The following is a 72,089-nucleotide window of genomic DNA, read 5'->3' on the forward strand; positions in this document are numbered from 1 at the left end:
ATGTAAATTTAAAAATTAAAATTAAAAAAAAAAGAAAGAAAGGGAGAGATAGAATCCCAAGAGGGCTTTGCGCTGATGTGGAGCTGGATCTCATGGACCGGTGAGACCATGACCTGAGCAGAATCAAGAGTCAGAAGCTTAACGGACTAAGCCACCATGGCACCCCTGCGGGGTTATTTTCTTAAGACCAGACAAAACCCATGGAAAGCCAGAAAAATGTCCAGTAACAAAAAGGTCCTGTAGCCTTGTTTCCAGATTTAGGAAAATGTTGCAGTTTGGGTGATAACATTGCCCAGTGAGTAGCTTTGTTCTGTAATCTGTCCTCCTGTCTTTTTATCTGAAAACTTGAGTCAGGGCCATATTAAGAGGTAAACTGGCAAGGCAGTTGCCAGTCTGGGGAGAAGTTGTATCATCACCAGGGAAATGAAGGGCCAATTAGCTTAGTTCTCCCCAGGAGTGACCTTACAGAACTGGTGGGAAGCTAATGAGTCTGCTCTACTGAGGGCAGCATTGCCCTCTGGGGATCATTAAAACACTCTCCCTTTTTCTTTTCAATATTTTTGAGACACACACATAAAAGATGAAATTTCAATTCTGACTAATGTATGCAATAATGACATTTACCTTGAATACATGATTCCTTTCATTATCTGTTAAACCCATTATGTGATTCTATGTGGTTTTCTGGTTTGGAAAACCATGAAAGAAAACAGGCCAACTACAGCTAAGTGGGAAGTGTTTTATTGATTTTTTTCGGAGCCTTAACAACAAAGTGACTTATAAAAAGAATAATGTAGAATTGTAGAAACTAAGATGGGCTATCTTCAAGATATATTGTTCAAATAACAAGTTAAAAAATAAGTTTTCAAAATTATATTTATTTCATAAAACTAAAAGAACTCACATACACAAAGGAATATTATCCATATATATAAATGCCTGGAAGGGTAAAACTCTTCCAAACTAATAAGTTACCTCTGGGGGTAGGAAGAAGGGAACTGGATTTAGGAGAGGTAGCCAAGGGAACTTACCCTTGTTGGTTGGATATCTTACAATAAAAATGTATTCATTATGTTTCTGATTAAATTATAGTAAAAATAAAATTTTAAAGGCAAATAAAAATATAACTGCCCTGGTTGAGGAGGAACAGGGAGGGTTCAGGGCTGTGTACCCCTTGCCCACTCTTGAAACTGCTCTGATATTTTGGAGCTGAGTTTAGTTTAAACTCTTCATTTTTCATTTGGAGAAATTGAGGTCCAGGAATTCACCAGAATGATTTGTCTCAGGCTTGCAGTGTTATTTTTTTGAGATTAGACAAAACTCACTGAAAGCCAGAGAAAGGTCCAGAACCTCCCTCCCTTTCCTTGTACCACTCTCACCCTCAAACCTTCCCAGAAGGGGATGGAGATTCCCAAGGAGACTGCCTTGGTAGCAGATCTGTTTGAATTAAACATGAGCTTGTTATCAGAGTGAAGGTTAATGACCTAATGATTAACAGCAGAGACTGAATTACCAGGAGAGGGATTGTCCTAATTGTATCTGTGAACTCAACGTCTCTGGAATGGAGAGATTAATATGAGGAAGATGCACTGGTCCTACTTCCAGCTTGGAAGAGTGTGGTTCCCTTGCCTGTCACCACCAACCTGCAGCTAAGAGACTCTCAGCAGACAATGTAAATAGGGACCCAAGGGCAGTGTGGTTGCATGAGGGAGTCAAGATGCTGACATCAGCCCTGGCAATAACACTAAGTATTATAAGGTTGGGGCAAATTGATTCTTTCTGGGCCTCATTAACCCTTTTGGTAAAATAGGTGGAGGAATCTATGTTGCATTCACTCTATAGTGATGGTGTGAGGACCACATGGACTACAAAGGAGCTTCCAAAAGGATGGAGCATGGCATGAATCAGGACAGACCCCTATGTTTGCAAGTGGCAAAAAGCCAATTCAATTAATTTAAACAATATAGAAAAATGGAACTCACTGACTCATAAAGTTAGAAAGATCACTGTGTGCTTGTGCATGTGTTGTGTGAATCTGGCTTAGGCACAGGTGGACCCAGAAAATGAATTATTGTTCCCAGGAATCTTCCTTTTTTCCGTAGTTCTTCTCTGGTTTCTTCTGTGACATATTATTCAGGCAGACTCTTCCATGGGCAGGCAAAGATGACTCTGGCAGTATTAAGGTTACATTATCCTCATAGCTGGTGGTCCTACTGAAAGGTGGAACTCCTTTTTCTGGTTCTAGCAAAAATCCTGGGGAGAATTCTGACTGGTCAGCTTTGGTCATGCACCCATCCCTGAGCCAACCACTATGGCCAGGGGAATGGGGTTCCCTGACTTGCCTGGCCTGTTTGATATGCCTATCCCTATCCCTAAAGTGGATGAACTGAGTGAGTGTGAGAGGTGGTTCCCTTAAGAGATGCTATGCAGAGAAAGAACATACAGCCACTATATAACTGATATCATGTTCAGCAAGAACTCCTGCCCTTCCTGCCTCTCTGATCCATCCTAAACCTGATATTCCTCTCCTAGGGACCCAAGTCAACATTATTGTCTCCAGTGCTGAGGCAGTTGTTTGGCCTGCACAATTTGGTTAGACACCTCTACTTGCTACTGTGATTAGTAGGGTTTTCTGTTGCAGTGAGTGGTAAAACTTGTGGCCCCAAGGAAACATAGAGCCCCAGCAAACCATAAGAGACTCTTAAATACAGAGAACAAACTTAGGATTGCAGGAGTGGGGGATGGGTGGGAAGATGGGTTAAATGGGTGATGGCCACAAGAGGACACTTTTCGGGATGATCACTGGGTGTCATATGTAAGAGATGAATCACTGAGTTCTACTCCTGCAGCCAAGATTACACTGTATATTGACTAACTTAAATTTAAATTAAAAAAAAAAAACAGAACCCCAGTGCTGAGCAAGTTGAATGGACAAGGATATGGTATTTACCCTGTGACAGCAGTTACTTGGCTACCAGTCAAGAAAAAACATGTTGAAGACATGATAGGGCATACCATGTTGTTGTGTAGCTTTTTAAATTACAAAATCAAATATTATCTATTCTACTTTCAAGGTCTCTTCTGACCACCACCCCTAATTCCATGACTCACTCCTGACTTATTGAATAATACCTTTTTTTATTATTATTAAAAAATATATCAATTATGCACGCACACACACACACACACACACGGGCTAGGCTCTGCTCTGGTAACAGATAATTCCTAAATTTTGGTGGCTTAACACACACTTATTTCTCACTCCAGCACATGCTTGGCAAGTATCTATAATGGGGATCTATTTATTGGCATCACTGATGGAATCAGGCTGATGGAAGCCAAGAGAAGAAGGAAAAAGTGGCAAATTTTGCACTGTCTCTTCTTAAAGCTTCCACCAAGAAGCAAGTCTTGTAGCAGCCTCTCTCAGCCCATCTTGTAGTCCAATAAGCAGCAGTGATGGCCCTGGTGGCCCTGGTGTCATTGTTAAGTACAGATAGAACTATTTGGTCTTGGTGGGGGGCCCAAGCTTTCTTTTCATCTGATAACTCCTATTCCCAGTCCCTGACAAGTGCTAGAGCCTCCATCTGCCATAAAGAAGACTCTTGGCTGGTCTGATTAGCACGGGGCCTTCTTGGAAGTACTCTTCAGTGGGCAGGTAGGAGGGGAAGGTACTTTCTCCAGAGCCACCTGATGGCTGCTCCTCTAGCTGCTCTAGGACCCAGGCCTCCCTCAGTTGGGCGATAGGAGAGTCAGAAGTATGAAAGCATAAGCAGAAATTCTTAACCTTTTCTGTGCCGTGATCCTACTGAGGGAAGCTTCCGGACTTCTTTACAGAATATTTTTAGGTGCAAAAATAAAATATATAGGATTACAAAGGAAACGAAGTATAATGAAAGGTAGTTATGAAATTGTTATAAATTTTTTTAACGTTTATTTATTTTTGAGACAGAGACAGAGCATGAATGGGAGAGGGTCAGAGAGAGAGAGGGAGACACAGAATCTGAAACAGGCTCCAGGCCGACGCGGGGCTTGAACTCACGAACTGCGAGATCATGACCTGAGCTGAAGTTGGACGCTTAACCGACTGAGCCACCCAGGCGCCCCTAAAAATATTTTTGATGTAGCAATATATGTGCTATTTTCTCAACACATCGAATAATGAGATTTAGAAGTAGGATTAATGACTAGAAAAAGTTCAGAGGAAATCAAGCAAAGAAGTCTCCCTGGAGGATATGGGCTCACCCTGTGCCTTAAAGTTGGGTAAGATTTGCAAAGACATGGAGAATAGCTCATAAATACCAAGTGGAAGAAATAGGGCTGGTGTCAGAGAGAAGGTGACCCTGAGCTCTGCAGAATGGGACACAGAAATCTGGATTATGTGAATCACTTTAATTGGGGCCATGGGTCAATTATAACATTTAATTACTTTCTTTATTTTACTATCAATACCCCTTAGTTACAAGCATTTGAAGTAATGAAGAGACATTCAGTTAAAAATATCTGTCTCCAAATCAGATGATTCATGAGAGTCTGCCCTGCTCTGGAGTGTCAGATTGCATATGGTACTGTGGTAGTTCTGTCCATGTTAGGGTTGGCTCAGAGCAGTGGGATTTCTTGGGGCTGAGCCAAATGAAGGTGAGGTAGCACCTCTGTTACCCTCCTCCCCAGGTACCTTGGGGTACCTTTGGGGGCAGGGAGAAGCATACAGGCTAGGCTTGCTGTGGTCTTGGGTCAGTGGGAGAATCCAAGAACTGGCAACTGGTCTTCATTTAAAGTATATATTCATACTGTGTATGTTTGTGTGTGTGTGTGTGTGTGTGTACACATATATGTGTGTATATATATATGAAACTCATATATATATGTATTTGACACACACAAATATATTTGACACACATATATATGTACTTCATACATACACACACACACACACACACACACACACGTATAAAGGCCTGAGAGCCAGAGAGCTGATGGTATAGATTTCAATAGATTTTAGTCTTGGTGTGAAGGGTAGGAAAAGATCAATGTCCCATCCCAGCACTCAGGCAGAGAAAGGTGCCACATTATCTTCCACCTCTTCACCTTTTTTCCCTCTAAATCCTCCCTTCCTTTACCTTTATGGCCTTCAGTGGGTTGGATGAAGCTGTCCACATGGGGAAGGCAATCCTCTCTCCTCAGTATAGTGATTCAAATTCTATAAACATCCTCACAGACAAACCCCAAAATAATGTTTAACCAGAAATCTGAACACATAAAATTGACCCATAAAATTAATCATAAGTGCACTCTTTGTTAATATGACACCCATACATATTTCCTTAAACCACACTTAATCACCAAATTAAGACAATAACAAGATCATAGTTCCACCTACCATGACACAACTATCCTGTGTAAAACCAAAAACACACTAGCCCCTTTCCCAGAAGAGGAGGTAAAGTCTGTGAATGATGCTTACTCTTCTTGATATCCTGTAACTTAAATACAATGATTTAAAATCAGCATACTTTTTTTTAATGTTTATTTATTTTTGATACAGAGAGAGTGACAGAGAATGAGTGGGGGAGGGGGGGAGACACACACACACAGAAATCTGAAGCTGGCTCCAGGCTCTGAGCTGTCAGCACACAGCCTGATGTGGGGCTGGAACTCATGAGCTGTGAGGTCATGACCTGAGTCGAAGTCAGATGCTTAAGTGACTGAGCCACCCAGGCGCCCCTAAAATCAACATGCTTTTTGTTTTTTTAATTTGAGAAGGAGTGCACATGCAAGCGGGGGAGAGGGGCAAAGGGAGAAAAAGGGAGAATATTAAGCAGGATCTATGCTCAGTGCCGTGACCCTGGGATCATAACCTGAGCAGAAATCAAGAGTCAGCCGCTCAATTGACTGAGCCACCAGGTGTCCCTAAAGTGAACATATCTTATAATACATGATATGGAGTGGTAGAAGAAAGAAAACGTGTGTGTGTGTGTGTGTGTGTGCAAGTGTACACAATACATTCATAACAGAATAAGGAGGAAAGACTCATGCCAATTACAGTTCTTGTTTCTGTAACTGGTCACATGATCATGGCTGGTATTTATAACAACTTTCTTTCACTCTTCATTCTGGATTCCCTTTGTTTTAAGCAAGCACCTCAGCTCATCATTGTTCTTTACCTGGTGGGTGACCCAAATCTTCATCCCTGAAGAGTCTGGGTCATTAATAGTCCTGCCTGGTTGGCACAAGAACAGACACTCAGATCAATGGAACAGAATAGAGAACCCAGAAATGGACCCACAAACGTATGGCCAACTAATCTTTGACAAAGCAGGAAGGAATATCCAATGGAATAAAGACAGTCTCTTTAGCAAGTGGTGCTGGGAAAACTGGACAGCGACAGGCAGAAAAATGAACCTGGAACACTTGCTTACACCATACACAAAAACTCAAAATGGATGAAAGACCTCAATATAAGACAGGAAGCCATCAAAATCCTCGAGGAGAAAGCAGGCAAAAACCTCTTTGATCTTGGCTGCAGAAACTTCTTACTCAACACATCTCCAGAGGCAAGGTAAACAAAAGCAAAAATGAACTACTGGGACCTCATCAAAATAAAAAGCTTCTGCACAGTTAAGGAAACAATCAACAAAACTAAAAGACAACTGATGGAATGGGAGAAGATAATTGCAAGCTACATATCAGATAAAGGGTTAGTATCCAAAATCTATAAAGAACTTATCAAACTCAACACCCAAAAAACAAATAATCCAGTGAAGAAATGGGCAAAAGACATGAATAGACACTTCTCCAAGGAAGACCTCCAGATGGCCAACCAACACATGAAAAAATGCTCAACATCACTCATCATCAGGGAAATCCAAACCAAAAACACCTGTCAGAATGGCTAACATTACCAACTCAGGCAACAACAGATGTTGGCGAGGATGCAGAGAAAGAGGATCTCTTTTGCATTGTTGGTGGCCACTCTGGAAAACAGTATGGAAGTTCCTCAAAAAACTAAAAATAGAACTACCCTATGACCCAGCAATTGCACTCCTAGGCATTTATCCATGGGATACAGCGTACTGTTTTGAAGGGACACATGCACCCCCATATTTATAGCAGCACTATCAACAATAGCCAAAGTATGGAAAGAGCCCAAATGTCCATCGATGGATGAATGGTAAAGAAAATGTGGTATGTATATATACACACACACACATATATACATATATGTATACATATGTATATATATATACCACACATCTATATACATATATGTATATATGTATACATATACATATACATATAGTATACATATACATATATGTATATAGATGTGTGGTGTATATATATACATATATGTATATATATATATACACACACACAATGGAGCATTAGTCAGCAATCAAAAAGAATGAAATCTTGCCATTTGCAACTATGTGGATGGAACTGGAGGGTATTACACTAAGTGAAATTGGTCAGAGAAAGACAAAAATCATATGACTTCACTCATATGAGGACTTTAAGAGACAAATCAGATGAACATAAGAGAAAGGAAACAAAAATAATATAAAAACAGGGAGGGGGACAAAACAGTAGAGACTCAAACATGGAGAACAAACTGAGGGTTGTTGGAGGGGTTGTGGGAGGGGGGATGTGCTAAATGGGTAAGGGGCATTAAAGAATCTACTTCTGAAATCATTATTTCACTATGTACTAACTAATTTGGATGTAAATTTTAAAAAATAAAAAATAAAATTAAAAAAAATAGTACTGCCTGGAGAGTTATTGTAGTCTTCCATTGACTTTAATCACAGGGCATGGTAATATAAGAGATATCCTAAAGGATCTCCAGTATTTCAGACTCTTCTTTACCTCCCTGGTCAAATTTCCCTTTGTTGATCAGGATCAATCACCCCAGATGGCACAATAACTCCCTTCTTTGCCTGTTGATTCAGAGGTATGAGGAACCCAGGGTGGCCTGGTAGCAGTCTTAACTTATAGTTCAATGGAATCATTGTTGTGTTTCCTGGTAGAAGCATCCCCCCCACTGGAACTAATACCCCTAGGCTAGCAGACAATAATGTTCTGGTACAGGAAGCAAAAGTTTTGCTAATGGGTCATTAAGGGTAAGAGTAAGTGGTACCACTCTCATTTCTACCTCTTGATTCCTGGACTTATGAATCCTGGCTATGGAAGAAACAGTACCCTATATTGGATGCTAGTTCAGAGTATATATAGACTTTTGGAAAGCTTTGCCCCAACTCTGCAATGTATTGCCACTAGCTGGTGCTTAACAGAGTCTTCAAGAGGCCATTCTGCTCTCTAAACCAGCTGCTTTAGGATGGTAGAGAACATGGTAAAAATTTCATGAGCATGGCCAATTGCCACATTTCTTTTGCTATAAAGTAAGTTCCTTGATCAGAAACAATGCTGTGTGGAATACCATAATGGTGGATAAGGCATTGTATCAGTCCATAGATAGTAGTTTTGGCAGGAGTGCATTGCATACAAAGAAGGCAAATCCATACCCAGACTAAGTACCTCTTCCAGTAAGAACAAGATACTACCTCTTTCATGTAAGTGGTCTAAGGTAATCAACCTGCCACCAAGTAACTGGCTTATCACCCTGGGAATGGTGCCATATCTGGGACTCAAGTGTAGGTTTTTGCTGTTGGTAGATTGGGAACTCAGTGGTGACTGAAGCCAGGTCAGCTTTGGTGAGTGGAAGTCCATGCATAACTTCTATTTTTGTTACCATGGCTATTTTGTTCATGAACCCATTGGGCAATGATGAGGTGGCTGGGGAAAGAAGAGAACTGGTATCCACACAACACGTCACCCTATCTGCTTGATTATTAAAATCATCCTCCGCTGAGGTCACCCTTTGTGAACATTCACTTGGGACACAAATATCTTCACATTTTTATGCCTATTCAGAGGGGTCTATCCACATATTTCTTCTCCAAATTTCTTTGTTAAAATTTTTCCAATTATGTTCCTTCCAAGATTTGACTATCCAGTTAAGCCATTGGCCACAGACCATGAAGCTGTATATAATCACAAAGTAAACAGGTGGGAGGGCTTCTCTTCACCACTGTCCTAAGGGATGTCCCAGAGATGGGCTGTCCTGCTGCAGCTGCTCACTTTCATGTGGTGCTTATATTTTGTGCAGAACCATCTGAAAACCAAGTCTTTTCTTCCTGTGTGAACTGATTATAGGGAACTCCCCAATGAGGCCATGGTTCAGGCTGGGAGAGACAAGGCAGTGTTGTAGGAGTGGGTATTTGGGTCACTTCTTCCTGTAACTTACTTATGCATTCAGGGCCTGCTCAGGTATATACTGTTTCCATTTGATGATGGAGTGCTACTCTGTATGTCATGGCTTGGTGGGTCAAATATCACCCAGTTCATCACGGGCTGTCCTGCACTAGTTCTCTAGACTACATATGTCCAGACATTTGGAGAACTAAATGCCTGACCTGTTCTCTGCAGAGTTTTGAAGATCAGGATATAGGCATCACTTTTACTTAATATGTTAGACAAATATAAATAAATAAATAATAAAATAAAAATACATATGTATAAATGTATTTATATATATCTACATATATCAAGTAATATGTATTTGAGCTATATGGCTTAAGTCAAGATTAAAAAAGCCCTGAATTGGAAGTCCAGCAGACCTTGGTAGAGTCCAGACTCCCCCATTTATGGATCCCTCTGACTTTGGGCAACTCATGAGAACTCACCAAACAAACTTCCTCTAGGTAAGTATCTCATAGTAAAGTTGGAGAGGGGGAAAGAAATTGGGCAGAGGACTGGGATCAAATGAAATCACTCTTGTAAACTAGAGAACACTATGCAAATGTGGGATGTTCCTGTTAGTTTTACCCAATCTATGTAGGCAGGTAGCAGATGTACTCAAATGCCAAAGTCCCTCTATATGCATTCTCATTACAGCAGCCAGAATGCTCTTGCTAGAGCACCAGTCAAATCACCTCTTTTCCTTGAAGCTCATCAATGTCATCCTATTACATGTTGAATAAAATCTGAACTATTTATGAGGGCTAGTCTTTGAGGCTTTGTTACCCCAGCAGTCTCCTTGCCAGCCACTTCCTCCCTCACACTCTGTGTTGAAGGCTCAAGGACAATTTTCTGTCTGTGCAACACACCAAACTCTCTCCTGCCTCAGAGCCTCTAGAGCTGGGACTGCCCTCTTCTTGCATCACCTGATTCTCCTTCCTAGGTTCCCCTGTCTTTCTGAATATCCTGCCACCTCCTACCATGACTGCTTTTGCCTTATCCTGAAGGTTTCAGCCCAATATCCTCCCCTCAGTGAGGTCTTCTCATGCCTCCCAACGCAAAGATTTTCCTGCTCTGGGCTTCTCTCTTCTTGATCGTAATTGTTTTAGGTTCCGACTCTACATTCACTGGATGTTGTCTTGTTTAATATGTGTCTCACCCACCAGACTGTGAGTTACATGAGGAAAGAGCTAGGTTTATTTGTTCCCTTCTCATCCCCAGAGACTCACACAGGGCCCAGAGGCTCATGAGGAAACTTGCTGAAGAGCTGAAGAGTCATTTTCTTTTGAAAGTTTAAGCTGCCCTCTAGTGGAAAATACAACCCAAAATTCGCCCCTGGCTTTGGTTTGTTTCTGTTTTTGTCAATGGGGACCTAGATTTTCAAATCAGAATAGCAGGACCTAGAAGGTCTCTCCCTGCAGCAGAGTGGACATTGTGGAATACCTGCCTACCCTGGGCCCACAAGGAGCTCCCTACAACAGCAGATGGAGGGACAAGCTTCCCCCAGAAGGATCCCTCCCAGGGTCTGGGGGCTCTCCCTACCTTTCTGTGATGGTCAGAATTGGTCCTCTCTATCCTGATTTATCTCTGCTTCCAGAAACTCATGCATGTGGATGTGTAGTTACATTCTATAGTGGGACAGTGGGACTAGAGTGGGTCCCTGACTCCCAGAGGGTCAAACCCCTCAACTATACAATGAGTCACTGCCACAGAGGTGTTTCTATCCTTGGGGAAGCTAGTGGACTGGTTTGGGAGAAGAAGTTCCCCCCAGTACAGGTAGCCTTCAGTGACCTTGCCTCAGGAAATAGGTTAATGATGAATCTATGGTTCTAGGAGGCCTCTGGGCAGCAGCAGCAGGAATGGTCCAGACCCCTGGCCACTTGATTCTAAAACTGAGCCTTTGGCTAATGGCATCGTAATATTGCATTTGTTAAAAAACAAAATTCAACTGAAAAAAATTTAAAGTCTTATGGGCATTATTCAGCAATTCATGAATTGAGCAACATCCTATCTAGCAGAGAGGAGCTCCAAAGAGCTGAACAAAATGGGAGATTTTATAGGCAGAAGGGGACAGAGACAAGGAAAAAGTGGTTACCTCATCTTTCTTTGGAGGCAGAAGGGGTCTATCAGGCGGATTACCTCACTAGTGCTAACCAGGAAGTTCCAGATTTAATGGTTTAAGATTACAGTCCTGGGGGAGGTTGAAACTCAGTTAAATTAGGTATTAAGTCTCAATTTGGTGATGTAGATTTAGCCCAAGTGACTCCGTTTGGGGCGTGTTGTCCGTCTGTCTGTCTGTCTCTTAACACATTATATATAAAGGGAGTGGTATTCATTTAGTTTGTCCCTTTAATAAGTGAAGTTTAGTAGTAGTGCCAGCAATACAAACATAAATATGATGAGGTACTTGTCTTCAAAGAACCCATAGCAATGTCATGATTAATCTCAGAAGTTGCAAACTGATGGTCTACAGATATGTTTATTTGGCTGGCACAGTGTTTAAGTTTTTAAAAATTAGTTGCCAACCTTTTAGTATGGGAGATTTCTTATAAAAATCTGGATTTCTGGCTTCTCTTGGAAAACCAACATGGCAACATTAGATCTATACCCACCACTTCCCATGGGACTTATACCAGTGCCCACTTCTTATGTCACTTGCCTGGTCATTCGGGCATTTACCCTTGAGACCCTTGTAGTAGCAGCAAGAGGGGAGCAATTAATTTTGGAAGCAAATGAGAGGGTGGGTAAAGTCTTCTCAGATGGAGTGACTTCCCAAATGCCATCTTGACAACCTGATTGGGAGATGGTAGTGGTCATATGAGGCTGTGGCAGGGAAGGTGGGATGAGATGAGTGTCATATAAGCTGGCAAGTAAGCTGCACTTGGGTTTGGCTTCACGGCACAGTGAATGTGAATCATGGACAGGAATTCCTGGTCAAGTGTTCCAGCAGGAAGATGAAAACTGAACTAAATTCGGGAGAGAAGTTAGGTTTGAAGGCCTTTGTGTCAAATACAAATGCTGTTGTTTGGGGACCGGGGATCCTTTTGAAATGCAGATTTCCATCCAGCACATCTGGGGAAGGGAGAGAGACTCTGCATTTCTAACAAGCTCCTGGTCCCTGGGCTACTCTTTGAGCTGTTGGGGCTTAGAGCACAGGCTGCAATCTAGTGAGCTGTGGGCCAGATTTGGCCTAGGAAATAAACTTTTCTGGGTTCCATAGTGTTTACGTTTTTAAAAAAAATAGTTGTTACTTGAAAATCAAGCATTTTCACATAAAAACCCGAATTTGTCTTCTTTACTCATCATTCTCTATCACATTACTAAATTTTATTTTATTTTTTAGTATTTTTCATAATAGACTCTTGCTTGTTAGTTGTATTTTTCTTGTTTGTTGTGCATCTTCACTAGGCTATGAACTCCATGCAGACAGGGGCCTTGTCTTGTTTACCCGGTTGCTTACTTGTCTTGTTTGCAAAGAGTTTATACTCTATATGTTAATTATTTGTTGAGTGAATTAGCAAATCAACTTTCCTGTGTGCTCACAGTGATTGCCACAGTCCACACTTGGCCCTCTTCACTCACTTAAGTTACCTCCTGAGAAAGGTGGAGTCAGGACATGTCCTTGGGAAAACCCTAAGGTTTAGGAAATCTGAGGGGAGGGAAGAGGAACGAGGGCAGGAAGGAAGACTAGGAGAGTAAAGTCCCAGAGGCCAAGGGAAGAGAAGTGGGGTGGTGGGCATCAGTGCTGCTTGTGAGGTTGGAGGGAGCTATTGGCCTTCAAGAAAGCAGGAGAGAAAGGCACTATAGAGAAAGAAAGCATGGGGGCTGTATTTTAGGATTGCAACTGGGCTTTAGGAAGTTTTTGGGGGAGGGGAGTTAGTTTTGAGCCCTTGCGTAGACCATAGTATAAGGACCTAGTGGAGAGAAAGAGAGCAAAGATATAAAAAAGAGTGGGAATAATGGGTGCCATCCCAATTTAGGGTAGGTGGAAGGTCAAGATGGGCCACAGGTGGAAAGGAAGAATGAAAAAAATCCTTCCCTTAGGATACGGGGGAAGGGGCAGGGAAGGCAAATTCCCAAGAAAGGTGTGCTCCTTATAGGTCTCCTTTTAGGGGAAAACTCTAAAAACTTTTGATATAATCAAACAGGTAATGTATAAATATTAATGTAGGTTTGGAAATGCATCCAGTTTAATAAATAATTTGTCCTTAATGGAGTTTAAAGCAGCATAGGTATTTTGTCTTTGATTCTGCAGCCTCCTGTTCCTTTCAAGACTTTTCCAGAAGCACTGGTTTGGGTAATATCTTGATGGTTGATGAAGTATTTGGTAATTGAACAAGATGAGAGCTATGTTGTCTCCAGGGCTGAGGGGGAAAGGTGAGAGAAATCCTGCCACTTTCGGGGTTTGTGGGTGGGAGGGTTAAAAGGACAATAATGAGAAAGCTAGCTTAATCTTCAAGGCCTGGTACTTGTCTTGATTTTATTGTTTTGTGTGTTTTCACCTCATGGAACTCAATAAATATCTTCTCCGTGAACAAATAAGTGTAAGGTCAGATGCTGTACGCAAGAGTTAAAGAAATTGCATTTTCTGGAAAAGCTAGTGGAATTAAGTGCAGGTTTCCACAGTTGCCTCCCCCCCACCCCCATTTCATTTCAGTCATAAGGGATCTGAGAGGCTTTAGCCCAAGGTCTTCCTTCAAGGCAGTAAGTGGATACATTTTCCCTATGACAAGACTGCGTAGCCTGTCACAACCAGGCTGTTGGCCTTCTGTGGGACTTAGCCCAGCTGGTGTTCTAGTAACCTCTGCTATAACTGGCCGATCTCAGCTCTGACTAGTCACCACCAGCTGAAGCATAACGGAGTGACTTCTAGAGTTGGGCTGGTTTGTAATGTTGGCTGGGCTGGGTTAAATTAGGGAAGTTATTTTACTTCTTGGTGACTCTGTTTCCTCAAATGAAAAAATGAGAAGAAAATTCCTGTCTCATAGGATTTTTTTGAAGATTGTATAAAAAATAATGCAGGTAGGAATGTATAACATGATGACTATGGCTAACACTGCTGTATCATCTACAGAAAAGTTAAGAGACTAAATCTTCTCATCACAAGGAGAAAAAATGTTTTGCCTTTATTCTTTTATTTTTATTGTATCTATATTTGAAGATGGATGTTAGCTGGACCTACTGGGGTAATCATTTCACAATATATGTAAATCAAGTTGTTACTCTGTGTGCCTTAAACTTACAGAGTGATGTAGGTCAATTATTTCTCAATAAAACTGGAAAAAGAAAAGAGTGAAGGTAAAGCATGCAGGAGGGTGTCTTGCACACAATACTTAATGAATGTTAGCTGTTATTATTGGAGATTACAGTTGCCTTTGATTAATAAATATGGGTAAAGCATACTTTTACTTACTAAACTTAATTTGACATTCTTTGAAAATATTGCGTGTGTGCATGAGCGTGTTGTGTGTAGATAGTAAATGAGAGAGGTGAGGGGAGGGGTTGAGAGATAATGAGGCTGATTTGTCCTGGTGAAAGGTTCGCAGCCACCTAGACCGATACACTATTACAACTGAGGATGCCCTGAGAGGTGAAGTGACTTGCTCAAGGTAATACCACTAGTAATGGCAAAAACAAGTCTACATACTGCTTTTTGATCCCCAATTCAGTGCATTTTCTAATACCCATTTCCAGGCATTGCTTGTTAGTGTTTCGGAAATCTTCCCGAATTATGTTCCAGTTAAATTTTGTCCCAGTAAACAAAAGACCAAGAGTTTGGACAGGAACAGCAGTCCGCTCGCCCAGTAGGTGGCGCAAAGGCGCTGTTTCCGGGGTTAGTGGAAGCTGGAGGGGGCGGAGCTTGTTCGGAAATGGGGCTACGTAAGCCTTCCTTTAATTGGCCCAAGAGCCTCGGCCCACTATCCAATCAGAAACGCCTGAGTCATTCTGTTACTGGGCTAGGCGGCAGCCCGCGGAAATTTGAAATGGCTGACGGGTTGCTGGCGGCTGGCGGGCTGGGGTCGCAGGCGATGGTTCCCCAGCCGGAGCGCACGGGCTGGGCGGTCGAGGAGTCGACAGCGCCTCTGGAGAAAGGTGAGCACCCGTTATGCCGGGCCCGAGGAGCCGCCTTCTAGCGGCGGACCCTTTCCGCGGGGTCCTGGGGGCGTCGGGACTTTCAAAGGGCGCCTGGGTCTTATTTGGGCTTCCGGACCCAGCTCTCAAGAGTGGCGGTGGTGACAGTGCGAGGCTCCGACCGCCCCTCAGGACGCCAAAGTCGGGAGGTACCCTGGGCATCTCCCCTTCTCCCCGCCCCATCTGGCTTCAGCTTCCGCGAGACTGGAGGGAGTTGAGCCTGGCCAGGAATTTCCAACCTGGATATCTGGGTGGGCTTCCGGGTGCTTTGTGCGTGTTCACCTGTGGAGAGACGTCTCCTATTTTTCATCTCCAGCTCAAGGTAGATCATGAACCATTCTCCCTTAACTGAAAGATAAGAAACTTGAACCCTTGGCCTGGGTAGCCCTGCGCACCGAGAGTAGGTGACACGCCCAAAGTTAGGGGAGCCAATATGGGACAGTCTAAAAATAGAACCGAAGTGTAATTCTCAGTCCTGTCTACCTCTTTGTGGAGATTTCCGTTATTATTATTTGTCCTGATATTTTTAAGCTGTTCAGGATTTTCCTTTAACATTTGCAAGTTGGATTGTGTAGTGGAAAGAGACTTGGCAAAGTGAGAAAACATGTATGACTTAATTCCACTAGTAATCCCTCTTGTGACCTGGCAAAAGTCACTTGGCCTCAGTTTTCTTTTCTGGAAAACAGAGCCAATGGTCTTAATAGAATGTTGAAGATTAAGTGAAATAATGTGTGAAAAGTAATGCTTTCAAAGTGGCGGTAAAGAATTGTGCTGAAGTAAGGTATCCTTTGCTTTTTGTATTGTGTTAAAATACACATAAAACAAAGTTTACTGTCTTAATTTTTAATTGTACAGTTCAGTGTTATTAAATATATTCAGACTGTTATGCAGCCATCACCACCGTCCATTCCCATAACTCTGTTATCTTCTAAACTGAAACTCTATTCCTATTGAATAATAATTTCCCATCCTCCTCTCCCTCATCCCCTGGCTATGATCATTATACTTTCTGTCTTTATGATTTTGACTAAGTACCTCATTATCAGTGAAATCATACAGTATTTCTCTTCCTGTTACTGGCTTATTTCATTTAGCATCATGTCCTCACGGTTCATCCATGGTGTAGCAGATGTCAGCATTTCCTTCCTTTTTCATTCATTTCCTTCCATTCATCCATTGATGGACACTTGGATTGCTCCCACCTTTTAGCTATTGTGAATAATGCTGCTATGAACATGGGTATACAAATATCTTTTGGAGGTCCTGCTTTCAGTTCTTTTGGATATATACTCAGAAGTCAAATTGCTGGGTCATAAGGTAATTCTATTTTTAGGGTTTTGGGGGACCACCATACTGTTCTCCATAGCAGCCGTACCATTTTACATGCCTACAACAGTTTACAAGAGTTCCTCCTTCTCCATATCCTCACTAACACTTGTTTCCCTGATAGTTTTTCTTGTTGTTTTTTGATAATTGCCATCCTAATGGGTGTGAGGCAAAGGTATTATTTCTTTAACATTTATATATACTATTTATATATTACTGTTGTGATTAATAAATAATTTAATTATCTTAATTTAATTGAAATAAGCATGCTATTTTCACCTTTCCTTTATAGGAGAGGAAATTGACGCACAGAGAGATTGCCCCACAGCTAGTGAGGTATTGATGCCCTTTTAGTTTCATGTGCATTGGCATTTGTGAGCAGTAGACCTCTGAGTACACTGTGGGTCATTTGTGAGGTCAAGTAGCTCTGGTGGCCTGAACAGAAGCAAAGAAGTCAAAGCAAGGAGAAAATACATGGAGCTAGGGGGTGGGGTGGGAAGACTGCTGTTAATAACAGTCTCAGATAACCTATGGAAATTATTTTGCCAGCTTAAATGCTACCCTCTGCATTGTTTATTTAGTAGCCATTTTGTCTATTAAAAACATCGCATTACACAGAATTAGATATGCCACTGGCCAAATCATGCCTTATAAAACATAATTACATACAGCCCAAACCTAATGTGATTAGCATTTTCTAATCTTTTCCTTAGACATAGTTACTGAAATTAGTGAGGAGGAACCTAGTAGCTTTAGCGAAGTAAACCTTATGCATTATTAAGAATTTCTCATCCCTGTTTATTGAGGGGCCATTGACAGACTGATATTGAAGAAAATAAAGAAAGGCTTCAACTTATTTTGAGAAGGACTATAGGAAAGCAGCTCCTAACTTTAATGAAACTTTATGGAATTGTTTTGGGGAAAAAAATACTGTAAGATATTTGACCATTATTATAAGTTGCTAGCTACAGTAAGAATCACAGCTTTATTCTTTAAAGGAGATCTTTGGTAACTTACAGTGAATCAAAAACAACCCTTTTCCTCTGCCTCTTTGAAAAACTTCACAGAACAACAAAGACCTAACCTATGAAACATTTTAAGTTCTTACTGTTTCAAAGTAGAACTTGGTTTTTGTGATATTTTCAAGTTTGGAAAACTGGTTTCTTATGACAGTGATAAAGGTAAATAAAGCATTGCTCCCAAATCCTTGTTTATATTTTGTTTGGAGTTTCTAAGCCTGCTTATTTTCATTGTTCTTGTAGCTCTGTTCCAAGATGAAGATTCATGCAGTGATTGTAGCAATCATGATAAGCGGGGTACTAGTTTACAAAGTTTTGTGCCTGAAGGAAAGACTCATTTCCCAGAAATATTCCAGACAAGTCAACTTTTGTTCTATGAGCGATTCAGAGCTTATCAAGATTACATTTTAGGTAAGTAGGGTTTTTTTTTTTTTTCTTTTTTACTGCTTTTATCTTTTCAGTTTACACGTAGATTGTTTATCTCAGTCCCCCAGACTTGCCAGTTGATTCTGAGAAAGTGGATTTAAGTAGATTTGTTAACTTTTCTCTGCTTTATGCAGTCTCAATTCTTATTGTGTTTAATTTGTTTGTAGCTGACTGCAAGGCCTCTGAAGTAAGAGAATTCACAGCTGAGTTCTTGGAGAAGGTCCTTGAACCATCTGGATGGCGGGCAGTCTGGCACACTAATGTGTTTGAGGTGCTGGTTGAGGTAAATTTAATTCTGTTGTTAAAGGCATTTGTCTCTTGCTAAAAGCACTTTCCTTCAGACTGTTACAGCCAAAGTGCTTATTTTTAATTAAAGTTTATGAGCTGATTGAAAATAGCATGTTTTTCACATCTAATTGTCATGGTGTATGGAATGTTCCGCAAATTTTAAAGGCAGCCAAGGAGGAGTTACCAGGGAATTGAGGTGGTGTAAGTTTCAGTGTCCTTTGACAAGGGGAAATGGTTTATAAATCTATGAAGTGGAGGAGGTATTTGAGACCATTTAAGAAATAAAGAGGCCTCATTATGAAGTCAACTGAGTTTCAATTAATTTTTTACCTTCTTAGTTGTAGCCCATTAAGTAGCTCAAACCCAACAGGCATTTAAAAACTGGCCTATTTTTTTGCCTAACAAATTTGTAGATATGTGGTTAATCTCTTGATAATGTGTCCCATTGTCAAAAGTAAAAACAATCTTATTTTTCAGCTGACTGGGCCTTTTACACTAAATTTGCACTCTAATTACAGCTGTGAATTTTTCTCAGTGTTTGTTAACTAGACCACAAAAAACCCTGTTAAACTAAAATGTTAAACCAGGGAGTAAGAATACAAGTTGTTGCTGCAGCTCCTTTTTAAAATGACATCACTTTCTGCAGTGATTATGTATGAGGCAGTAGGTGGCAGCTGTTCCTGGGGACTTTTGAATTTTGGGTTATGCTAATATCTTTGGTTGCAGTAAAGGCCTATTAATTTGATTATGATAGTGTCGTTACAATCCATGTCTTCTGTCCATGTTCAATCTCCCACCTCTACCCTGACTTATTCTCTAAAAGTTATCAGAGTCATTGTTTTAAAAGAGAAATGTGCCATTCCTCTGCTTAAAACCTCTAATGCATTGCATTTACTAAAGCCTTGGTGTTGGCTTTGTGGTTTCTCTTTATCTAGAGAACACAAAACCCAAGTTCCTTCCAATGCCCTTTCTGTCCTGATCTCCTTGCCCCTCTCTCTCACTTCATCTACTGCTGCCCCTTCCCTTGCCCATTTCTTCCCTTTGGTTCCAGCAAGAAACACTGCCTTTCTCCTGCTCCAGCAGCCAGTCTGCCACAGGGCTTTTTCACCTGCCTGATCTTCAGATGGCTGCTTCCCTTTCATCCTATACTTTTCCCTACCATGCCAGCAAAACCAGACCATCACCCCTGCTAGTTACGCTTTGTCAAATGCTTATCACAGTCTTGTTTGTCTTCTCAATTCTCAATTACAATGTAAGCTCCATATGGGTAAGAACCAGGCCCTTCTTGTTTATTTTTTATATTATGGAAGAAGGCTCTGTGTTCCCATTTCATGCTTTAAAAAATCAGGCTATAAGTAGTGTTTTATATTTGTCTTAATTTTTATTTCCATGTAAGTAATATTTTAAATTTCAGGTCACAGATGTGGACTTTGCAGCCTTGAAGGCAGTAGTGAGGCTTGCCAACCCGTACCTCTGTGAATCTCAAGTGAGCACTTTTACCTTGGATTGTATGAATGAGCTCCTCGATCTGAAGGAACATCGGTTGCCCCTGCAAGAGCTGTGGGTGGTGTTTGATGATTCTGGAGTATTTGACCAGACAGCTCTTGCAGTTGAACATGTCAGGTAGGAAGAGAGTTGATAAAAATAACCTTGTGGCCTGAGACTGGATGAAATGCAGTAATTCTGGTCTGCATTATATACCTAGATTTAAAACTCAAACTATAAAGTTGGTCATTGCAGTATTTTAAAATGTTCAAAGATAGGGAAATCTTTTTTAAATTAAAAAAAATTTAAAGAAGATTTTAAGTTTTCATTTTGAGATAATTTCAGACTTATAGAAAAGTTGAAAAAAAAAACCCAAAGAATTCCTGTATGGCCTTCATTCAGTGTCCTTAAATGTTAACAAAAGATACGGGATTCTTCATTTGGTTTGTATATGTTTAGAAACTCTTAAAAGTTCTGGAGGCTAAGGCTTATGATTAAAGTACTTGAATACGAAGAAAGGAAAGAAAGTGAAGGAGGTGGTACACTATGTCTTCTACACCGATAAGACACACTTTTTTTCCCAAGAATGTATCTGACCAAAGATGTTTTCTCAGGCCGCTTCCAGGATACTTAGGGGATACTTATAGTGATTCAGCAGTTCCATTTATCACCCGATGCCCATCAAAAGTGCTCTCCTTAATCTCCATCACCTATTTCACCCATCCCCTCATTCACCTCCTTTCTGTTAACCATCGTCAGATAAATCTTTTGTCAGATAGTTCCTGATACAGATAGTTCTTTTGAATCTTCTTTATTATAAGTATATTCACTAAGGAAGGCTGACTTTTGATTATTTAAAAATGGACTTCTATTCCTCTAGGAGCTGGGAGACTGGATTATAGTAGCATAGTGTCTTGTAGTTTTCACTTTTTATGCCATTAGTGAGTTAACCTGGTTTTGCTGAGCTTATTTTCGATGTTCCACAAAGAAGCAGAGTGTTTCGGGCCCAGCTTCCAAGATCTTATGGAAAATTTCTAATTGTACACAAGAACTTTTAACCCTAGATATTCAGTATTTGGCCAAGCAATATAAATCTAAAGAACTGGCTTCTGTTCAGAACCAGTTTCTCTCACTTGAAAAAAATCTGTCAACTGAAGCCTTTGAAGGTAAAGGGATAATTGATGAGTTTAGGAAATTAGGAATCAGGGAATGAAGCTTTATGGGTATTGAAGTTGGTAGAAAGACAAGTATCTGGAATTAGTAATGGTATTTGAAGGTGAGCCTGGCTAAATTTATTCTTCATTTTGAGGACTCAGATTCTGGTCAATGCCCAGAAAAGTTATGAGGGTTCTCGTTTGTTTTTTATTCAATGAGTATTCAAGTGCTGGGTCCTGATTTGATTGGTGCATGAAACAGACACAATCACCACCACCAGCGGGCTTCATTCTAAAGGTGGGAGATGAATCTTAATCACATGAAGGTATAAAAGTGATTGGAAACTGCAGTGAGTGCAATGAAGAATTAGAGTGTTCTAAGACTAGGTCAGGTGGCTGTTACATGGTTGTTTCCTGAGGAAATGACATTTGAACTTGGGTCTGAAGGGTTGGCTATGTGAAAGGGGTGTGGCAAGGGTGGGGAGGGAACAGGTTCAGGAGCTGAGTGAATTTAAGGAACTGGAAGGCCATTATAGCTGGAACACAGACAGTAATGGGGAAGACTTATGAAACTAGCTTAGAGGTTGTCAGGAGTCAGACGATGTGGGACTTCATCGGCCAATTAATCATTTTATCTGTAAAAGCACTGTGGAAGCACTGAAAAAGGTTTTTATTCAAGGGTGAATAGGATCAGCTTTGTGTTTTAAAAGATTTGTTCTGGCTGCTGTGTGAAAAACAAATGGAGGGAGATGGAATAAGAAGATCGGGCAAGAGAGTGGGCTAGAGTGGGGTGTGGAGAGGACACATGGAAGCTTACTGAGAAGGTAGGATGGCTGGGACTTGGTGGCCGAGTGGATGTGGGGGATGAGGAGATATGAGTGGATAAGCCAGAAGTTAAGGTTTTGGTCTTGAGAGAATAAACACTGGAGGAGGTGCAGATGTGAGTGATGTGTGTGAATGCCCAGTATGGTACTGGTGAGGATAATACTTGAGCTAAGTCTTGAAATGTAAATATAAGTTCACCAGGTGGAGAAGGTGGACAGCCTGACCAGCATTTCACATGGAAGTTTGAAAGACCTTGTGAAATGGGAGTCTGCATGCAAGAGGTCTGACAAGAGAGGTGCTCTGTAGCCAGATTGTGAATCCAAGTAATACCGCCAAGCTCAGGAATTTGAACTTCGTTGTGAGGGCAGCAGCCAGCAGAGTTTTTTAACTGAGTAAACGCATGCTCAGGTTCTTTTTTTTTTTTTTTTTTTTTTGAGATGACTAGAGGGTGAAGAGACCGGCAGTCCAATCTACAAGAATTAAGAGATGGCTTTATTTTCACTGCTCCTTCCTTTTCATAGCAGAACTTTTTTTTTTTAAATTTTTTTAATGCTTATTTATTTTTGAGAGATAGAGCACTAGTGAGGGAGGGGCAGAGACAGAGGGAGACACAGAATCTGAAGCAGGCTCCAGGCTGTGAGTGGTCAGCACAGAGCCTGATGTGGGTCTCGACTCATGAACTGTGAGATTATAACCTGAGTCGAAGTCGATCGCTTAACCCAGGTGCCACCCACGTGTCCTCACAGCAGAACTTCTTGACAGAATTCTGTGTAGTCACAGTCTGCACCTCCTGGCATTCCAGTAATGCTTCTGCCCCACAGCACCACTGAAATTGTGCTTAAGGTCACTAAAGTCCTCCATGTTCTCCTTCCCAGTCATCTCTTTTCTGATCTCATCTTGCTTTCCCTCTTGGTCACATTCTAGTTATTTGATCACTCCCATCTTCCTAACACACACTCTTCCAGCTTCTTAGTCATCTTGGCTCTTCCTCTCTTGCTCAAAACTTTAAAATGTTGGAGTTACCCAGGGATCGGTCCTGGACTATCTACCCTTCTCTCTCTTTAATCAGCCTTGGAAGCACATTAGAATTACCTGGGAATTGCTTTTGTTTTTGTTTTTTTAAATATTTATTTCGGGGAGAGCGCAAGCAGAGGAGGGGCAGAGAGGGGGTACAGAGGATCTGAAGTGGGCTCTGCACTGACAGGCTGACAGCAGCAAGCCCAATGTGGGGCTCGAACTCATGAACTGCAAGATCATGACCTGAGCCAAAGTCAGATGTTCAACTGACTGATCCTCCAGGTGCCCCTGGGGATTGTGTTTTATAGGAGTAGTCCAACTAATACATGAAGAAAGAATGATAGGATCAGAATATCACTATTTTGCAACTTGTAATAAAATAAAGGTTCTAGGCAATAATTGTGGTTGGCTGCTACAACCATTGGTGAAAAACTGATGGGGAACTCTGTAGTAGATGGATCCGGTTGACAACACCTGAATGCACTGGTCATTCTTAACCTCATCATCAGAAGAGATGACCAGGTATCTTATGCTTCCTGATGGAAGTACATTGTGTCTGTCTTTAAGTATCCTTGCCAAAACATCTTTCCCAAAGCTGATCAAGTCTTTAGATCTTACTTTCTGTTTACCAGAAGTAAAAGAAGCGGAAGAACATGTTAAATGACCCCATGGGGATGCAATCAATAAAATTCAGAGTGTGGGAAACTTAAATAAATTGCAAAGAGAAAAGGAGGGAGGGATAATCTATAGAATAACTGTGATTTAATTAAATGCAATAGCTGACCCTTGTTTGGATCCTGATTTGAACAAGCCAATGATAAAACAATAACAGCAACAATAGCAGAAGAGACAGATAGGGAAAATTCAATACTGACTGGATATTTGGATATTAAGAAATTATAACACTTTCTTGGTGTAAAGATTTATTTTAGAGCTATATGCTAACATTTGTGAATGTTGTATGTTTGACATTTGCTTTAAAGTAAATCCAGTGTTGAGATGGTGGGGGTGGGGAGCAGAGAAGTAAGTGGGTAGGGTAGAGATGAAATAAAATAGCCTATGCATTGATAATTGTTGAAGCTGGTTAATGCATAAACGGTGTTCATGATACTACTTGCTCTTGTGGATGTTTGAAATTTTCCATAATAAAAATTTGTTCAATCGCTTGGGGGGGGAGGGGTTAAAAAAATATGGATCTTGCACCCAACCCCTGTCCCCCTCCTGCCTTTTGCAAAGGTTCTGATTTATCGGTCTGGGATAGGTTTGGGAATCAATTTTTAAAAGCTTCCTGGGGAACTTTAACATGCAGAATCAGGTTTGAGAACTGCTGTTTTATATTATTTCCCTAGATGATCTCATCTGTTGCTTTAATGTCATCAATATGCTGACAACTCCTAGATTTATGTCTTTAGCTCTGATATTTCCCTTGGGCTTTGGGCATATATATTCATATTCGCTCTTGACATCATCCACTTGGAGGTCACATAGGCATCTCAGTTCAAACTGTTTTCAACCCCAAACCTTTTTCTCTCCCAGTCTTTCCTATCTTAACAAATGACACTACCATCTACCCAATTACAGATGGTCAATAAATAGTTCTTCTGATTAAAAAGAGGTGGTAATGGAAACAGTGTTGTAGAAAACTTCTTCTTTAGTCAATCTAAAAAAGTTCTTGTATGACTCAAAACTATCAAGTCTAGCATTTATGCAGCATTCTCTATCATCACTGATACAGTTGTTGTGATTTACTCTTTAGCTTGCACTCTCCAAAACCCTAACACTGAGCCAGTGATTAATTTGAATGATATGAGTTTCCTTTTCAGATTTTTCTATCAAAACATTTGGAGGAGCTGGGATGAAGAAGAGGAGGATGAGTATGATTATTTTGTCAGATGTGTTGAACCTCGATTGAGATTGTAAGTATTTGCTAGTGACCTTGTCCATGTTGGAAAAAGAACTGTCCATGGTTTATTTTACCTGTCTGGTGTATGTTACTCCAAGGGCCCACACACAGAAGCAGGCCGCTATACAAATAGGATAACCCATTGACGAGTTATTAAAGGAAACCTGTACGAATGCAGAGAAACCTATTTTTAGTGTTTATACACTTGAGTCTAAAAGCTGAGTTCAGGGACACTGAAATTAAACAGCTCACTGTTTTGTAAGTCTGAATAAAACTCAGTTTGAGCTAATGTGTTTAAAAGAAACCCTGTGTTAAATTCAAAGACAATTATTTGAGAAATAGAGAAGTTAGTTGAATTATAAGATATTTCTTTTGCTTTAATTTTTTAAAAGAGTACTTTTAAAAATATTTGGCTTTATTCTAAGTTCCTATAGTAAAAGACACTGGGCTAAACTAACAGAATTATCTCAGGATGTTTTGTCAAGTTCTTGTCCTTAAATCTTATTTGACAAATAGATAAAAATACTAAACAATTAATATTGGTGGTGCATAAAAATATACTAATTACTGAAACACAATCTTCTTCTAAGAAGAAGAAGAATTGTCATATTTTTTTAGGGAAAAACACATTACAAAAAATGTAACTTAACTATGCAACCCACATAGTATTCAGATTTCCACTAGATGGTACTCTAAGACCAGGTAATTTTCTTGTATTCATGAGTGGTAATTTAATAGGCAGTGCTGCAGTAAGAATAAAATTAGAACTTGCACTAAAAAAAAAAAAATTATAGAAGGTGATTTTTTTTCCCTGTGTGAAAGATGATTTTGCTACATAAGGTAAGGCAGTAACCCTTTACATTTTCGTGGAACCCAAATAGATTTGGTAAATTTCTCTTGATTTACATAGTAAATAATAAGTAAAAAACATGTGAAAAGTATGGTTAATGGTTCCTCCTGGTTTAGAATTATGTGTGATTTCTATTTAGCCTTTCCAGTTTTTCCATCATGCATTTCCTATTTTCCCATAACGTATTCAATAAAATGCCAGAATTTCAATAAGCTTGCATATTTTCTAGTTTTGTTATGCTTGCTCTTAGAGAGCAATGATTGGTTTTGATTGAAGTGAAATGTAGGTGAATAATGTGTATCTAGCAAATTTGATCTTTACTTGGAAAAGACTGTATTCTGATTTGACAGCTTTACATGTTCAAACAACAAGAGATGATTTACATATTTACCTTTTACATCCCTGGCAGATAAGAAAGTGTAAGGGAGGAATTGTTTTAAGTTATGGAGAAGAAAACTATGGTACTTGATGGGGAAACTGGAATGTTATCAAATGTAGGCAGACTCTTTAAAAAGGTCCCTGGGCAAAGAGAGGAGTAGTGTTATGAACATGCAGGATTTAAAGGGAATCAAACCATACTGTCTTGATTTTGCTCTGTGAGGTAAATATTTTTCCTTTTTAATTCAAAACGCTGTACTTCAAAGCTTATGGGTCTGAGACACAGATGTTGGTTCATTGCTTCCAGACCACAAAGTATCACTTTAATGAGAAGACATAGCTGATTGGCATGGATATTGGAAATGCTAAGAAATTTATTTTAAAATTTGAGTCTTAATCTCCATAACTTAATAGACCTGATCAAGCAGTCAGTGGTTTGGTTCCCAATTTTTTGTTTGCAAAGTGGATTTCTAGAATATCTTTAAATGAGTATGGATTAACCAAAGCAGACAAAATCCTTGCTTTTCAAGCTTCACCTAATTCATTTACTTGAAAAGTGGAAAAAATTATTTTTTATTCATTTTAAGTAGTGTTTGAATGTTAACTGTAATTTCATGTAAATTTGTTTAGGATGTGGTTCTGTTTTTCCCCCCTATCTTATTTAGAGCATGACTAAGTTAGAAAAACATCATCTAAGGCAATAGTTTTCAACCTTCACTGCACATTAGAATCCCCAAGGAACTTTAAAAAAAAACAAAACCTCTCTACTTCTGGAGACCAATTTAATTGGTCTGAATGGGGACCTGAGCATTTGTATTTTTTAAATCTCCCCAGTGATTCTAATATGCAGCCAAGGTTGAAAAACTCTAGCCTCAGGCATAGCTAGTCAATATACTTTTAAGTGAGAAATAAAGCAATTATTTTAAAACACTAGGTAATGACAATAATATTGCAGTTTATTTTCAAATCCATTAATTTCATGTCCATTAACTTGATTGTACATTCATAAATTATTTTATTGCATCTAGAAGTACTTTTTGTTCTGTCTATATATTTGTGAAGATATACAAACTAATAATAAATTTTAAGTACCAGTAAGGTTGTCCAGTACAAGGTTATTTTGTTTCAATCACTCTCTAGTAATGGCAGCTTTGTATTTTTTTCTGAGAATCTCAAAGGCTTATGTTTTTGAAATACTGTTATAATCTTCCTAAGGGAATATTCAGCATAATTTTTTGCTGTAGGGCTTTAAATGTGAGGAAGGACTAGATGACTTGAATCATTTTTATTTTTCAATCTTATAAATATGGTCATCTTCGACATTGTTATGAAACTACTTGAGATACTTCCCTTCCCATCCACACTCCCAGATTGCCCTCTGACATTCACTTAAGATTTTGAATCTAATATATGAGAAAATAATTTTTATTAAATAATGATTACAAATTGTGAAACATGGACTTTCAGTGTTTGTAAATAACAAATGCTTGGATCTAAGAATAAAACCCAGCAACTCCCCAAAGCAAGAAAAGCTAGTGACTTTAATAAAGTGATCCTTAAAACTTTCAATAGCTTCCACTTATAATAGAGTGCTATTCAGAAAGACTTAACATGTACTGAGTTATGTATTATAAAATGCTTTTCTTCCTGGTCTTTAAGGACTAAATGGGCTGTTTTTTGTTTTTTTTTTTAAATTTTTTTTTCAACGTTTATTTATTTTTGGGACAGAGAGAGACAGAGCATGAACGGGGGAGAGGCAGAGAGAGGGCGACACAGAATCAGAAACAGGCTCCAGGCTCTGAGCCATCAGCCCAGAGCCCGACGCGGGGCTCGAACTCACGGACCGCGAGATCGTGACCTGGCTGAAGTCGGACGCTCAACCGACTGCGCCACCCAGGCGCCCCCTAAATGGGCTGTTTTAATGATAGGAAAATATATCAGAAAGGCAGTGTATTTCAATTTGCTTTTAAACTTGCAGGCATTATGACATCCTTGAAGATCGAGTTCCTTCAGGACTTATTGTTGATTACCGCAATCTGTTGTCCCAATGTGAGGACAGTTACAGGAAATTTTTAAATCTGAGAAGCAGTTTGTCAAATTGTAACTCCGATTCCGAGCAGGAAAACATCTCCATGGTTGAAGGGTTAAAATTATATTCAGAGATGGAACAGTTGAAACAAAAGCTAAAACTCATTGAGAATCCATTGTTGAGGTATGTGTGTCTTTGTTATTCTTAGCTAGTTGGCATCTTTTCTAACCAGCTATCTTACTGAGAACTGATAGGTCTGTTGGTTTCTCTAAGATACGTGTTTGGTTATCAGAAGAATTCGAATATCCAAGCAAAGGGCATTCGTCCAAATGGTCAGAAGGTCACGCATGTGGTCTCCTCCACCATGATGACTGGTCTGCTGCGGTCTCTGCTCAGGGACAGGCTTTGTCAGGAGCCTTGTAAGGAAGAAACAGAAATTCAGGTAAAAGGAGTTTTTTTTGCTGCAGGTGGCTTTTTCTCTTCTAATTCAGGCCAGGTTTTCCTGAATTCTACAAAGCGTTTATAGGAGCTTCCCAGAGTTGACTTTTTGTGAAATGGGTAGTAGTGAGAGCCCTGCCTTTCATAAGCATTAGTCACTTACCAAGCACGTGTTGGGTTCAGTGCAGTAGCTGAGGAGATATTTTTTTTAAGTATGTGGTTTTGGCACTTTGAAAGTGAAACATGAGAGTACCTGGAGTGATATGTAGGTTGCTTTTGGGGGTGTATATTTGCAATATGTTGTTGTTTTCTAGTTCCATAGTGATCCATTGTCTGCTATAAATGCCTGCTATGAAGGTGACACTGTGATTGTTTGTCCTGGCCATTACATGGTACATGGCACATTCGCCATTGCTGACTCCATTGAGTTGGAAGGTGAGTCCGGAATATCATGCGACCAAACTCTCTGGCATGATAATGCTTAAGAAAACAGTAAGTCACTGATCTTGTTGAAACTCCAAGAATATGATTAATTCTATTTGATTTCAAATGAATTTCCTTAAAATATTTTGAGTATTTAGGAGAGCCTGGGTGGTTCAGTTGGTTAAGCTGCTAACTCCTGATTTTGGCTCAAGTCATGATTTCACAGTTGTGAGATTGAGCCCTGCCTTGGCTCTGTGCTGGCTGCTTAAGATTCTCTCTCTCCCTCTGCCCTTTTCCCACGTGTGCCCACCTGCCACATCTGTCCTCTCTCTCTGTCTCTCAAAAAAAAAAAAAAAAATATATATATATATATATAAATATACATAAATATATATATGTATATTTACACATATACATATATATATATATTTAAAGTGTGTGGGACATTGACTCAGTGTTTGAGCAACTTGAGGTATGATTTTTTTGTGGCATTGTATGTGTTGGGAAAATAAGCACATAGAGAAAAAAAGACCATTACGAAGAAGCATATTTTCCAGAATGTAGGTGGTTTATGGAAAGGAAATTTCATTTCTAGAATAAAAATTTTCCCTAGGAATATTTTTTAAGGTTTAGTATTTTTTATTTCCTGCCTACTCTTCATTTCTTATATGTTATGGATGTGTTGATGCATGGTTTTTGTTTTAAATTTAACGTATTTCTGCATAGGTGCAGGTCCAACTTGAAAGTGGACCAAAAATCTTTATCTTATTCATTCTTTAAACTTGCTGAATGTCAAATTCTACTTCGTATCTTGACCAAAGTATACTTATGAGAACATTAATGTTGAAAGATTCTATTAAAAATAACTTTTTAGGCTGTCATAATCTTATTGTACATTTAGAGTGATTCCTAAATTTAGGTTACTTTACAGTTGTTCTTCATGGTCCTATGTATTTCCATAACATATTAAATTTAGATGCACCTGTTCAACTATTTACCAAAAAAGCTTCAAGTTAGCAATAAAGCTTGTAATGCAAAAAATCATATATCATTTTGGGACTTGTGCAGCTGTTCACAAACTGCTTAAGCTATGCTCTTTATCTTTATCTTGTCAAAACTTCTTAATGGAAGCAAGGCTGGGAGTTTAATTTCCTGCTGTTCACTAGTACATCACTTTACCCCCTTTTTTGTTTTATGTATGTAATTTTTGTTCTTTCCCTTCTCCAAATATTTGATATATAATAGATGTGTGTGTATAAATAACACATCTGCAGGATAAATCACTGCAATAAAAACACTTTATTTTTTAGCATAGTGAAAATAGCATTGATATTATAGATTGTATGGTGGATAGCAGTTCTTCCTAGGTTGGTGAGGAAATTAATAATGAAATTGCCAAAGTGTCATAAATAACCATATAGATATCTGAGGATTAAGTGTAAAAATGACTATAGATTTACTAACAGGCGGCATTTCTGAGAATTTGGGGAATCAGGTGGTATATCTAGTGTGAATATATGGAGTACCTGTTCATGAGTAAGAAGATTAAGGCTTATCTGATAGCTTATCTGACTGATCTATAGCTAACACTTATCACAAGAGATATATAATTGAGTACCTACTATGTGCAGGGTGTTAACAGTACCTATAGTAGGGTTTTTCTTTCTTGTTTAGTACATTTGCTTAAATGATGGTTTTATGTTTTAAATTGCTAAGAATATGTAGCTTGTTAATGTAATAAGCTTAATTTTTTTCCTCAATATGGCAAATTTTTTTAGTTTTTAATTTTTTTGATGATAAACATAATGGTTATCGTAGAAAATGTTCCAACTGCAGGCAGACACAAAAGAAATCAGAAAGAGAAATTACTTACAATCCAATCATCCAGAGTCCACCACTGGCATTACCCCCAAATATGGAGTCCTCTTGTATTCTTCTTCAGTGCCCCCAAAGGCTTGTCTGTGTCCTTTGAGTACAGAAAACTTTATTGGTTTTGCCTGTTTAATGTAGTGACTGCTTTCATTTACTCAAACAAAGGCTCATCTTAGACACTGAGACTTAGTTCTTACAGCTTTTTCTATGTGATTCCGTTTTATGATGAAAGTCAGACAACTTCTCTAGTTTTCTGACACTCCAGGTTTTGTAAGCCCATTCAGAGGTCTGGCCTGCATTATTAGTTTGGAATTTGTAGAGCTCCATTGTTTTTTATTGGTTCATGAGTAGACCTGTTTTTTCAATAACTGAAATTGTTTTAAGTCCATCTGTCAGGTTCTAAGTCAACCTGTTTAAGAGAATACTAAAATTTAAAAATCTTGAGAAATGCCTAGGATTTTTCAAACCTAATTTGTATTAGAATAATAGGATTTTAGAGTAGGGAAAAAAACTTTTAAGGGTTAAATGCATTTTTAAAACTTTTTGAGCCAGCTGTGAGTATTTAGGATTATTTACTTTTATATAGCAGTTTTGTAAGCAAATTTAGTGCTGACCTGGTCTGAGATGGTTGATAGGGTAGTCTTCCTGATAATGGGAGCAAATTGAGGAGTTGTTATAATTAAAAATTGTACACCCTGGTTTAAATTAAACAAGATATGTGAGGAGATAATTAGATTTTACTTAAATGCAACGTGGTTGACTGGTTTCAAATATCATTTGTGGTCATTTGAAATAGAGAAATCTACTGTAGCAATTTTGTGTTTAGACATTTCCCCTCAAGCATCTTAAACACTCTTGCTCTCTTCCTTAGGATATGGTCTACCAGATGATATTGTGATAGAAAAGAGGGGCAAAGGAGACACTTTTGTGGATTGTACAGGTGCAGATATTAAGATCTCAAGCATAAAATTTATTCAGCATGATGCTGTAGAAGGAATCTTGAGTAAGTATCTGAATATTTCATGTATTATTTTGTTCCAGGAAGGAAAACTTTACTTTCCCTGGAAAATGCAATTTAATAAACTTACTCTTGAGTATATGGAAGACTGATTAATTATTTATGTACACATAACATGATGACTTAGGAAGCTTACTCTAAAGTAAAAAATAGTTCAGTCTATTCTGAAAATTTGTTAGTTTAATATTGGTTTCTTTGTGATCATTTTTTTCTTTCAAACATTCCAATATTGTGGTCTGTGTTCTTTGTTTTCGATTAGCCCTAAACTCAATGCAGCTATTTTCCCATTGTGCTGGTATTTGTTTCCTAGGATCTGTATTCCCTTTCTAGAATTGGTCTCCTTTTCTTCTCCCTTCCAGGATACTCATGAAAGTTACTTTCTGATACTTTTTTGGTAATGAAAAGTGCTTTTTAACTTGCTTTTACGTTTCTGAGATCATTCTTTTTTAAAATGCTGCTTTTAGATTTTAGCCATTGTTTTGTAAATTATGAATTTGTAATTCCAATAACAAAGTTTACATGGTGGCTAGTGAAATATTTAGACCACCTAACGTCAGCTCTAGACCATTTCTAATATTGGAAAACACACATTACTTAAAGCATTTGATTGCATGTTTTCATTCTAGTCATTCATCGTGGTAAGACCACATTGGAAAACTGTGTGCTGCAGTGTGAAACTACAGGAGTCACGGTGCGAACATCAGCAGAATTTTTAATGAAGAACTCAGATTTATATGGTGCCAAGGTAGGATAATCTCTTATCTTTTGGGAAAGAAGTTTAGGTTTAAGTTCTAAATAAGTAAAATGTGGGACCAAGATGTAAAGATGTACACTCCCGTTCTCTTTCCTCAAAGAAGTTCAGACACTTATATACACTAAATCAGCCAGAGTCAATTGTGTAAGGAAGAAAAATAAGAAATCTGACAGTTTCTCTAGGATAACTTTGAGATTTAGACCCTTCACATTTGTTAATTTTGCAAACAGTTTTGTAGCAATTGAAGCTCAGTTGCTCTTTTAAAAAAAATTTTTTTTAATGTGTATTTATTTTTGAGACAGAGACAGAGCATGAGTTGGGGAGGGGCTGAAGGAGAGGGAGACACAGAATCTCCGAAGCAGGCTCCAGGTTTTGAGCTGCCAGCACAGAGCCCGATGCGGGGCTTCAACTCATAGGCCACGAGATCGTGACCTGAGCCGAAGTCGGACACCCAATCGACTGAGCCACCCAGGCGCCCTGAGTTGCTTTTTTTAAATGAGACTTTTTATTTTGAGATTATTGCTGAGCTAACGTACTGTTGTAAGAAATTATACAGAATGGTCCTATATGTATACTCTGTACTAGTTTCCCCATAATTGTAACATCTTGGAAAACTAGCACAACAGGATAACATGATTCAGTCGAGTATTTCCATCACTCCAAGGATCCTGCATGTTGCCTTTGATAGCCATATCCACTTGCCTCTCCTTCAGACCTCTTCCTTAATCACTGGCAAACTTTAGTCTCTTCTCCATTTCTATTATTTTGTCAAGAATGTTACGTAAACATAATCATACAGAATGTAACCTTCTGGGATTGGCTTTTTTCACTCAGCACAGTTCTCTGGAGATTCATCCAAGTTGTTCCAGGTGCAAAGTGTTTGTTCTTTTTTTATTGCTGAATAGTATTCTAGCATATTCCAGTTTGTTTAACTGTTTACCCGTTGAAGGATATCTGGGTTTTTTCCAGGTTTTGGCTATTGTAAATAAAGCTGCTGCAAACATTTGTGTACAGGTTACTGTGTGAGCACTTTTCATTTCTCTGGTGTAAATGCCCAGGAGTGCACGTGGTAGCTACATGTTTACTTTTTTTTTTTAAAGACACGGCCAAACTGTTTTCCAGAGTAGTTACACCATTTTACATTCCCATCAGCAGTGTTTGAGTGATATAGTTTCTCCATATCCTTACCAGCATTTGTTTTTTTAAATTTTAGCCATTCTGGGGCGCCTGGGTGGCGCAGTCGGTTAAGCGTCCGACTTCAGCCAGGTCACGATCTCGCGGTCCGTGAGTTCGAGCCCCGCGTCAGGCTCTGGGCTGATGGCTCAGAGCCTGGAGCCTGTTTCCGGTTCTGTGTCTCCCTCTCTCTCTGCCCCTCCCCCGTTCATGCTCTGTCTCTCTCTGTCAAAAATAAATAAACATTGAAAAAAAAAATTTCGCTTTAAATTTTAGCCATTCTGATAGGTATGTGGTTTTACTTTTCATTTACCTAGTGGTTAATGATATTGAACATTTTTTCATATTCTTACGTGCCATCCTTCTCTTCAGTGAAATGTCTATTCATGACTTCTGCCCATTTTCTAATCGGATTATTTGTTCTTTTTTACTGTAGATTTTGGAGAGTTCTTTTTATATTCTAGATACTAGTCCTCTGGTGGGTATTTGGTTTGCAGATTTGTATGCTAAACTGTAGCTTGTCTTTTCATTTTCTTCACTTGGGCTTCTACAAAGAAAAGCTTTAAGTGAAGTCCAATTTACTGATTTTCCCTTTTGTGGGGTAGTGCTTTTGGTGTTAAGTACAAGAACTCTTTGCCCAGCCTTAGATATCAAAGATTTTCTTTTATTTTTTTTCCTAAAAATTTCATAGTTTACATTTTACATTTAAGGTCATGATCCATTTTTTGAGTAAATTTTGGTGTAAATATGAGTTTTAGATTAAGGTTAATTTATTTTTTTGCCCATAGATGTCCAGTTGTAACCACACCATTTCTTGAAAAGGCGGCTCTTCCTTTGATAAATTGGTTTTCTACCTTTGTCAAAAATCATCTGGAAAATTTGTGTAGGTCCATTTCTAGGTTCTCCATTCCATTCCACTGATCTGTGTACCTGTCCCTCCACCAATATCTGCCACTGTATGTTGAGTCTTGAAATTTGATACAGTGATTCCTCCCACTTTGTCTTTTCCAAAATGGTTTCAACTATTCTGGTTCCTTTGCCTGTCAATATAAGTTTTAGAAAAATATGGTCTCTGTCTACAAAAAATCTTGGTGCGATTTTGATAGGAATTCTAATAAAACTGTATATCAATTTGGGGAGGATGGACATCTTTTTTATGTTGAGTCTTCCAATCTTGTGAACACTCTCTCTCCCATTTATTTTCATCTTTGATTTCTTTCATCAGCATTCCATAATTTTTAGAATACAAGTCTTGTATGTGTTTTCTTAGATTTCTATGTAAATATTTCATTTTTAAGTGATTATAAGTCATCTCATATTTTTAATTTCAATGTCCATGTGTTCATTACTAGTATACAATACAATTGACTATTGTTTGTCACATATCCTGTGACCTTGCTGACTTTTCTTATTAGTTCTAGGAATGTTTTTGTAGATTGCTTGGGATTTTCTACATGACTATCATATCATTTGCAAATAGGGACAGTTTTATTTCTTCCCTTCTGATCTGTATGGTTTTGTTTCCTTTTTTTTTTTTTTTTTTTTTTTTTGCTTTATGGCACTGACTAGAACTTCCAGCACTATGCTGAATAAGAGTGGTGAGGGTGGACATCCTTACTTGTTCTTGATATCAGGGAGAATGTATTCAGTATTATACCATTATGTATAAGGTTAATTATAGGCTTTTTGTAGATAATCTTTATCAAGTTGAGTAAGTTCTCTATTTCTCTTTTGTGATAATTTTTGTAATCACTGTGTGTTGATGTTTGTTAGATGTTTTTCCTTAATCATTTCATATGATTACATGATTTTTCTTTTTGGAAGAAAGAAAATGGTGGGTTACATTAATTGATTTTCAAATTTTGAACCAGTTTTGCACCCCTGGAATAAACACAATTTAGTCATAGTGTATATTTTTTAATATATTGCTGTAATATATTTGCCAATGTTTTGTGAGGAATTTTTACATCTGTATTCATGAGAGATATTGGTCTGAAGTTTTCTTTATTTGCACTGTCTTTGTCAAGTTTTGTTATCAGGATAATATTAGCTTCATAAAATGAATTTGGAAGTATTCCCTTCACTAATTTGTATTAATTCTTTAAATGTTTGGTAGATTTTTCCAGTGAAACCATCTGGGCCTGGAGATTTCTTTTTTGGGAATTTTAAAATTATGAATTCAATTTCCTTAACAGTTATAGGGCTGTTCAAATGACCTATTTCATACTGAGTGAGTTAACAGATATGCTGATAGGTTACAGAGCTCCTGTGGATGGGTGCCAGGTCAGTGGTGAAGGGCTTTCCTGTTTGGTGGCAGTGGCACCAGTGACTCCTGGAGCACCATGTGTTATATGTACCACCTCCCACCCAGCCCGTTAGGCCTCACACCAGCCTGAGGGGGCAGGTGACCATTTCTTCTGCTAAGTTGTCAAATTTACAGGTATAGTTATTTGTGGTATTCCCTTAGTCTTTAACCTTTTGATGTCTGCAGGGTCAGTGCTGGTATCTCATTTCATTCTTGATATTGGTAGTTTGTTATAGTCTTATTGGTCCCTGAGGCTCTGTTCACTTTTCTTTTTCAGTGAATTTTCTCTGTGTTGTTTAGGTTGGGTAATTTCTACTGTTCTATCTTACTAGTTCACTGATTCTTTCCTCCTTGTTTTCCTTTTTGCTGTTGAGTCCATCCACAGAGCTTTTTATTTCAGTTATTTTTGAATTCTGAAATTTCCATTTGGTCTTTCATATCTTCTGTTTTTTTCACTGAGACTTTCTTTGTGCGCCTTTAATTTTTCATTTAAATATGTTCGTAATTGCTTCTTAAAGCCTATTTATCATGGATGCTTTAAAATCATTGTCAGCTAATTCTAACATCTTTGACATCTTGGTTTTGGCATCTATTGACCATCTTATTCAGTTTGACATCTTCCTGGTTCTTGGTATGACAGGTGATTTTCCATCAAAACCTGGACATTTTGTACTACATTATGAGAGTCTGGATCTTCTGTTTTAGTTTAAGTGACACCCTTACAGGAGGGGATGGGATGAAGGGTACTGCTGGTGGAAGGAGGTAGAAGCCCAGGTTCCCCATTTTAGCCTCCATTGATACTTGTTTCAGTGGGATAGCTCTTTGTTACTGCTGGGAGGGGATGGAAATTCTGGTTTCCAGCATGGTGCCCACTGACACTGTGGCCCATGACAGTGGCCTTGTTACCACTGAGCAATGGTGAAAGTCCAGACTTTGTACCAGGCCTGCTCTGATACTGCTCTAGTGGTGAGAGGGAGTGGCATCTTGTGACTGTTGGGTGGGAGTGTGTAGTCTCCAGCGATGCTGCTAGGGCCTTGTTACCGGCTGGTGGGGATGCAAATCCTGGCTTCCTGCTTGGCTTTCTCTGACACCACCCCATTGGGAGAGTTGGGGTGCCTGGTTACAGCCTTGAGAAGGTGAAAGTCTATTCTCTCCTCTTAGCATTTGCCAGCATGGGGATGGGCCACTATTTTTGTCTGTGGTGTTTGACTGGCATAGAGCTATAATTATCTGAAAGTCTTCTGTCTTTCTAAACTGCCTGGTCCTTTGGCTAGAGAGTTCAGGCTTTTTGGAAGGCTTTTCTGGTCTGTGTCTTGTGTTTATGGATTGCCAGATTCTTCAGCTTCATGTCTGGGGAAGAAAGCCCAATTGGAAGATTTTTTTTTTTACTTAGTAGAGAGTTAGATTAGCCATCTAGCCATATGTGTTCTTGTATCCCCAAAAGGGGAATTAATAATAAATATTTTCTCATGGTTTACTACTACTCTTAGAAAAAAAACTCAACATATATGTGGTAGGTGTCTTATAAATGGTTAATAGCAGCTCTTCTTCATGTATGATATTGTATATTAAATTATTCCCAAAATGATTTCTTAAATAACTATAGAGGTTTGAGTGAATTATTTTTACTTCCCAAAGTGCTTAGTATAGTTTTAGGAAGTAAATTATTCCTGTTACTGTTACTTAATTGGTACCATGTGGTCCTAAGGGACACTGTGAAAGAATTGTGCCATGCATGAATCTTTCTGGTTACTTTGTTTTATTGAGTCACTTGAATTGGTTGCTAATTTTAACATGTGTGTACTAGTGGAGGCTATTAATTGTTTAGCTCATAGAAGTGATTTTTAGGTTATGTTGGGATGTTTTAAAACTAGTGTGTTTTTAAAAATATCAGGTCTTCTTTCTATACTTAAATTGCAATATTTTACTAGACTCAAATACTATTCTCCAACTAATTTAGTGTCTCAGGATGATCATTTTGAATAAGTGCAAAATTGTTAAATATTTTGTTTTTTTTATTTGGCAGAATCAGAAAACTGACTTATCCAGAATGAAAGGGAGTGGAACAATAATCAAGTGTTGATCATCTTAGCCAGTGTTTTGTGTGTGTCTCTGCGTGTGGTTTTTGAAAGTGATAAATGATAGACAACTTGCTGGAAATGGAGCAAATAGAAATGTTGATTAGAAATATCTAATAAAACTTTCTGTAAAACACTTTATATTTACACTGTGTTAAGGTTTAAGAAATGATTGTAATAAATCTTCTCTTGTAGTCCTGCCTTAAAATACTGATTGTGATACCTTGAAATGTAACTTGTAGGGTGCTGGTATAGAAATATATCCCGGGAGTAAGTGCACCTTGAGTGACAATGGGATCCATCACTGCAAGGAAGGGATACTCATTAAGGTGAGTGAATCTGCTAAAACACCCTCTTTCCAAAGGTTAGAATGGTTTCATCTAAGAAATAATTGTGTTTTGTTAAATTCCCAAGTTGAGTTCTATTGTTTGGTTTTGAAAAGCACAAACAGTACATACATCTTAATAATCATCTTGATATCAATAGTTGGTGATTGAGGGTCTTTTGTGAGAATACTTTGCTATCTATAGATCTGCAGAAATGACAGAGGAATGCTGTGTCATTCAGAGCTCAGACTGTGCTACAACATATTAATAAGCATAGCTTTCTACTTTATTTTTAGAATAGCCTGAAAACAGTGAGAAGATTTTTAAAGCAGGCAGTGTTGAATGTGACAGTTCCTTAAAACATTTGTTTTCAATGTCACAGGACTTCTTAGATGAGCATTATGACATTCCCAAAATATCCATGGTGAATAATGTCATACATAATAATGAAGGTTATGGTGTTGTCTTGGTGAAACCTACAATCTTCTCCGACCTGCAAGAAAATGTCCAAGATGAAACTGAAGGTATGTTTTATTTAGTGATTTTTAAAAATAAAAATGTGATCCTAGTTTACTTTATTTCAGCATTAAACTCTTATTAAGGATCTGAGTCTTCCTCTCCTTAACAAAGATAACTGGCATATGCTTGGACTCTGAGATAGAGAAACTTGGGAAGGCTGTAACATTGTAGACTCTCAGGGTGAAAGAAACTTTCAAGGTCAACTAGTTCACCTATTCATTCAAAACCCTGGTGTGTGGTTTCTGTGGTCCTGCGGTTCTCTTATCATGCTTGGCTTTCTGTGCATTTATAGAATAAAGCTGAGCATATGATAGAAATGGTAGCTCCTGCTGACATTTGTTAAGGATGGAGGCAGAGAAATGCATGTGCCAGATTGAAGGCTGCATTTACTGGAGGGGATTATGGAGTTTGTCTCTATTTTTTATTGGCAGAAGTAAATGCCTCCCTGTTAACTATCTTTCTTGGCAGGAAAACTGAGCTCAGTAGGAAATTTGTGACTTTTAAGCCATGACCCAGATTACTGTGAAATCTTAGTCAGAGAGGGATTATGCATTGGCATGGATGAGGAAAGTAGTCCTCGTCATCCATCAGGATACAGTCTAGTTATCTGTGAGTTCTTTTTCTTCTCACAGTTATGTAGGTCAGAAGTCCAGGTCGGCTTGGCTGCATTATGTGCTTAGGGTCTCAGAAGGGTGAAGTTAAGGGGAGTGGGCTTTGATCTGAGAGCTCTGAGGGGGAAATCTGCTTCTGAGCTCATTCATATTGTTGGCAAAATCCATTTCCTTGAGGTTGTAGGACTGAGGTCTCCATTTTTTTTTTTTTTTTTTTTTACAATTGCCTGAGGATTGCTTCAGCTTCTAGAGGCCACTGTCCAGTCCTTGCCCCCATAACCTCCTCTATCTCAGCAACTTTCCTCAAGAGAAACTTCCTTAAGGCAAATTTTGTTCATGCTTCAAATCTCTCATGTTTTGAATTTCTTCATACTTTCCTCTTCTTCATCTAGCCAGAACAAAACCCCAACTTTTAAAAGGTCCAAGTGATTAGATTAGGAACACCTGAATTATTTCCTTAGAGTCAGCTGATTAGTAACCTTAATTACGTGTGCAAAATTCTTTTGCCACTTAACAATCCCGAAAGTAACACCAGGGGGGTGGGCATCATAGGGGCCATCTAGAATTCTGCCCCTCAGTAAGCACTCACTTCTAATGCTGGCATTAGCTGCTAGAAGGAGAGTTCCTTTGGGAATAGTGGCACTCTTACTAATCTTTGTGTCTATCTCCTAACACCGTGCTTATAGTAGGTAGTCAATATCCAGAAAGGGTCCGTTGAGTGAATGAGATTCTAGGATAAAAATAGAAAATAATTCAAAATTGATAATCCTGTATGAGGGTCAGAAAGTCTTGGTACAAAGACTAAGACAACTGCTTATTGAAATACTTATGGCAAAGAGTTCATGGAATCCAGTCAGATGACAGCAGGAATCCTTGGCAGTAAAAACTTAAAAGCTTTAATTAGAATATAGAAATATAGGGGCACCTGGGTAGCTCAGTCGGTTAAGCATCCGACTTCGGCTCAGGTCATGATCTCGTGGTTTGTGAGTTCGAGTCCTGCGTCAGGCTCTGTGCTGACAGCTCGGAGCCGGGCGTCTGCTTTGGATTCTGTGTCTCCTCTCTCTTCCCCTTCCCTGCTCATGCTCTCTCTCTCTCTCTCTCTCTCTCTCTCTCTCTCTCAATAATAAATAAACATTAAAACAATTTTTTTAGAATATAGGAGTATATATATTTTTTGTTGCATTATTTTGTACATTTTACTGTATTTGTTATAATTTGTTTGTTTCTTCAGAAAATAGAGCACTTAAAATTCCGACAAGTGAGGAGGCAGACACAGCGGAAAGGGTGGATCTAGAAGAGCTGATTCAATGTACAACTGGCAAAATGGAGCTTTATGCAAGATCTAATCTTTCTGAGCAAGTGGAAGGCAACTGTGAAATTGTAAATGAACTAGTTGCTGCCTCCACACAGAAGGGTCAGATGAAGAAGAAAAGGTTGAGTGAACTGGGGATCACGCAAGCTGATGACAACTTAATGTCACAGGAGATGTTTGTTTCAATTGTGGGGAACCAGTTCAAATGGAATGGGAAAGGGAGTTTTGGCACATTTCTTTTCTGACCACCGTGATATAAATAGATAGCAAAATATTGGATTTTGCACATGCTGCCCTGAGAATCACTGCTGCTATCATAGTTTGCTTCATGTCTGTATTTTATATTTGATATATTTGATTGGGTTTGAGTGAAATGTACATCTATTTCTATCTGCAGGTGTTGCACATGAAACATTCCCTTTTATAAGGAAGGTCATAAAAACATATAAAATAGAAAATATTTGAAGATTTCTTATCCAGAAAGTCTTGCTTTCTCAAACACATAGTTCTCTCATATTATTAAGCCTATCAGTAACTTTCTAGTGTAAACACACTTTTAACCTAGCACTTCAAAGAAGAAAGGGAATGCAAGATGAGTGCACAGAAATGCAGTAGGTGTCAAATGTCAAATGTGCAGTGTTCTTTACACTTGTCTTTTTCTCCCAATTACAGCAAGTCTGAATTCCATGATATATTTGCATACTACTTGTCTTAAAATAAGTTTTTATTATTAGGAAGTTATCTGCATAATCAGACGTACTATTGAGAATTTGAGTGGGATGCATTTTTGTGTTGAACAGTGTAATCATCAAAACAGTAATAGATAGCATGGCAGGTTTGAAACAGATATGAGATGTGTTATTCAGAGCCAATGCGTATGTAGAACATTTTCACTGTTGCTGAATATGAATGATTAAAAAGAAGGTGTTTTTCTTTGACCATAACAGTATTCTGATCAGATTTCAAATATCTTACACATAGTGGTTTCTTTTACAACCTGTATCAGCTCTGTGTTCTTGAATATCATATTGTAAGACACAGCTTTTAAAGATATTTATATTTTTAAAAAGTATATGTGACATTAATATGCTTACTGATTAAAATTAAAATTATGAAATAATAAATTGAATCTTGTTCTGTTTTTCCAGATGCATTATGGGCCATAGTGCTGTAGCATCTGTGGTCCTTTTGGAATGCACACAATGGAATGACCATTGAAAGGCATTTTTCTTTTCCTCATTTTAAATCCTATTGCAGAGGTAATGCTAATTAATTCTGCATAAACTTGACCCAAATACTGATTTAAAAACCATTTATTCAATGTTTAAAAAAATCAAATTGGTTTTCCAATAAAATTTCTTTATCTTGGAGTTTAGATTTCATATATTCTCTTGTAACTTGGTAGAGTGTCAAGAGAATGACAAGTAGCAGGGTAAGTAAAGTTAATACCTTCTTCGTTCCTTTTTATAGCATGATGGTTTTTAGATTTCATTTCTATCTCAGTTTAAATCTAAACTTACATTCATTTTAATTCACATGATAAGTTATTAGTGAGTAGGCCTAATGCATTCTTATTTAAGTTATGTAGACCACATTTTGCCTCAGTCGTGAAGATTTGAACACCTTAGATGACTTAGTACAGGGAGTCAAAGGAGCGAGCTCTGGAAGGATGTGGATTTAACATTTGAGGTGAAAACACTGACATGGAAAAGGGACTATCTTCAGTGTTGAATGAATTATATGTCCTTTTTGGTCTACTCTTAGTGTAACCTTGAATTCATGGCAGGTAGCAAAGTTCTGTACCTTGATTTGAGTATTTTCTTTGAGATTTCCTAGAAGTATCTCCTTTGGTTTCTTATTCTGTAATTATGCCACAAATATATACATGAATGTATTTTCATTTATTCAGCCATAGGTAATTTGTTCTCAAGTGTGTCTACCCCACTTTTCTAGAACTTCTGCAACTTCTAGTTGTAGGAGGTTGAAGAAATACCCACTTTCCAGATTTAGCTCTTCAGAGGGAGGTTGAAGAGACTTACCTATAAAACTTTGATGAGCACCTAAGGAGTAATCCCACTTACGTTGCTTTGTAATTCAATTTGCTGTTTTTTAGTTCTATTACTTTCTAGGCAAAGAATTCCATAGACTTCTATGGAAATTGATGATTCGACCTTGATGTAAATTTATATATAGCATTTAATTTTATAACATTTTATTCTGTGATTTAAAAAATCATATGTACAGGGGTGCCTGGGTGGCTCGGTCAGTTAAGCTCAGGTCAGTTTGGCTCAGGTCATGATCTCATGGTCTGTGAGTTCGAGCCCCGCATTGGGCTCTGTGCTGACAGCTCAGAGTCTGGAGCCTGTTTCAGATTCTGTGTCTCCCTCCCTCTCTACCCCTCCCCTGTTCATGCTCTGTCTCTCTCTGTCTCAAAAGTAAATAAACGTTAAAAAAAATCATATTTACAAAATTTCTACAGTCTTATATGTGTTAAAGAGAACATTCTCTTTTCCCAGTTCTCACTGTTAATAGAAAAGTATATATCCTTTGAACACAATACAAAAGGCCTAGTATATAATGTTCTGAAAATTACTTTTGCTGTTTTCTCTTAACATATTATAGAAATCTATGTCTATATATGCAGATCTATCTTAGTCTTTTTATTGATTGTGTTATACTCCATTGTCAGAATTCTTTCATTTAAAGTGATTAAAAACCTAATTCAGACAGGCTTAGAGCGTTGGGTCCTGGAGCCAGGAGGTCTGAAAATGAGAGCTGATTTGGGGCATAGTTGGGTGGTTCTATCCTTTTAATTTTGCCTTTTCTGGTCTTGGCTTCATCTTCAGGTTGGCTTTTTTCCATGTGGTGGCAAAGATGGCCTTCAGTATCCCCAGTTTTTATGGTCCCAGAAGGCAGAGAGACTTTTTAGCATCTGGTTGGTTCTGCCAGCATTTGCTTGTCCTTTGACCAGTCACTATAAATGGTGTCTTCTATTCTCACTGAGTCACATTTCTACCCTAATGAAGAGGGATGGAGCTTTGTGATCAACTCATTCTCCAGGTGGTGAAAGAGAAGTTTCTAGAGGAAAAGGGGTTCTGTTACTAGAAGCAGATGAAATGACTGCTTTTTAGGCAAAAACATAGATGTCTGGCTAGAGATGGATGAGGTATAACTTAACTTATTTCCCTGTATTGATGGGGAGTCAGGCTTTCAGTTTTTCATTATTATAAATAGACACACATAAAAGAATGCTCAGTGTAACACTTGGGACTTCTCTAAGATTTTCTATGGTTAAGTTATTGGATAAAGAAGACTTCCAGTTGAAGGTTATAGATTTAAATTTTGATTGCTATTGCCAGACTTCTCCAAGAAATTGAGCACTGGTTTATACTCCTGCCCACAGTGTATGGGAGTGACACTTTGCCATATTCTGATAATAGCAAATATTGTCAGTTAAAAAAAATGCTTATTCATGAGTGAAAAAAATATTTGGATTTGTGTTTATTTGATTAATATTATTGGTTTGACATTTTATCATTAACTATGTTTTCATGTATCTATTTTTCTGAAAATTGCCTGTTCCTATCCTTTACCTATTGTTCTGTTGGGTGGTTTGACTTTGTTATTGATTAATAGGAGTTTTAGATACTGCATTTTTTTTTAGTATTTATTTTTGAGAGAGAGAGAGGGAGGGAGGGAGGGAGGGAGGAAGGGGCAGAGAGGGAGGGAGACACAGAATCTGAAGCAGGCTTCAGGCTCCAAGCTCTCAGCACAGAGCCCAATGCGGGGCTCGAACTCACGAACTGTGAGATCATGACCTGAGCCGAAGGCAGATGCTTAACCAACTGAGCCCCCCAGGTGCCCCAGATACTTATGTTTTAATCCTTTATATTGCAAGTATATGTATATGCACACATACATATATATAGTATACATATTACATATAAGCATACTTAAGGTTATATATAAGAATATATATATATATATATATATATATATATATATATATATATATATTGAGCCATCTGAGCTTTATTTATGGTATTTTGTTTTACTGAATTTTTAAGTTTTAATTGCAGTCAGATCTGCTCTTCTGGGTCTTGTGTCCTGTTTACATAGATCTTACCAGATTAAAAAAATATTTTGTATTTTAGTACTTTTATAACCTCGTTTAATTAATCTTGTTAATTCATCTTGTTTAAATTTACATTTCTAATCCATTTGGTTTTGTGTGTGGTATGACATTGAACTCTTTTTCTCTAAATGGTTAGTGAGTTCTATCCATACCATCTACTGAATGGTTCATTCTTTTCCCACTTACTTGGAAGCATACCAATTTCCCCTGCTTGTCTACTTCTGACACTCTGGCTTAAATACTACTGGCTAATAATCTCCAGCTAAATGTATATTCTGTTACCAGGATCCAAATCACTAACACTCAATCAAATGTGACTGGAAAAACTCTTTTCTCTGACACTACCCTCCATATATCAAGGTGTTTTCCTAGTGAGATGACTTAGGGAAAATGTAGTCTCACTCCCACTCTGTTCTCATTTTTCAAAACCTTCTTGGGTATTGAACTTTTTTTTTAAATCAGCTTTTATCAGCTTTTTTGATACAAAACATTATCAATTTTAGGTATACAATTCTCTGGGTCTTGACAAATGTCCTTAGTTGTATAACCACCACCACAATCACAGTATTGAATGTTTCTATCATCTCTAAAATTCCCCTCATTTTCCTTTGCAGTCAATCCTCTCCCCCCACCCTTGGACCCTGGAGATTATCTGTCTGCTTTCTGTCACTATAGTTTTGCCTTTTCTAGAGTTACATATAAAAAGAATGATTCAGTAGGTAATCTTTTGTGCCCATCTTCTTCAGTTTAGCATAATGTGCTTATAATACATCTGCATTGTTTCATGTGTCAGTAGTTTCTTTCTTTTTATTGTTGAGTAGTTTTCCATTGTGTGGATATTGAGTATTGTCTATTCATTCACCAGTTGATGGGCCACATGGGTTGTTTGCAGTTTTTGGTTATTATGGATAAAGTTGCTAAGACTATATGGGTAAAAGTCTTTGAACATATGTTTTCATTTTTGTGGGGACAAATACCTATGAGTGGGATTGCTAGTGCACATTTTACTTTGTTGGAAAATCCCAAATTGTTTTCCGAAGTGGCTATCCCATTTTGCTTCCCTACCATCAGTATATGAGAGTTCTGGTTGCTTTACATCCTTGCCCAATACTTGATATTTGATATATCCTTTAAATTTTAAGTTTTCTTTTTTTTTTCCAATATATGAAATTTATTGTCAAATTGGTTTCCATACAACACCCAGTGCTCATCCCAAAAGGTGCCCTCCTCAATACCCATCACCCACCCTCCCCTCCCTCCCACCCCCCATCAACCCTCAGTTTGTTCTCAGTTTTTAACAGTCTCTTATGCTTCGGCTCTCTCCCACTCTAACCTCTTTTTTTTTTTTTCCCTTCCCCTCCCCCATGGGTTTCTGTTAAGTTTCTCAAGATCCACATAAGAGTGAAACCATATGGTATCTGTCTTTCTCTGTATGGCTTATTTCACTTAGCATCACACTCTCCAGTTCCATCCACGTTGCTACAAAAGGCCATATTTCATTCTTTCTCATTGCCATGTAGTATTCCATTGTGTATATAAACCACAATTTCTTTATCCATTCATCAGTTGATGGACATTTAGGCTCTTGCCACAATTTGGCTATTGTTGAGAGTGCTGCTATAAACATTGGGGTACAAGTGCCCCTATGCATCAGTACTCCTGTATCCCTTGGGTAAATTCCTAGCAGTGCTATTGCTGGGTCATAGGGTAGGTCTATTTTTAATTTTCTGAGGAACCTCCACACTGCTTTCCAGAGCGGCTGCACCAATTTGCATTCCCACCAACAGTGCAAGAGGGTTCCCGTTTCTCCACATCCTCGCCAGCATCTAGAGTCTCCTGATTTGTTCATTTTGGCCACTCTGACTGGCGTGAGGTGATATCTGAGTGTGGTTTTGATTTGTATTTCCCTGGTGAGGAGCGACGTTGAACATCTTTTCATGTGCCTGTTGGCCATCCAGATGTCTTCTTTTGAGAAGTGTCTATTCATGTTTTCTGCCCATTTCTTCACTGGGTTATTTGTTTTTTGGGTGTGGAGTTTGGTGAGCTCTTTATAGATTTTGGATACTAGCCCTTTGTCTGATATGTCATTTGCAAATATCTTTTCCCATTCCGTTGGTTGCCTTTTAGTTTTGTTGGTTGTTTCCTTTGCTGTGCAGAAGCTTTTTATCTTCATAAGGTCCCAGTAGTTCATTTTTGCTTTTAATTCCCTTGCCTTTGGGGATGTGTCGAGTAAGAGATTGCTACGGCTGAGGTCAGAGAGGTCTTTTCCTGCTTTCTCCTCTAGGGTTTTGATGGTTTCCTGTCTCACATTCAGGCCCTTTATCCATTTTGAATTTATTTTTGTGAATGGTGTGAGAAAGTGGTCTAGTTTCAACCTTCTGCATGTTGCTGTCCAGTTCTTCCGGCGCCATTTGTTAAAGAGACTGTCTTTTTTCCATTGGATGTTCTTTCCTGCTTTGTCAAAGATTAGTTGGCCATACGTTTGTGGGTCTAGTTCTGGGGTTTCTATTCTATTCCATTGGTCTATGTGTCTGTTTTTGTGCCAATACCATGCTGTCTTGATGATGACAGCTTTGTAGTAGAGGCTAAAGTCTGGGATTGTGATGCCTCCCGCTTTGTTCTTCTTCAAAATTACTTTGGCTATTCGGGGCCTTTTGTGGTTTCCATATGAATTTTAGGATTGCTTGTTCTAGTTTCGAGAAGAATGCTGTGCAATTTTGATTGGGATTGCATTGAATGTGTAGATGGTAGTATTGACATTTTGACAATATTTATTCTTCCAATCCATGAGCAGGGAATGTGTTTCCATTTCTTTATATCTTCTTCAACTACCTTCATAAGCTTTCTATAGTTTTCAGCATACAGATCTTTTACATCTTTGGTTAGATTTATTCCTAGGTATTTTATGCTTCTTGGTGCAATTGTGAATGGCATCAGTTTCTTTATTTGTCTTTCTGTTGCTTCATTATTAGTGTATAAGAATGCAACTGATTTCTGTACATTGATTTTGTATCCTGCAACTTTGCTGAATTCATGTATCAGTTCTAGCAGACTTTTGGTGGAGTCTATTGGATTTTCCATGTATAGTATCATGTCATCTGCAAAAAGCGAAAGCTTGACTTCATCTTTGCCAATTTTGATGCCTTTGATTTCCTTTTGTTGTCTGATTGCTGATGCTAGAACTTCAAACACTATGTTAAACAACAGCGGTGAGAGTGGGCATCCCTGTCATGTTCCTGATCTCAGGGAAAAAGCTCTCAGTTTCCCCATTGAGGATGATGTTAGCTGTGGGCTTTTCATAAATGGCTTTTATGATGTGTAAGTATGTTCCTTCTATCCCAACTTTCTCAAGGGTTTTTATTAAGAAAGGGTGCTGGATTTTGTCAAAGGCCTTTTCTGCATCGATTGACAGGATCATATGGTTCTTCTCTCTTTTTTTTTTTATTAATGTGATGTATCACGTTGATTGATTTGCGAATGTTGAACCAGCCCTGCATCCCAGGAATGAATCCCACTTGATCATGGTGAATAATTCTTTTTATATGCTGTTGAATTCGATTTGCTAGTATCTTATTGAGAAATTTTGCATCCATATTCATCAGGGATACTGGCCTGTAGTTCTCTTTTTTTACTGGATCTCTGTCTGGTTTAGGAATCAAAGTAATACTGGCTTCATAGAATGAGTCTGGAAGTTTTCCTTCCCTTTCTATTTCTTGGAATAGCTTGAGAAGGATAGGTATTATCTCTGCTTTAAACGTCTGGTAGAACTCCCCTGGGAAGCCATCTGGTCCTGGACTCTTATTTGTTGGGGGATTTTTGATAACCGATTCAATTTCTTCACTGGTTATGGGTCTGTTCAAGCTTTCTCTTTCCTCCTGATTGAGTTTTGGAAGAGTTTGGGTGTTTAAGAATTTGTCCATTTCTTCCAGGTTGTCCAATTTGTTGGCATATAAGTTTTCATAGTATTCCCTGATAATTGTTTGTATCTCTGAGGGATTGGTTGTAATAATTCCATTTTCATTCATGATTTTATCTATTTGGGTCATCTCCCTTTTCTTTTTGAGAAGCCTGGCTAGAGGTTTGTCAATTTTGTTTATTTTTTCAAAAAAACCAACTCTTGGTTTTGTTGATCTGCTCTACCGTTTTTTTAGATTCTATATTGTTTATTTCTGCTCTGATCTTTGTTATTTCTCTTCTTCTGCTGATTTAGGCTGCCTTTGCTGTTCTGCTTCTATTTCCTTTAGGTGTGCTGTTAGATTTTGTATTTGGGATTTTTCTTGTTTCTTGAGATAGGCCTGGATTGCAATGTATTTTCCTCTCAGGACTGCCTTCGCTGCATCCCAAAGCGTCTGGATTGTTGTATTTTCATTTTCGTTTGTTTCCATATATTTTTTAATTTCTTCTCTAATTGCCTGGTTGACCCACTCATTCTTAAGTAGGGTGTTCTTTAACCTCCATGCTTTTGGAGGTTTTCCAGCCTTTTTCCTGTGGTTGATTTCAAGCTTCATAGCATTGTGGTCTGAAAGTATGCATGGTATAATTTCAAATCTTGTAAACTTATGAAGGGCTGTTTTGAAGGCTGTTATGAAGGGCTGTATATGATCTATCTTGGAGAATGTTCCATGTGCACTCGAGAAGAAAGTATATTCTGTTGCTTTGGGATGCAGAGTTCTAAATATATCTGTCAAGTCCATCTGATCCAACGTATCATTCAGGGCCCTTGTTTCTTTATTGACCGTGTGTCTAGATGATCTATCCATTTCTGTAAGTGGAGTGTTAAAGTCCCCTGCAATTACCACATTCTTATCAATAAGGTTGCTTATGTTTATGAGTATTGTTTTATATATTTGGGGGCTCTGGTATTCGGCGCATAGACATTTATAATTGTTAGCTCTTCCTGATGGATAGACCCTTCTTCATCTCTTGTTACAGCCTTTAATTTAAAGTCTAGTTTGTATGATATAAGTATGGCCACTCCAGCTTTCTTTTGGCTTCCAGTAGCGTGATAAATAGTTGTCCATCCCCTCACTCTCAATCTAAAGATGTCCTCAGATCTAAAATGAGTCTCTTGTAGATAGCAAATAGATGGGTCTTGTTTTTTTATCCATTCTGATACCCTATGTCTTTTGGTTGGCGCATTTAATCCATTTGCATTCAGTGTTATTATAGAAAGATATGGGTTTAGTGTCATTGTGATGTCTGTGTGTTTTATGCTTGTAGTGATGTCTCTGGTACTTTGTCTCAGAGGATCCCCCTTAGGATCTCTTGTAGGGCTGGTTTAGTGGTGACAAATTCCTTCAGTTTTTGTTTGGGAAGACCTTTGTCTCTCCTATTCTAAATGACAGACTTGCTGGATAAAGGATTCTCAGCTGCATATTTTTTCTGTTCAGCACACTGAAGATCTCGTGCCATTCCTTTCTGGCCTGCCAAGTTTCAAAAGAGAGATCAGTCACGAGTCTTATAGGTCTCCCTCTATATGTGAGGGCACGTTTATCCCTTGCTGCTTTCAGAATTTTCTCTTTATCCTTGTATTTTGCCAGTTTCACTATGATATGTCGTGCAGAAGATCGATTCAAGTTACGTCTGAAGGGAGTTCTCTGTGCCTCTTGGATTTCAATGCCTTTTTCCTTCCCCAGTTCAGGGAAGTTCTCAGCTATTATTTCTTCAAGTACCCCTTCAGCACCTTTCCCTCTCACTTCCTCCTCTGGGATACCAATTATGCGTATATTATTTCTTTTTAGTGTATCGCTTAGTTCTCTAATTTTCCCCTCATACTCCTGGATTTGTTTATCTCTCTTTTTTTTTTCAGCTTCCTCTTTTTCCATAACTTTATCTTCTAGTTCACCTATTCTCTCCTCTGCCTCTTCTATCCAAGCCGTCGTGGTTTCCATTTTGTTTTGCATTTCGTTTAAAGCGTTTTTCAGCTCCTCGTGACTGTTCCTTAGTCCCTTGATCTCTGTAGCAAGAGATTCTCTGCTGTCCTCTATAGTGTTTTCAAGCCCAGCGATTAATTTTATGACTATTATTCTAAATTCACTTTCTGTTATATTATTTAAATCCTTTTTGATCAGTTCATTAGCTGTTGTTATTTCCTGGAGATTCTTCTGAGGGGAATTCTTCCGTTTGGTCATTTTGGATAGTCCCTGGAGTGGTGAGGACCTGCAGGGCACTTCCCCTGTGCTGTGGTGTATAACTGGAGTTGGTGGGCAGGGCCGCAGTCAAACCTGATGTCTGGCCACAGTCAGACTGGTGTGTACCTTCTCTTACCCTCTCCTAAGAGTGGGATTCACTGTGGGGTGGCGTGGCCCGTCTGGGCTACTTGCACACTGCCAGGCTTGTGGTGCTGGGGATCTGGCGTATTAGCTGGGGTGCATCGGCAAGGTGCATGGGGGCAGGAGGGGCAGGCTTACCTCGCTTCTCCTTAGGTGATCCACTTCAGGAGGGGCCCTGTGGCAGCGGGAGGGAGTCAGATCTGCTGCCAGAGGTTTGGCTCCACAGAAGCACAGAGTTGGGTGTTTGCGAGGAGCAAGCAAGTTCCCTGGCAGGAACTGGTTCCCTTTGGGATTTTGGCTGGGGGATGGGCGAGGGAGATGGCGCTGGCGAGGGCCTTTGCTCCCCACCAAACTGAGCTCTGTCGTCCGGGGGCTCAGCAGCTCTCCCTCCCTTTGTCCTCCAGCCTTCCCACTTTCCGAGCAGAGCTATTAACTTATGACCTCCCAGATGCTAAGTCGCGCTTGCTGTCGGAACACAGTCCGTCCGGCCCCTCCGCTTTTGCCAGCCAGACTCGGGGGCTCTGCTTGGCCTGTGGGCCGCCCCTCCACCCCAGCTCCCTCCCGCCAGTCCGTGGAGCGCGCACCGCCTCACCGCCCTTCCTACCCTCTTCCGTGGGCCTCTCGTCTGCACTTGGCTCCGGAGACTCCGTTCTGCTAATCCTCTGGCGGTTTTCTGGGTTATTTAGGCAGGTGTAGGTGGAATCTAAGTGATCAGCAGGACGTGCAGTGAGCCCAGCGTCCTCCTATGCTGCCATCTTCCCAGTCAATCCAAATTTTAAGTTTTCTAATGGGTATGCTGTGATAGCTCATTGTACTTTCAGTTTGCATTTCCCTTATGATTAATGATGTTTAGCATCTTTTTAATGTGCATATGTGCCATTTCTTTATCTTCAGTGAAGTGTGTATTGAAATCTTTTGCCTATTCTCCCCCATCTCCCCCTGCTGTCCCCAGTCAGGTTGTTTGTATTATTGAGTTGTAAGTTTTGTTTGTTTTTTATTCTGGATACAAGTTTTTATCAAATATTACATTTTGCAAATATTTTCTTTCTATCTGTGGCTTGAGTTTCCATTTTCTTAACAGTATAATTTGAGTAGCAGAAATTTAAATTTTGGTGATGTCAGTTTATTAATATTTTCTTTCATGGTTTGTGTTTTTTATGTCTTATCTGACCAATCTTTGTTTTTGTTGCCTTCTTTTGGATTAAGGGTGTAAAAAAGATTTTTTTAATGGATCCATTCTACCCTTACTATTGGCTTATTAGCTATACTTTTTTTTTTTTTTTTAAGTTGTGCTCTAGGGCAATAGTTATCAACCATAAGCAAGTTTGCCAAAAGGACATTTGCCAGAGTCCAGGGACATTTTTGGTTTTCACAGCTGGGAGTGGGGTGCTAATAGCATTTATTAGGTAGAAGCCAGGGATGCTACCAAATATCTCATAATGCACAAGACTCTCCTCACATCATGGAATGACATTTGGCCTAAAATGTCAAATGTACCAAGGTTGAGAAATCCTACTTAAGGACCAGGCTTATTAGCAACTTATTCTCTAAAGAATCAGATAGTGAATACTTTAGGCTTTGTATGACATATATGGTCTTTTTTTTTTTTAAGTTTATTTATTTATTTTGAGAGAGAGACAGTGAGTAGGAGAGGGGCAGAGAGAGAGGGAGAGAGAGAATTCCAAGCAGGCTCTGTGCTGTCAGCATGGAGCCCAATGTGGGGCTTGAACCCACAAACCGAGAGATCATGACCTGAGCCGAAACCAAGAGTCCGATGCTTAACCAATTGAGCCACTGAGGAGCCCTGACATATATGGTCTTATATCTCCTTTCCACTCTCCACTCTGTGAAATGGTACTGTAATGGTACTGTAAAAACCATTCTTCATTCTGAACTGTACAAAAATAGGTAGCAGGCTGGATTTGGCCTGTGGCTTGAGTTTGCTTGAGTTTGTTTACAATATACATGTACTACCTTCAAATAATATTTTATCACCTTATATGTAAGGTCAATTTCCCCCTTCTATCCTTTGTGCTATTGCTATCAAATATTGTACTCATATGTATGTTATAAGCCCCTCAATATTTTGCTGTTATTTTTGCCTTAAACTATTATTCAACAAGATTTTAAAAATATGTCTTATATTTATTAACATATATACCATTTCTAGTGTTTTTCATTATTTTGTGTTGATCCAAAATTCTATTTGGTGTCATATTGTACTTGAATAACTTCCCTTATCATTTCTTTTGGTACAGATCTGCTGACGGAATTCTTCTAGCACTTGTCTGAAAATCCCGTTATTTTGTCTTCAATTTTGAAAGATGAGTTTTGCTGCTTAGAGAATTCTAAACTGACAGTTTATTTCAGTATCTAAGGATATTGTTCCACTGTCAGTTGGCTTACATAGTTTCTGACAAGTAGACTGCTGTTATGTGTCTTTTTCTCCTGGCTGTTTTAAAGTTTTATCATTGGTTGTCAGCAATTCATTATCCTGTATTTTGTGTGGACTTCTTTATGTTTATTCTGCATGGAGTTCATTGTACTTCATTGTGTGAGAATTTTTTTTCCAGATATTATTTTGTCTCAGTTCTTTTCTTGACTCTTAACACATGCATGCTACTCTGTTTTGTTTTGCCCAATGGGTAAAATAATGTGTTTCATTTTGGATAATTTTTATTGCTGTGTCTTTAAGTGTACTAATCTTTTCTTCTACACTTTTTTAACTGCTATTCATCCCATCCAGTGAATTTTCATTTCAGATATTATATTTTTTATCCCAAGAGGGTGTTTTGAGAGGACTCTTTTTAATATCTTTTCTTTCTCTTTTCATCATGATCATATTCTACTTTCTTGAAAATGTAGAGCATATTTATAATAGCTATTTTAGGATCCTTATTTATTAGCTTTATCATCTTGTGGTAAGTTCCCTTGCCTAAGGAGAGAAAAAAAAAAAAACGGAGAGAAAACTTCAAGGGAACCTGGCTATGTGCCTTCATGACAACATCCCTCATGACCTTGTAAACTGAAACTACTTAATCAGAGTACATGTTTGTGTGTGTTACCATACGTGGGAGACAAAGAAATAGAAAATGTGTAAAAATCTATGCCATGGGACATTCAGTGCTCAGTTCTTTGGGTACGAACCCAACTGAGCGGTGCCAGCACGAATAAAGTTGCTTCCTAGAAATTAAAAAGTCTTGGTGTCATGATTCTGTGCGTGAATCCTGCTATAATCTCTGTTTCTATTGATTGGTTTCTCTCTTGGTTATGGATCATATTTTCCAGCTTCTTCTCTGTCTCATTATTTCTGATTAGATGCTAGACATTATGCATTTTATGTTATTGCAGTAATTTGTTTTGTTCCTTTAAGTAGTGTTGGATATTTTTCTGGAATACAGTTATTTGGAATCAGTTGGATTCTTTCAGTGTTTGCTTTTAAGCTTTGGGCAGGACAAGAGCAACTTTCATTCTAGAGCTAAATTATCCCCACTTCTCCCCATTTTTAGAATTCTATCTGGTGCCCCGTGTATTATGAGATCTTTTCATTCTAGCTGCTAGGAGTTAATTTTTTTTCTCTTATTCTTTTCTGGCAGCTTTTCCCCAGCCTTGGGTAGTTCTCACACATACACAGGTTGGTACTCAACCAATATTCAAGGGGATCCACTGCAGGTTTCTGGAGCTCTCTGTGCCTCTCCTTCTTCTGGTATTCTGCCTTGGAAAATTCTGGTTGCTTAGTCTCCTAACTTTGATTTCTGTTTCTTTACCTTCCTGAATCACCTGGGCTCTGTTTCTCCTCCATGTACTGAGGCCTGAAAACTGCCTCTAGGCAGAAAGCTGATATAATTATAGAGCTCCCCTTTTTTGTTTTTATTCTCAAGTATCACAGTCCTGAGTTGACTGTTGTCTGATGTCTAGAAAACCATTGTTTCATTTGTTTTACCCAGTTAAGGCAGGAGGGTAAATCTGATACATGTTATTCAAGCTTCACTAAAACTGGAAATCTTTTTGGATCTTACCGGTTGGAACCATTTCTAAAGGAAGTAAGGGACTCTGTTAGCAACCAATTTGTAACCGGCTCAAATTTCCAAGTTTCTTTAGCTCATTTCTGTTGAAATCTTTACTAGAATGGTTGGTATTTGACCATAAAAATATTTTTGGAATATTTAACTAAAGGGAAATATGGGTGGGTGATATCACAGGGCATTAACTCTTTCAACTGAAAACATACAAATTCCAGAATCTCAGCCAACCCTAATTTGGTTTACTTATTGCCAGACTTACTTATTGCCTAATTTGGTTTACTTATTGCCAAACTTTACTTATTCTGCATTTAGGCTTATTTGTGTGGGTAAGGTCAAGGCTGGTTGGCAAATAATATCCTACCTTACTAAAGAGCCTGTGTGAGCTCACCATGTGTACATACTTTGGGAGTTTAGCTTTTACTACTTTCAGGCCAGGTGGGCTGACAGCTTTCTTACTTAAATATTGGAAATAATCTTGGTGTGTAGCTCTTTAAAATCCATTTTGAATGAAATTGGACCAATTTAGCAAGCAATTAAAAACTGATTAGAATCTTTGCATTATTTTCATGGGAAGCATAATACATTGCAGTTTCTTGTGAATGTTCTTGCAAAATCAAGTATCCCTAATTTATAGTTGGCCCTTCAGCTAGATGCAGCTCTCTAGTGATAGCTGGTGATATTTTTCATCAAGGCTTTTAGGAACTCACATGCTGTTTTATTTTAGATCTCTTAAAAAACTTTCTGAATGTGTTAGGCATGCTAACAGTGATGTGGCTTTTGGTACATTAATAAAGTGTTCCAGCACTTAACTTTTCTTCAGTGCTTACAAGGTACCAAATGAGCTGCCAAGGAAGATGAGCAGACAGTGTAACACTTTCTAAAGTAATATTAAGCTTAATAGCACTAGAAATCTATTTAATTCCCTGTCATTGCATCTAAAATGCATTTAAATCTGTTGTCATTGGCTAAATGCTCACAGTCATTGGAGAATTATTTTTGACTTAGTGTTTAGATCTAAAATTTGCTAGTGAGACAAATCTCCAGTGCTGGAGGAAGTTAACATTTTGGCATTTCAACATAGTATCGATATTAGGTTAGAGTTTATGGTTCCCTGGTGTCTTTCAATCTTATGGGTTTAGAAAGGCTAAGGGATTTCATACTTCTTGTTTTTGGGAAGTCACATTGTCTTGGTCGCAGAGTTTTCCTCTAAATCCAATATTCTCTTCTTTTAAATAATCATTTTGTTTAGCCAAGTCTGTGTAATTCCATATTACATAGATGTTGTCTCCTAATTTCAAAAGCAGATTCAACGGCTGTAATTCTTTTTTTAATCAGTGTAAAATGTGTATGTCCAGACTGTAATTGACTATTCAGCAGTTGACAGGGGAGGGTTCTGCTTGACTTTGTGGAATGTAATGACTAATTTGCTGATGGTGTTATTCTGCCATAGGGGAAGTGTGGAAATCTGCTCTGTAGAACACAATACAGAAAAGCTTTTCTGAAGGGGAGACTGATAGGAACTAGTAATGTTAGACATATGCCCACACTATGAAATTAACTGCATAATTCATAAGGAAAGATCTGAGGATATTAAAGCAAACATTGACAGTAGTAAAGCTAAGTCATTTCCCCAAAATAAAAATGTTGGTCTACATGTGTTTTTCTGTAGCATGTGTTAGGGCACCTACTAGCTTAAGGAAAGAGATTGGATCTTCTTCCATATCCAATTTTTGAAGATTTAAGGGCATGGAAATGGCAGGGAATATGAGGCTCTCAGAAGATCCTATTTTGGAGATGGTGGAAATGTCTGAATATCTCATGTCTATCCAGCACCTTTGCTTCTAGGGAGTCTAGGGATTATTTCCTTAGAAGATGAAGGCAGAATTTTTTCAGGTTTGTCACTTATGTTGGTTATGAATGCATGTGAGTTTGAATCTCTCATCATTGCTCTAGCCATTTTTAGAGACCACACATGTAGGGGCATTGTTTCAGCCCCTTTATGTTCCATTTCCATGCCAGCTTAATAAAATGATACCAAGCTAGAGCATTAGGTGATATTTCTCAGCACTTGGCTGAACATTAGAATCACTTTATGTACTTAAAAAAAACAAAAAAAAAAATGACCCTATACTTAGGCCCCCACACTCCTCCTGAGATTCTGAATTAATTGGTCTAGAGTTTGTTTAGGCATAGATAATTTTTAAAAACATTCCAGGAGATTCTGATATGCTGGGAGGATTAACTACTGGTGTAAGTGATGGTAGTCAATGGGAATAGTACCTTAATACTTTTAGACAATAATGGTGGTGGGCTGTGCCCCAGGCTGGAGAGTGTAGCTGTAATGAGGGTGCAATCCATAGCAATTGCACTGGAGAACCTCAGATATCAAGTAAATTTCTAAGAAATGTTTTATTTTTAATCTCAAAACTCACACGGGCCTTGTTATATATTGTTACTACCATTGATTTTTGTTTTGTCTTTTGAAGTTTTTTTTTTTAATTACCTTTTAACCCATTCTCAAAAATCCTCAGTTTTCTTACAAAATGGGCCTCTGAACTTGCTCCAGATCTCCTATCCTCTGGGTAGCGGATGGAAAGGGTACCAGGAAGTTTTGGGGGCAAATCTTATTTCATTTTCTTTAAAAAAAAAATTTTTTTTTAATGTTTATTTATTTTTGAGACAGAAAGAGACAGAGCATGAACAGGGGAGGGGCGGAGAGAGAGGGAGACACAGAATCTGAAACAGGCTCCAGGCTCTGAGCTGTCAGCACAGAGCCCGATGCAGGGCTCGAACTCACGGACCATGAGATCATGACCTGAGCTGAAGTTGGACGCTTAACTGACCAAGCCACCCAGGCGCCCCAATCTTCTAACACTGATGAGCAGCAGAGTTTTGGGGGCCAGGACATGAGGCTAGGTTGAAGGCCACTTGTGCAAGATTCCTTTGGCCTTTCCCAACGTCTTTCTTCATTAGTCAACTTGCCTTCAAAGCTGCTTGGTCACAAAGTTGGCCCTCTCAGAAGGTTCTGAAGAATGGAGCTGAGTGTTTTTAGTGGGAAATAACTTAGTCTATTTGGGTGGAAGATCTGGACCCCCAGTCCTGGATTTTCTGCTGTCTGACCATGTGGCTTGGGCAAATCCTTTCACATTTCCCTAGCAGTTTTTCCTGCCTGTGGTGGGGGAATATGGGAATAATCCTGCCTGTCCTGCCTCTTTTCACACATTTGCTGGAATAGAGGGAGGCAACGTCTCTGAGGGAGCTCTCCAGCCTGAAAGCAACATGCTTTTTATGTTAGTTTCTCTCTTGATTGATTCTAAACCTTTTATTTCTCCTCATCTTCTTTTGGGCAGTTAAATGCCCCTTAGTTACTAATGATGATGATACTCAGTCCTCAATGAATGTTGGCTAAATAATTGTTTCAGGAACTGAGCTAAGAATTGTCATGTTGGCTTGTGAGGCAGTTGTTAGCTTCTTTGTCTGAGAACCTGGGCCAGTGAGCCTCAGTGAGGTTAGGCCACCTGCCTTGGGTCACACAACTGGAAGTTAAGCCCAGACTCTCAAACAGACTCTCGAGCCTGAACTATTAACCCCTTTATTGGCTTGCACTTAGGTCAGACCTGATTATAAGAAGGCAACCTGGGGTCTATAAGGGAAATAAAACAATGACCCTATATTATCCACCTTGGGACAAAGTGGACAAGCCAATTGGGACTCTTTTTTTTTTAATTTTTTTAAATGTTTTATTTATTTTTGAGAGAGAGAGAGAGACAGACAGAATCTGAAGCAGGCTCCAGGCTTTGAGCTGTCAGCATAGAGCTTGATGTGAGGCTCAAACTCATGGACTATGAGATCATGACCTGAGCCAAAGTTGGACACTTAACCAACTGAGCCACCCAGGTGCCCAGAGACTCCTTTACCACACCACTGTCACTGGCTCCTCCTCCTCCTTCTTTTTTTTTTTTTAATGTTAATTTATTTGAGAGAGAGAGAGAGCAAGGGAGGGGCAGAGGGAGAGAGGGAGGGGGAGGAAGAATCTCAAGCAGGCTCTATGCTCAGTGTGGAGCCAGAATGTGGGACTGAATTTCACAACTGTGTGATCTTTACCTGAGCTGAGATCAGGACTCTGGGCACTTAACTGACTGAGCCACCCAAGCGCCCGGGTACTCCTTTACCATACCACTGTCACTGGATTATCCTCAGGAAAGTCATATGTGGGCATAAATCTGATTTTCTGCTAGGGGCGACAGTTTAAAAGGCCAAGGGATTGGGGGCTGGAAATGCTGCTTTGCCACTTTTCATCTTTAGGGTATGGTCCCAAGTTTCAAGGGTCTTTTTTGAAACCACTGGAAAACCCCCAAATCCTTGGTGAGTGAGGTGGAGCAGGACTTTGGGCCAGCATGGAAGTTTAGAAAGACAGGACTGGAATGATGAATTAGAAGTGATTGAGTCCAGCTGGCAAGCTCAAAGGCCTCTTCTTGCACAAGAAACAGTGCAAGTGACATTCTAGGGGGCCTGTAGCTCACTTTGCTAGTTAGGGCTTTCCTTGCACTGGGGTGACTCTGCCCTGCTCCCATATCTTGAAAAATTCCTTCCTGGAGAGAAGCACTTCCTAATTTAGATTTTGTAATAAAAAGGCAGGCTCTCCACTGAAGCTGCAGATATTGGGAGAGTGAACTGACTGACCTAATATTTTTTTTTTAAAGTTTATAGAGACGGATTCACGGAATGAGCCACCCAATCATCTCAGTCCAATTTCCAAGTTTTTGTTTTTTTATTAAAAAAGAGGAGATGTGGTTAAATATTTAAAAACAAAACTAAAAACTTATTAAGTCTAAAAGCAAAATGCAAGATAAATGAATAATGGCCTCCAGCCTGGAATGATTTCATCTAGAAGAAGGGAAATGAACTACACAGGAAGCCAATACCTGAACAGTGAACTGGACAGACCCTTCTGCCCACTGTCTGCCCACTTCCTGTACACTGCTTGCTATGTGAGGTCTCCATGTGCCTGGGGAAGTATGTATGGTAGGATTTTACTGAAGGGAGAGGACGATGAGCTGAGATGTGCAAGTTCAGCATTTCTCAATTTGATCTTCATAATATTTCTGTATCTTGATGTTTACAGGCATTCTTTGTAGCAACAAATATGTAAGTTAATTTATTTAACTCAGTGTTTCTCAAAGTCAGGCCTTTAACATGTAAAAACTCTGAGAAGTCCTACAGAAAAAGTCCCTTGTCAGACTCCCAGAGGAAGATGTATGCAGTTTTTCCTAAAATTTCTGGTCACTAGCTCTTTTACACACATTTTCTAGCATATCTGTCACTGAGAGTAGTAGAAACCATGGTATTGCTAGTCAACATTTACTCTGCACTTTGTACCTGGTACTGTGCTAAGCCCTTTCCTCTCTTTTCTTGCTAATGCTTTGAGATAATGTGAGGATTGTTTCCTTTACAAACTGGAGATAGCAATAGCAGCTACCTGCAGGATTGTTAAATTTCCCCAAGATCACACAGTTGATGAGTAGTGGGTGTCCATATCTGAAGCCCCAAAATGTTGCCTGGCATTTGGGCTGTTTTCCTGTCCTGCCTCACTTCCCCAGTTGCCAGGCTCCAACCCCTCATTACTTGGGGTCACTTAAACAAGAATCAGTTCCTAACAGCTTGGCAGAGCAGCTGACATTCTGTAGGTGGTCACATGTTCCTGGGCTGTTAGGTCCCAGTTCCCCTCAGACCAGTGCCATGCTCACATCTTCACCAAGCCCTGTTCTTCCCTAGCCCCGATGGAGTTGCTGTGGGCATGTAAGAGAAGAAATGTGGTTCTAAATTCAAACGTCTTTAGTAGCAGGGAGCCTTTCCCCTTTTCTGGCTTGTAGGAGACATCAAAGATGGGTGGAAGTTTGCCCGTCTGGTTACAAAGTTGCCTGGAGGAGCTCTTGTTGCCAAGCTTCTCCCAAGGTCAGAGACCCCTTTGAAAAGGCTGTGTGGGGTTAGCCAGGGAGAAAATAGCAACACCTCTGAAGTGTGCTGAACTTGGCTCTAATTGAGCTCTTCCTGATGATTAGAATTTATTTGCATTCATTTTCCAGCAGAAGGGTTTCTCTGCCTCCTCAGATGGCACAGCATCAGAGCAGGGCCACATGTGCCACTGATGATTCTTTTTGGCAAAATTAGCCAAGGTGTGTTAGGCAAAAGAAGAAAAGATCAGAGATCTTGGGAGGCTCATACATCATGTTCTGTGAGCTCGCTGCCTCCAGTCCTCTTCTCTTGGAGGCAGTGGTCTTGGTGAGGTTGGAAGGACCAGCTGATGGAGGGGGTAGGAAGAGAGAGACTATTTTGGGAGATAAAAGGCTGTTTGGAGGTGGTGAAGCTGCTCCCATTAGAGCACCAGGAAAGCTTCTGAAAACATTAACTCATTAAGCCTCCCACTCTTGTTGACTGGGAAGCCACTCTCTCAAGCCCCATTAAGCAGCCTAGATCTTAGGTGATGATCACCCCTTATTACCCTGGGCCACAGCTGTGCTGGGCGGGTGTGTCAGCAGGGTTCCCAACTCTGAAGACTTTTTGAAATCTCATTTTCAAGGGACATATTTTCAAATTCTCCAAGAGGATTTTTGAGTTCAAGGTTTGTTGTTTCCTTGTTCACTTGGCAATCACTAATGAGTTACTTGAACATTGCACTGAACTTTGAGCATGACCCCAAACTCATCTCTAAGTGTCTGCTCTGCATCTGATCTCCCCACTGCAGGTGGGGATTTGAGAAGAAGGTGGGAAGGGAACACAGTCTGGGTTCCATATCATAATATGCTTTCTTAAATGAGGAGTCATACATGTATTCCCATGAAATATCCTCCCCCAGAATCAGTGTGGCTATCTGTGGATGGATGGTTAAGGTCACTGGAGAAACATCTGATTTTGCTAAGACAAACTGTTGCTCCTTCTCTCCTTGGATGCAGTTTTGGGGGGATGGTCATTGCTGGTTTCTTGTTCTCTCCTGGCCCAGACGTGGACCAGTGATGTAAGCTCAGGCTATCACACACAACTTGGATATATATATTTTTTCCATAGTTCTAACATTATTATTATTATTATTATTATTATTTTAAAGATAAAGCTATAGTTACATTTCAAATCATTTCAAGGTTGTTAATTTGTTACTTTGGATGAAATTGTGGATGGTGGGCATAAATTAAAGTGTCTGACTTGTATGACCAAAAGTGGTCCTAGCTTGACAATTGGAAACAAAAAATGAAATTGCAACAAGGTAAAAGGAAGATGCAAAATAATAAGTGTTTTACTGTGTATAAAGGCTCATCCTGTTTTATGCAGAAAGAAGTCATAGTACTTCCACTGTGGAGGTTCAGCTCTACATGAGCCTGTGGGACTGTCCTGAGGGTCCAGGCCAGGAAGGTAGCAATTCTCCTTTTCTGAGTTAGGACAGCTTGGGGACCATGTTATTCCTGGTCTTGCCAAGTTGTGGGCCCAACCACTTAATCTTCCTCTGTAAAATCAGGATATCATTGGCTCCTTTCCTGTGATCTTGGGAGGGTCTTCCCAGAGATATATCTGTGAATAGCTACAGATACTCAGTCAAACTCCCAAGAATTTGGTTCTTGAGCAGGATGATTGAAGAATGAGAATGGGATTTTGCTCATTCCAAGGGTCATGCTGAATCCAGGTTTCTGCTCCTGGGTCTCCAGGATGATTCTATTTCTGTCCTTTCAGACAGCTTTGCCTTAGGCAATGAACATAAAGGAATCTCCTGGAAAGATACATGGTAGGAGGCTCAAAGACTCCTCTGTAAAAAAGGCTATAAAACTTCTCAGAATTTTTGTAAGGATTAAAAAAAAGATGGTATGTGCACACAGACTTATTTCCAACAAACATGGTACAAGTGTAAGGCTTTGTTGTTGAAAGTAATGGTTAGGTGGCCATAGGTCCAGCCTCTCACTTGGTTGTGCTGTCAAAAAGACTTCTGCACAGTTAATGTTTGAATACCTTTGGTGATGGGGAGCTCACCACTTGTAAAGCATTCTGCTTCATTGTTGGATGCTTCAAGTTAGAAAGTAGAAATGGCTTAAGACAGATGTCATGGGTCTTTATTCCACCTTGTTCCAGGGAATGGAACTGGCTCCTGTGTACCGTGTATAACAATCATATCAAATTCCTCCAGCTTAAAGGGAGGTTCATTTTGTTACTTAGTGCCCTGGAAGCCTCTCCTGAATGGAGAGGGAGTCTAAAGCATTCTCCATGTGCTTGGTATAGGAAACTTTGGGGTGGGGAGGAATTCAAGGGACAGCAGGGGCCTCAGGCATTTGGGGAGGGACAACAGTTTGGGCAATAGCCAGCATCTGCAGTGGCTATTAGACCAACACATCATTCCTCTGTGCCAAGCTCAGAGGAGAAGTCATTTATTTCCTGCTCTGCCAAGCTGTTTTAGATCTACACTGGCTGCCCCATCTTTGTTGGAATCTGGGGTAATGTGAGGTAAGGGAATCCACATCATGATAATCTACTAATGGTTTCTTAAACACCTCTTCTAGGAATAGGGCCTGGAATTCTATTATCCAGTTGGCTAGAGGGGAAAATTGTTTTCGGGAGTGTAATTAATGTGACTTTCAAAACCAGAAGTGATCCAGAGAAGACGATGACTTGGTCTTAAGAAAGCCCTGCCCCACTTCCTGCCCTGGAGTGTGTTAAGAAACTCAGGAGATAAAAATGAAAACGAATTCAAGCCCAAAAGGTCCTAGGATAGCAATTTATTCAGGTGACTTGTTAGGAGTAGAAAGATCTGAAGTCAACATCAAACTTAAGGTAAAACGCTGAGACTGAAAACTGGTGGCCTACAGATGTTGTTTTTTTTTTTTTTTTTTTTTTTTTGCCTACACAGTGTTTAAAAAATCTAATTAGCAACTAAGAAAAAAAGAATGGGAGTTTACATAAAAATCAGAATTTCCATTTTTTTTTTTTTTGTAAAAACCTAGAAGACCTGGCCCTGGGACCCCAAGTCTGGCATGCCCGGAGCTGAGAGGCTGCAGGTCCCTCTGTCTGGCATGGGATCTCCCACCCACAGTGTTTCTGAGATGGGTGAGGCAGCCAGGTGGGAGAGGAGCCTCTGCCCTTCACAGTCTTCCTCTCATCCGAGTCCTGCCAGGCCGATGTTATGTATGGCTAGTCAGGACTGCACTCTGGTAGACATTCCTTGTTTAACTGCTCCAAAGCAGGAGTCATGGAGAACAGAAGTGACATAGAGAAACTAAAACAATATACAAGAAACTGTTGTGTCAAATGAAAAATTGTTCCTGGGTTTGCTCTTCTGTTGTTCCCAATCTGAGAGTCAAAGAAAATGATGTTTGTTGTTATTAAGACCCTTTAAGAGAGAAGTAGCTTTCCAGTAGCTTGGAAATAGCAAGCTAGTGGATTGTTTTTCCGTTAACCTTTTGATCATTGACACACTGGGTTGTTTCTTCCCCCTGATGACACACACGTGGGGGCTTTAGCCAATGTCAGCCGCTGGAGAATTACTGGATAGATATCAAAGAGCCTGTTGTTTATTATACCTGAATGCAGATTCTCGATAACTGGGTCAGGAGTGGCCCACCAACACCTGTGGCTGTGCTTGAACATTATCATTTGAATTTCACAAGTAGGTTTGGATATATTTGGGTAAGTCCTTTATGTCAAAGAGCTAAGTGGATTTAGACCTTCAGAACAACTAAAGCTGTTCAGTAAAAGCATCTAACATGTCCAGTTAGCAGTCTTCAAAATTATATTGTAAGCAACATTATGAAAAATTGTTAGAAATGGAAGTAGTTTCATCGTACTAAACTTCCTCTTGAAATTTTGAAATTTAATGGATGTTCATAGATATATTCATCTATCCAAGATTGACTGAGCACATGGTATGTGCCAGACTCTAGGAGCTCTAGGAGCTACAGATTTGTGAATACAGCTGAGACAGAAAGCAAGTCAACTTTGCCCACAACTGACATGTGAAATGAGTGGTCAAATGTGTAGTGTCATTTTGACTGGTCAACAATTATATTTATTTATTTAAAAAAATGTTTATTTTTTTTTTATTTGAGAGAGACAGAGAAAGTGTGCAAGGATGGGAGGGGCAGAGAGAGAGGGAGAGAAAAATCCCAAGCAGGCTTTGTGCTTTCAGCTCAGAACCAGATGTGGGGCTCAATCCCATGAACCATGAGATCATGACCTCAGCAGAAATCAGGAGTCTGAGGCTTAACTGACTGAGCCATCCAGGCACCCAAGCAATTATTCTTATTATTTATTATTTATAAAGGTTTATTTATTTATTTTGAGAGAGAGAGCATGAGTGTGCACAAATGAACAGGAGAGGGGAAGAGAGAGAGGGAGAGAAAGAATCCTCAGCAGGCTCTGCACTGTCAGCACAGAGCCCAATGTGGGGCTCAATCCCATGAACCATGAGATCACGACCTGAGCTGAAATCAAGAGTCATACACTTAACGCACTGAGCCACTCAGGTGCGCCTATTTAGCTACTCTTGCTAGACATTTAAGTTATTTACACATTTTCACTATTATATGAAGATAATAGTGAACATGCTAAAGTGAACACTTATACCCATGTATCACTGTGTGCTTGTCTGATTATTTTCTTAGAACAGGGTTTTTAACCCTGACACTATTGCCACTTTGGCCTGGACAGTCTTTTGAGGGGAGCTGTCCTGTGCAAGGTAGGATGTTTAGCAGCATTTCTGGTCTCTTTCTACTAGATGCCAGTAGCAGCTCTCCAGTTGTGACAACCAAAAATGTCTCTAGACATTGCCAAATGTTCCCTGGGAGAAAAAGTTGCCTTCAATTGGGAGCCATTGCCTTAGAATAAATTCCAATAACTAGAAATTGCATCAAAGGGGATGTACAACTCCAAGGTTTTGTTTATGTGCTCCAAATTAAAGGCTGTGGGAGATTATACCTTGTTGATGAAGGTGTGGGGGAGCAGGTATCCTCCTGCACTGGTGGGGGTATAATTTTTTTAAGGATTTGTTTTAATGTTTATTTTTGAGAGACAGAGATAGAGTGTGAGCAGGGAAGGGTCAGAGAGAGAGGGAGACACAGCATCCAAGGCAGGCTCCAGGCTCTGAGCTGTCAGCACAGAGCCCAATGCGGGGCTTGAACTCCTGAACTGAACCGTGAGATCATGACCTGAGCCGAAGTTGGACGTTCAACCGACTGAGCCACCCAGGCACCTGGGGTATAGTTTTTTTTTAATTTGAGTTGAAGTTTACATAACATACAGTTACCATTTTAAAGTGTAAAGTTCAATGAGATTTAGTGCATTCACAATGCTGTGCAACTATCAGTTCTCTCTAGTTTCAAATATTTTCATTACCCCAAGAAAAATACCCATTAAATAGTCACTCCAGGTTTCTCCCTTACCCTATCTACTTTCTGTCTCTGGATTTGCCAATTCTGTCAAATATTTATTTTGCTAAATAAATCACACAACATGTGATTTTTGTGTCTGGCTTTTTTCACTTAGCATAGTATTTTTGATGTTCTTCTAAGTTGTAGCATGTATCATACTTCACTTCTTTTTATGACTGAATAATATTCCATTATATGTATGTATCACAATTTGTTTATCCATTCATCATTGATGGTCATTTGGTTTGTTTACATTTTTTTGGCTATTGTGAATTATAGTGCTACAAGGTGCATACATTTAAACATTTTCAACCTATCAGATTGACAGAGGTTAAAAACAACATTGAGATATTTTAAATGCCTTTGTTATAAGTGGCCAGTAAATATGTTTAAGAATATTCAGATTCCTTGGTGTGGACAATGGCAGCCATTTTGATGTTTGTCATCAATAAGTGAATGTGAAAATATGTGCTGAGGTTTTATTTATTTATTTATTTTTGGTCTGATCCTGTGTTAAGTGTTGGGAATGGTGGGATTTTCAAAAGAAGCATAGAGTTGTTTATTACTTTACTCACCCACTGCCCTTACCCTCAAGGAGTTTATTCTCTGGAGTTGCATGGGGGACAAGAATTCTGAGTTTGATTTGTTATTAGGCTATTGCTTTTGTACCTCTTGGCCTTAAACATCTGTCATGAAGCAAATGATCCTCCCATGAATTAGTCCAATGACTGAAGTTTCACAAAATTCATTTCCTCAAAGGCGCCAGGCAGAATAGCCTGTGGACATCATGTTTGTAGAATTCTGGGCAGTAATCTTCCAATGTTTACCTTCTGTGCATCAGTGGAATTTGCAAGCTGCTTTAAAAAAATATTCTATTGCTTTAGAAAGAATTTCAGTTTTACCTCTGTGGAGAAAAAAGCCTCCGTAGAGTTCAATGTTACATTAAGGATTTAGGGAAATAGGATTAAAAACCCTGGTAGTGGTTGGTTCACTCTTTGCTAGTTCACTATTATATGCTTCAGCATATGATAATTATAATTTAAAGGGAGTCAGATACTGAATTTAGTACATTAATACTTCCTATATTTGCTTACTATGGCTGCCGTAAAGTACCACAGAATGGGTGGCTTAAACAGCAGATATTTATTTTTTCACATTTCTGGAGGCTGGAAGTCCAAGATCAAAATGTTGACAAGGTTGATTTCTTCTGAGGCCTCTCTCTCTTTGACTTACAGATGATTTTCTTCTCTGTGTATCTTCATATGGTCTTCTCTGCTTGTCTGTTCCCTAGTCTCTTCTTGTAAGGACATTGGTCATATTGGATTAGGGCCCTCTCATATGACATCATTTTACCTTCATTATCTCTTCATTAAAGACCCTATCTTCAAATGCAGTCACATTCTCAGGTACAGGGATTAGGACTCCAACAGAAGAATTTGGGGGAGATACAGTTCAGCCCATACTCTTCCTAATGTGGACAGTGATTAGAAGCCATATAGAATGTAAAAAAAGGTTGGTACTTGAAAATCTTCAAAAGCAATTCACCTTTATCACTTTCAAGTCCATTTAGTTAACTTTAAACTATCCACCTCAAAGTGTTGCTAAATTGGGCTAAATTGGACTTGCTTTATTAAATAGATCTCTTATTTGTATTTGCTGCATTATTTATATTTAAGATGATGAGAAAATACATCTGCCAAATAGGGTAACCACTCCTATCACAGATATTCTTTCTTTTTATTGAGATACAATTCACATATAATAAAATTCACTCTTTCAAAGTGTACAACTCAGTGGTTTTCGTATATTCTTAAAGTTGTACATTCTTAAAGTTGTACCATGGCTTTAATCCCAAGATGTTCATTACCTCCAAAAGAAAACTGTACTCCTTAGTAGTCACCCTTGGTCCCTCTCCACCCAAAGGTAGTGACTCTCCACCCTTCCTTCCCCAGCCCTGCTAATGACTAATCTACTTTCTACATTCTGGATTTGCCTGTGTTGGACTTTTCCTATAAATGGAACCATACAATATGTGGTCTTTTGCATCTGCTTTCTTCCGCTGAGGATAATGTTTTCAAGGGTCACCACAGTGACAAGTGTCAGTACTTCAGTGGGTTTTTTTTTTAATGCTGAATAAAATTCCATTGCATGGAAGTGCCACATTTAATTTGTTTATTTATCAGTTGATGGATACTTGTTTCCACTTTTTGACTGTTATGAATAATGCTACTATGAACGTTCATGTGTAAGTTTTTATATAAAAATTTATATAAACAATTATTTTCAATTCTCTTGGATATATACCATATACTGGGTCATATGGTATCTCTGTTCAGAGCTAAGGAGCTGCCAAATGGTTTTCCAAAGCAGTTCCACCATTTTACATTCCCAGCAGAAATGTATGAGGGTTCCAATTTCTCCACATCCTTACCAACTTCTGTTACTGTCTTTTTTATTATTATAGAAAGACTAGGGAGCCCATATTTACTTTAAATTTGCTTAGCAAAGCTTTATTCATGGTACTGTGGAGGCAAGCACCTGACTCCTGACTTGGAAGGTTCAAGCTGCTCTGTTTTGTTCCCCGGGGGACCTAACTTGCTATCGTCCCTTTCCCACTTCCCCTCGGTGAGTTTTGGTTCTGCAGCAAACAATGCAGCTCCAGCCCATCCTTTGCACTTGGTGAGAGTCAGGTGCAGACAGGCTCCCTCCACACCCCTTGGGTGTGAGGAGGGAGTGGGGCGGGGTGTGTGGCTGATGAATTCACACTTCTGGCATGCTGGCTTGCATTCCTCTCCTGTGTTATCACCTTGCCTTGTGCAGCACGGAGGGATTAAATGAGTGTTCAACTCTTTTTTTATTTTTGTTGTTGTTTTTCCTGAATCAATAAGGAATTTACCCCCTTCTACTGTCTCACCCTTCTCCTAATTATGCAGTTTAACATTGATTTTTTCCCCCTCCTTCTAGGCATATAAAGTACTTGTAGCTTTCTCTTTAATGACAAATCAATTCCAACACCTTAATATTACAGAGTTGGGAGAGCTGTTGAGTTTAAAGCTTTCGTTCTGTCTTTCTGTTTAAAAAGCCTGAGTCATCTGTGATTGATGGAGGACATTACTGAGAGAAGTTAGCACCATTTTGATTTATTTTGTTTACTTTGAAAATAGTTTTCTCACTTGTCAAATTAATTATGAGAAATGAATTGTGGAATGGTTGGGGAGGAAGGACAGAGAAAGCCAAGGTTTAGACTCCCCTCCTTAGCTGAGGATGGCCTCTGCAGGGCCCCCCCTTGCCTCTTACCTTGCACCCTGGTGTGAGCTGCAGGTTCCAGGGCACTGACTCCTTGGCTGTGTACTGTCAGGAGGGGTTGGAGCTGGGGAGAAAAAGCATTTGTGTAATTGTTTGTAGTGCTTTAACTCCAATTGTCTCACCTCAGGTTCTTTGCATACCATTTCCTCATAGCTCAAGGTACTTTTCTTTCCTAGCATGTAAATATCAAATATTGTAATAAAATATCTGTTATGCAATATCAATGATACCCCCTACCAATAGCATGGACTATTTTTTTCTTGATTGTGGCTGAATTCCCAGTGCCTACCTCTGTACCTGTTACTAGTTAATGCTCAATATTTATTGAAGAATAGAAGGAATAAATGTCATGAAGATGAAACAGAGTGCACACTATGGCATCTAATCATGATGGGGGAGGAGGGATGGTGTGCAGGGTGGTCTCTGAAGAAATGGATGAGCAGGAGTTGGTGATCTGGGTAAAGAGTTTCAGGGAGGGGAATTCTAGGAACAATGGAAATGAATGAAATCACAAAAGCAAACATGAAACATTCAGTGCCTAAGAAGCTGGAGCCCCGGGGAGTTCCAGCATTTGGTGAACTTGTCTTTTTCTGGCATCATTTTCTGCAGGATAACCTATGAGCTGATGAGACAAAGAGGATTCTGGAATTTGGGTGCTAGAAAGAATCTACAACCCCAAAGTCAGGGGACTGGTGGATGGCTTCAGAGGGCTGGGGCCTGAATACTTAGTCCAGTGGTGGTATCTAAAAGTGATCCTGGGGGCGCCTGGGTGGCGCAGTCGGTTAAGCATCCGACTTCAGCCAGGTCACGATCTCGCGGTCCGTGAGTTCGAGCCCCGCGACGGGCTCTGGGCTGATGGCTCAGAGCCTGGAGCCTGTTTCCGATTCTCTGTCTCCCTCTCTCTCTGCCCCTCCCCCGTTCATGCTCTGTCTCTGTCCCAAAAATAAATAAAAAACGTTGAAAAAAAAATTAAAAAAAAAAAAGTGATCCTGGTGAGCCAGACTGCAGAGGGCAGTTTCCCTTAACTGTCCCAGTGAAGCCCAAGGTGGGAGGCCTCTGCTTCTATCTTAAAACTCCTTCCCTGTAATTGCAGGGCTTTGCCTTTGTCCTTTCTCAACCAGAAACAAGGCAAGGCTGATCCTTTATGGCTGATTCAGCTTGGGGTTGGATTCTTTTGGCACCATCCTGCAGCCTCCTTGGTTCATCCCCGCTTCCTGGTAGGCTACAAATGCAGGTAGCTGATTTTGCTTCCCTGGGGAGGAGGCCCTCAGTGCCATCCTGGCTCCTCCTGGTGCCTGAGGGCTGCTGGCTGTCACCTCCTGTTGCTATCTGTAACACTTGGCTTCACATTTGCCTGTCTTCTGTGCCTTTCCCAATTTGTCATCATTATTTTAGTGATAATAGAGAGACCACTGGGAGAAGAAGCAGCAGGCAGCAGCTTTTACAGTTGATTAAATGCCTAAAGAACTAAAAGAGATGTGGGCTGGCTTGCCCTTTGCTCACCTGGAGCCTGTCACATGTCATCTTGCCTTTGGTTTCCTCTCTGCTTGGTGGTCACAACCCATCTTACTCGCAATGCAGATACTTGTTCTAATTAGGGAACCTGGCTTAACATTTCCCTTAGTGTAAACACTTTGAAAATAGACATTTGCAACTGTGTAGTTTCTTGGGCTCATTTTGGCTTGCAGAGCATGTTAATACTTCTGATCTCTAAGTGGAGAAGCTTTTAAAAGCACCCTTGCCTAGAGAGGCGCAGGAAGATGGCGGCGTAGGAGGACGCTGGGCTCACCGCGCGTCCTGCTGATCACTTAGATTCCACCTACACCTGCCTAAATAACCCAGAAAACCGCCAGAGGATTAGCAGAACGGAGTCACCGGACCCAAGGGCAGACGAGAGGCCCACGGAAGAGGGTAGGAAGGGCGGCGAGGCGGTGCGCGCTCCACGGACTGGCGGGAGGGAGCCGGGGCGGAGGGGCGGCTCGCCAGCCAAGCAG

The 72,089-nt window shown here is 39.4% G+C and overlaps 1 protein-coding gene across 1 annotated transcript; it reads left to right on the top strand.

Annotated features, from left to right (window-relative positions):
* Positions 1–15,259: 15,259 nt before the first annotated feature.
* SHCBP1 (SHC binding and spindle associated 1) lies at positions 15,260–42,069 on the top strand. Its single transcript, XM_030299565.2, has 13 exons — positions 15,260–15,387; positions 18,015–18,182; positions 18,365–18,480; positions 19,900–20,108; positions 24,790–24,882; positions 28,076–28,309; positions 28,400–28,568; positions 28,879–28,999; positions 31,731–31,862; positions 32,504–32,622; positions 38,430–38,516; positions 38,896–39,037; positions 40,875–42,069. The coding sequence occupies exons 1-13, from the start codon at positions 15,279–15,281 to the stop codon at positions 41,198–41,200; spliced, it is 2,025 nt and encodes a 674-aa protein (XP_030155425.1). The 5' UTR covers positions 15,260–15,278; the 3' UTR covers positions 41,201–42,069.
* The last annotated feature ends 30,020 nt before the right edge of the window (positions 42,070–72,089 follow it).

Source organism: Lynx canadensis, chromosome E2 (assembly GCF_007474595.2).
Source record: "Lynx canadensis isolate LIC74 chromosome E2, mLynCan4.pri.v2, whole genome shotgun sequence".
Taxonomy (NCBI): domain Eukaryota; kingdom Metazoa; phylum Chordata; class Mammalia; order Carnivora; family Felidae; genus Lynx; species Lynx canadensis.

Coding starts and splice junctions, on each gene's coding strand:
- SHCBP1 (XM_030299565.2), top strand. CDS start 15,279: ATGGCTGACGGGTTGCTGGCGGCTGGCGGGCTGGGGTCGCAGGCGATG. Junction 20,109..24,789: donor CTTGCAGTTGAACATGTCAG/GTAGGAAGAGAG, acceptor TTTCCTTTTCAG/ATTTTTCTATCAAAACATTT. Junction 24,883..28,075: donor GTTGAACCTCGATTGAGATT/GTAAGTATTTGC, acceptor TTAAACTTGCAG/GCATTATGACATCCTTGAAG.